The sequence below is a fragment of the Schistocerca americana genome, chromosome 5, assembly GCF_021461395.2.
Source record: "Schistocerca americana isolate TAMUIC-IGC-003095 chromosome 5, iqSchAmer2.1, whole genome shotgun sequence".
Classification (NCBI taxonomy): domain Eukaryota; kingdom Metazoa; phylum Arthropoda; class Insecta; order Orthoptera; family Acrididae; genus Schistocerca; species Schistocerca americana.
The window spans coordinates 447543526-447615614 of record NC_060123.1 but is presented as its reverse complement, the minus strand read 5'-3'; the positions used below and the strand labels follow the sequence as shown (position 1 = coordinate 447615614).

General features: G+C 39.5%; 2 protein-coding genes and 1 pseudogene across 5 annotated transcripts; 1 reads left to right on the top strand and 2 right to left on the bottom strand.

The window, feature by feature from the left end:
* Positions 1 to 2772: 2772 nt before the first annotated feature.
* LOC124617469 lies at positions 2773 to 2890 on the bottom strand (annotated as a pseudogene).
* A 21510-nt stretch (positions 2891 to 24400) lies between these two features.
* Positions 24401 to 52292, bottom strand: LOC124615483. 4 transcript variants are annotated; one of them, XM_047143412.1, is made up of 4 exons: positions 51908 to 52292; positions 50025 to 50141; positions 26799 to 27004; positions 24401 to 26674 (listed from the first exon to the last, which is right to left on the bottom strand). In XM_047143412.1, exons 2-4 carry the CDS (start codon positions 50042 to 50044, stop codon positions 26184 to 26186), a joined length of 717 nt encoding a protein of 238 aa, XP_046999368.1. In that variant the 5' UTR covers positions 50045 to 50141; positions 51908 to 52292; the 3' UTR covers positions 24401 to 26183. The 4 variants fall into 4 exon arrangements, with proteins under 4 accessions (XP_046999368.1, XP_046999369.1, XP_046999370.1 ...); XM_047143413.1 differs by lacking the exon at positions 50025 to 50141 and adding an exon at positions 42803 to 42993 and having other exon boundaries at positions 51908 to 52288; XM_047143414.1 differs by lacking the exon at positions 51908 to 52292 and adding an exon at positions 42803 to 42993.
* A 451-nt stretch (positions 52293 to 52743) lies between these two features.
* LOC124615762 lies at positions 52744 to 56139 on the top strand. The gene has a single exon (XM_047143857.1). The coding sequence runs from the start codon at positions 52887 to 52889 to the stop codon at positions 54438 to 54440; it is 1554 nt and encodes a 517-aa protein (XP_046999813.1). The 5' UTR covers positions 52744 to 52886; the 3' UTR covers positions 54441 to 56139.
* Positions 56140 to 72089: the final 15950 nt, after the last annotated feature.

Genomic DNA, 72089 nt, shown 5'->3' with positions numbered 1-72089 from the left:
GCAGCAATATGATACATAAACATATAACATTTTGCCAGCAAAGGCATTGAGCATGACACTTACGAGGGGACTTTCTGGGAGGTGCATCGAGTTATGAGCGCCCACTTTACCTGCTTATAGTGTGGGTAGGTACCTATCACACCCTAAAATTGTAGGTGCCAATGCAGCCTCGTTTTTGAAATATTGCCTGTTAAAGTTTGGGCAGTTCCTTATGTATAGAAAAGTTTCACTATTGTGGCAAGTGAGCGAGCAGCCGAGTGGCAAGTGAGCTACACTCCCGTCCAGGCGACCCTGGTTCGAGACCCGTCTATGCTACTTTTGTTTCTTTTTTTTTTCAAATGCCTGTTTTAATTTATAATTAATCATGAACATTCTGCAAGGAATTGATTAAAAAGAATTACAAGCCTCTATAAATCAAAATTACAAATTGAATGTCACATTCTGTTTCAATCATTTGCGTTTTTATTTTAACAGGAAATTAACCATAAAATAATATCTTGAAATATTTTATTATTGTTCAATTTGTTTTTGTTGTATTTTTAATTTTGTTCCGTTGAGGTAGGGAATATTAAAAAAAAAAACAAATGAGGGATTAAAAATATCTTTAATTTAATGGAAAGTTAATCAATATTTCTTATATTTTGATGAGTACATTCTGACAGATGATACTTGTTATAAATACAATCAAAACATTTGTACTTTCGACACCATGAGCATTGTATGAATGCACATTCATTTTTGTCGCAATCGCATCTGTATTTTCTCAAGTCCGCAGGAAACGCCACTGCATTGACGTTATGGAATACTTCTTTTTGCGATGGATGTAGTGTTTTGCAAAAACAAAAGCAGCATATACGGGTCTCGAACCAGGGTCGCCTGGATGGGAGTCTCGCTTGCTTGCCACTCGGCTACTCGCTCACTTGCCACAATAGTGAACCTTTTCTATATATAAAGGGCTGCTCAAACTTTAACGGGCAATATTTAAAAAATGAGGGGATATTGGCACCAACAATTTTAGGGTGTGATAGGTGCCTACCCACACTATAAGCAGGCAAAGTGGGAGCTCATAACTCGATGCACCTCCCAGAAGGTCCCCTCGTTAGTGTATTTAAAGACACCACACAAAACTTGCTCAGACAAAAGCATTTTAACCAGTATATGAATTTAAAACATGTCTCCAAAATGATATTGAAAACTAATGTTGTTTCATTTATGTTGTATTTATATAATATATTAAATAATGGAAAATCCAGGATGGAATGTAACAATATTACGAACAGGATAGTTTCTACTCAGCATATAACAGAGATGCTGAGTTGCAGATAGGCACAACAAAAACACTGTCACAAAATAAGCTTTCATCCAAAAAGGCTGTTGTCTGTAATTTATTTATTTATTCAGCCAGGTATCATCTCACAATGTTAAAGGATCTGTCGTCATACAGAGAAAATAAAACAAAGTATTTTTGAGTGTTTTTTTTGTGAATGGTCTCACTCTCAATTTAAAAAAAAAAAGACACAACACACTCAGTTCTGCACATTTAGAGGATATACACCAATGACAAGTGTACCAAATTTTGAGGAAGTAATAACTAGGGTGGAAACTTCAATTTTTTGTAAATTATTTCAAATCTTGAGGAGAAACAAATCAGTAAGCCGACATATTTTTCACATTTTCATTCAACAATATCATATGGAACCATGTTCTGGGATACCTCAGCTTTAAGAAACAAAGTCTTCATTGTTCAAAGAGTATTGTAAGAATAATATGTGGTAATCACTGATGATCATCTTACAGACCTCTGTTTAAGGAGATGGGCATTTTTATTACTGCTTCACAGTATATTTATACCTTCATGAAGTTTGTTGTAAATAATCTACTGCAGGAACAACAGTGCACATACTTACAATAGCAGAAGAAAAATCACATTCATTACTCCGCATTAAGGTTCTCTTTAGCACAAAAAGGAATGCACGATGAAATTGCACAATTCTTCCACCGAAATTTTTGATTGCTTTAACGATTATCTAAAATGCCTGGTAGACATGAAAAATAAATATAAAAATCAAATGAAAATATTTCTCTTTGACAACTTCTTCCATTCTGTAGAAGAATGTCTACTTTTGAAATTTGTAAAAGGTGGCGGTTAGGGAGGAATTACAAGCTAACATCTGTATTTAAAAAATATATATCACATAAAAAGCTTGTTAACTGACAGTATGTAGCCATATTTACATATGAATGTTTAATGTGAATGTAAAGCGACTTGTTCCACATTATTACAATTAATCATGGAGACAATCTGTAGAATATGAAACTAATTACTCATGGAATATGTAAGTATGATGTAATTATGAGGACAGGACAAGTGGCTGGTCATGGCCTTGTCAAAGGAACCATGCTGACATTTGCCTGGGATGATTAGGAAAACCTAAATCAGGATGGCCAGACAGAGCAAACTCCAACCTCCCAAATACGTCAGTGGCTTAACAGCTAAACTGCCTCATTTAATTGGTCCCTATTATACAATGTTCTTTTTGCTGTGCACAATTTACAGCAATTAACTCCCTCCAAACAGGACATGAAGGCCAAACGGTACTGACTGGCTGCCGTGACATCCTCGGCTCATAGGCATCACTGGATGCAGATGTGGAGAGGCTTGTGGGCAGCACACCGCTCTCCCAACCATATACCAGTTTCTGAGATCGGAGCCGCTACTTCTCAATCAAGTAGCTCCTAAGTTTGCTTCACAGGGGCTGAGTGCACCCCACTTGCCTACAGCGCTTGGCAGATCGGACGGTCACCCATCCAAGTGCTAGCCCAGCCCGACAGCGCTTAAATTCGGTGATCTGACAGGAACCGGTGGTACCGCTGTGGCAAGGCCATTGGCACAGCAAATATAATATAACACAGAATTTGCCACTGCACAACTATGGGGCCCACTGGTGACTTTTGGACCATGAACATTGTACCTCACCATATCATACTCACAATGTATATGTAAAAAGAAAGATGATGAAACTTACCAAACAAAAGCGCTGGCAGGTCGATAGACACACAAACAAACACAAACATACACACAAAATTCTAGCTTTCGCAACCAATGGTTGCCTCGTCAGGAAAGAGGGAAGGAGAAGGAAAGACAAAAGGATATGGGTTTTAAGGGAGAGGGTAAGGAGTCATTCCAATCCCGGGAGCGGAAAGACTTACCTTAGGGGGAAAAAAGGACAGGTATACACTCGCGCACACACACACATATCCATCCACACATACACAGACACAAGCTTGTGTCTGTGTCTGTGTATGTGTATGTGTGGATGGATATGTGTGTGTGTGCGAGTGTATACCTGTCCTTTTTTCCCCCTAAGGTAAGTCTTTCCGCTCCCGGGATTGGAATGACTCCTTACCCTCTCCCTTAAAACCCATATCCTTTTGTCTTTCCTTCTCCTTCCCTCTTTCCTGACGAGGCAACCATTGGTTGCGAAAGCTAGAATTTTGTGTGTATGTTTGTGTTTGTTTGTGTGTCTATCGACCTGCCAGCGCTTTTGTTTGGTAAGTTTCATCATCTTTCTTTTTAGATATATTTTTCCCACGTGGAATGTTTCCCTCTATTATATTCACAATGTATATGTATGTACAAGGGCATGCTGAAGAGTAATGCTTCCAATTTTTTTTATGTGAAAACTTTTACAGCTTCTTAAGTAAAACAAGCATTATTAACACTCTATTTCGTTATTCTTCCTGTCTACATATTTGTAGGGTTGTGCCACTGGAGGGCCCTCAATTGTAGCAAATAAAATATCAGTGTATAATGTAACTATGTGAGAAACAGTGTGCTATAATCAAGTTTCAAGTTTGTACACACATGGAGCACATCTTCTTCAGCCTGACAATGCCAGACCACACATAAGCACTGCAACAATTTGACACCTTGAGTTCACTATCATCAATCATCCTCGATGCAGTCTGACTTGGTCCATGTGATTTCCATCTGTTTTCAAAACTTCAAGACCATCTTTGAGGACTTCACTTTGATAGTGATGAAGCAGTGTAAGCAGAGGTAAGGTTGTGACTCTGTCAACAAAGTAAAACATTCTATAGTGGCAATAGCAACAAACTGGTTACGGAAGAAATGAAGGGCCCATGAAATGAAATAGTGAAGTTCACTTTTTCATTTTTTGAGTTTTCACCAGTACACGAATGTCTTTTCTACTAGGCTAAATGGGAAGCAGTTAGCTTAGTCATAGTGTAAATAACTTTCGAAACGAAACTGTACAGGGAAAGAGCTCAGTCCATATGAAACAGGGAAACGAAAGGCTTAGCCCACTAAGTACTGAACTTAATGTAATCTGTAAATCTGCGGAGTGCTTGTTTATGTGGTCTCATTTCTGTACTTCCAACGCAGCAAAGAAGGCCTAGAAAAGATGAATTTGGGTCAAGGTTTAACAATGCATTCTAAAAGTACTGAGTTCAAGAAGTTGTAGTTTGTCATAAGGCATTTATGGCAGTGCACAGCATATCAAAATGTAAGATTCAATACTTAGTGCTAATCTTCAAACTACTGAGAGTGTCCCTAATGGTAACAGAAGGAAACATGAGAACAGGCTCTGGAAAACAACTGCTGAAATGCTTAATATCATTAGCGGCATATTGCCTTCTTTCTGGATACACATACTTATTATGGGTTGAAAGATAAAACTACAGTATAATCTCTGAAGAACTAGATATAAGTAAAATGTTCATTTATTCAAAGAGGCTTACCCAACAATTAAGGCATCTTATGAAATGTAGTGACATATTTCATACAAACTTCAGTATTTTGTTTGGGTATCCTCACTCATATATGTGCAGTACCTATGAGGAATATACAGTGAAAGTGAAATGCCTGGAAATGGTGCACTGAACTAGTGGCAATAAGAGATATTCAGTCTCAATTAAAGAATTTGAGAACTTTAAATACTTTCTGCAAATAGCAACCCATCACATTTTATAAGAGGAAGGAAAAAGTTAAAAAGGAAAGTTGAAAGAGCATGTGAAAGGAAGCCATATGTATGGATTTATGGATTTTAACAAGAATTTTTTTTCTGGCTAACATTATAACTAACACTATATATTATAAATGGCAGTTACCTATGTAAACTTTCAACAGGCACTGTTTATATAATGCAGAATGTACATTTTTCCTTTACCCTGAATGTGTTGTCAAAAAAGGTAGTGATGCTGTCTGTTCGATGATTCATACTCCTGTTATAGTTACTTGACATGGACATGAAAATCTTGATATATTTTGTGACTCATGTACAGCCAAAATGACAACTACACTCTTATATGATTTTTGCACAGTTTGGTTACAGTAGAGGAAAGATTTGACACTGTAAAAGTAAAAGTTCCAATAAGAGGACATTCTTATTAGGAATGTGATAAAAACACGAGTCTCATAAACCGGAAAGATACACAGAAATCCCAGAAGATTGGATAGTGTTCACATCAGCATGGTCAAATGTTGCTGAAGCTCTATCTGAAACTTCTTGCCAATGAAGAGCATTTGTGAAGCCCTTCTACAAGCACAAGTGTCCCTGTTCTACACATTCAGTTAAAGAACTCAAGACAGACAGAACTCACCCAAGGGTTGTCAAATTGAGCGTGACTTATAATGGAGCATGACAGAGTCCTGCTTTGAAGTTGGCTCTTTCAGCTGTAGAATCCAATGAACTACAGTTTGATTTGGCTGAGTTATACTAGTAAGACTGTATGATAATCTCCAACTATGGTACAGTTTCAAATTGTAAATTGTTCTGCCTCATATTTTCAAACTTACTACCCATCTCTCATTAGAAATACCAGGATCTTCATATTTTGAAAATAAATTGTGGGTCAGAAGCCCAAGAATATAAACAGTGTTTTCCTATTGCTTGACGTTTTCAGAACAGGCAATCTTTTACTGCTTTTTAAATATGTTTTGATTCTTATAAAAGTAATAAAGGAAATGCTATGTTCATGTTACTTTGAATTCATGGCCTCAGCCCTTCTTTTATTGAATATGTTACTCTTACTCAACTCTTTAACATATAGTATCAAAAGTTTGAATAACTGTGCAATTATATATTGTCATATGTTCACAGTATATTATGTAAGGTTTGTAATTTTTCAAAATAAGTTTAAATGTTGCACAATTCTAAGATCTAGAAAAGAACAAAAAATGGTTCAAATGACTCTGAGCACTATGGGACTCAACTTCTGAGGTCATCAGTCCCCTAGAACTTAGAACTACTTAAACCTAACTAACCTAAGGACATCACACACATCCATGCCTGAGGCAGGATTCGAATCTGCGACTGGAGCAGTCGCGCGGTTCCAGACTGTAGCACCTAGAGCCGCTCAGCCACTCCGGCCGGCATTTCAATGAACATATTAATGTTTTGTACACTATGTAAAACTAGACTTAGATCATTCTCTTTCTTGGCCCTTCAATGTTTTCATTGCCAGGGTGACTATGTTGAGAAATAAATATCTAGACATGAATAATAAATATGTTGTTGTGGTCTTCAGTCCTGAGACTGGTTTGATGCAGCTCTCCATGCTACTCTATCCTGTGCAAGCTTCTTCATCTCCCAGTACCTATTGCAACCTACATCCTTCTGAATCTGCTTGGTGTATTCATCTCTTGGTCTCCCTCTACGATTTTTACCCTCCACGCTGCCCTCCAATACTAAATTGGTGATCCCTTGATGCCTCAGAACATGTCCTACCAACCGATCCCTTCTTCTAGTCAAGTTGCACCACAAACTTCTCTTCTCTCCAATTCTATTCAATACCTCCTCATTAGTTAAGTGATCTATCCATCTAATCTTCAGCATTCTTCTGTAGCACCACATTTCGAAAGCTTCTATTCTCTTCTTGTCTAAACTATTTATCGTCCATGTTTCGCTTCCATACATGGCTACACTCCATACAAATACTTTCAGAAACGACTTCCTGACACTTAAATCTATACTCGATGTTAACAAATTTCTCTTCTTCAGAAACGCTTTCCTTGCCATTGCCAGTCTACATTTTATATCCTCTCTACTTCGACCATCATCAGTTAGTTTGCTCCCCAAATAGCAAAACTCCTTTACTACTTTAAGTGTCTCATTTCCTAATCTAATACCCTCAGCATCACCTGACTTAATTCGACTACATTCCATTATCCTCGTTTTGCTTTTGTTGATGTTCATATTATATCCTCCTTTCAAGACACTATCCATTCTGTTCAACTGCTCTTCCAAGTCCTTTGCTGTCTCTGACAGAATTACAATGTCATCGGCGAACCTCAAAGTTTTTATTTCTTCTCCATGAATTTTAATACCTACTCCAAATTTTTCTTTTGTTTCCTTCACTGCTTGCTCAATATACAGATTGAATAACATCGGGGAGAGGCTACAACCCTGTCTCACTCCCTCCCCAACCACTGCTTCCCTTTCATGCCCCTCAACTCTTATAACTGCCATTTGGTTTCTATATAAATTATAAATAGCCTTTCGCTCCCTATATTTTACCCGTGCCAACTAAATATCTAGACATGAATAATAAATATGTAGAACGGTAATAGCATTTGTTTTATTTAAAAAGCTTTGAGAGTTTTAACAATGTAGGAAAAACATAGGTTGCTACTTACTATAAAGAAGACATGTTAAGATGTAGACCAGCATGATTAAAGGACACTTACATAAAGCCCGGAACTGAGCTGCTGAAGTTGGCGGTCATGTGTGGATGAGGTGGGCTTGCTTGTTTGTATGAATGGTGTGTGTTTCTCTTTTGCTTATGAAGGCTGTGGCCGAAAGCTTTATGTAGTGTCTTTTAATTGTGCCTGTCCACAAATTAAAGTGTCTTCCTTACAGTAACTAGCAATCTATTCTTAACTGTTGATGTTCCTAACTGGAGTTTTCATTGTTTGCTTTAAGTGTTTTCACACAAAAACTAAGATATATTACTTTTCAGCAAGCCTTCACATTTTTACAAGTCAGATGTAGACGCACAAAATGAGAAGGGTCAGCTGAACCTAGCAGTACTGCCATTTGGGCTTCATCCTATGATGTGGTTTGTGATGCAGCATATAGAATACTGACGATGTTTTTTTTTTTTTTTCTCCTTATATATTACTATTTGGAATGTAGGTTGTGATGACAGACTGACCTCTAGCATAGTCCATGGTGTAGATTAAGTTGAAAAGGTGACAATTTGGTTGTGTTTTTAGTGAAATCAGTGAATGTGAATATATCATCTTAATTGTGATGGCATACTGATCTGTAGTGTTCCAACCTTACCAATATGTTTCAATAAGCTGCACATAAGAACAGGATTCTTTCTTGACTCATACCTCTGGTTCTATTGTTGATGGAAAAGTAGGGTCAAGTGTTTTGGACAGCCCTTAGGCTAGAGACTATTTGTATACCCAACAGAAGGATAGTTTTCACATTTGGTGTGTTATTGGGTGGCCTCAGGGGTTTTGTGAAGACACCGTCATGTCATGTGCAGTTCCTTAAAATATCTGGAAAAAGTGTTTTTTACCATTTTTTTCATACCACAAGTGAGCCGCTGATTATAAGACAGCTATGCACAGCGAATGGGTGGATTTTTTAAAATATATTCCTTAAGACCCTGATCTTAAACAACCTTAAAATTCTTTTTTGATATCTTATCCACTTTGGGGATACATAAGTTCAAAGTTACCCTACCTCTATACATTAAATATGGACGTACAATCCAGCGTGAGGTGAAATCTTTATAATAAATAACAACAACAAGTTGTCCAAATTTTAATGATACATTCTAAAGGTATTTATCTAAACGTGCCATCTTCCTGTTTTGAAAAATCTTTATCTGTTATTGAGAAACACCCAAAAAAGAACTTGGTTCTTGGGTACCAAAACTGAGCCGCTGATTCCAAGGTGACTTTAGTACAAATCACTACAACATGATAGAGATATACCAGTAATGAGACAGGAACAACAACGCAGAAACACAGTACATTAACACGCACAATAATATAAGCAAGTCCATTCACAGACACAGATCTGTATGCACTGTAGTCTTTGGTCCAAGCAAAGGTATTGCAGTCCTCACTTGCTAGCGGTGGGCATAGGTATTGACATCACCACATAGTCCTCCCCTTCTTGTATTGCAGAGCACTGAAGGGAGGACATTTGTGGAGATGGTGACTAATGAGATGGTTGGTGTGGTGGTTGGCAGAGAACAGGGTTTGGTGGCGCAGGTGCGCACGGCTGACCATTCTGTGGCTGGCATGAGTGTGAGGCACAGTCGGACCGTTTTTTGGTGGTAATTGGCTTAATTGCAAGGGACTGACTGTGCCATGGTTGGAGCTGATGCAGAGCACTGTTGGACCATTTCTCCATAGTAGATGTTGTGGAGTTTGGTTGGTTGGTTGGTTGTTTTGGGGAAGGAGACCAGACAGCGTGGTCATCGGTCTCATCGGATTAGGGAAGGATGGGGAGGGAAGTCGGCCGTGCCCTTTCAGGGGAACCATCCCGGCATTTGCCTGGAGTGATTTAGGGAAATCACGGAAAACCTAAATCAGGATGGCCGGACGCGGGATTGAACCGTCGTCCTCCCGAATGCGAGTCCAGTGTCTAACCACTGCGCCACCTCGCTCGGTGTGGAGTTTGGCACAGTGCTTTTAGCACACAGCTGATATGGTTGTGGATAGTGAGGGGTTCTCGGATGGGCCCATATCTAGGTGCTGGCAGGTGTGCAAGAGGCAAAGGATGTGCTGGGGGTGCACTCTTCACTGCTGATGCATCTGATGGGTCGTGTGGTGTGGACAAAATGGTTGTTTGTGGACTAATAGTCCTTGGGCACATAACAGTGAGTACACTGTCCTTGGACACTTCAGATGAGATGGCAGTAAAACTGATGTCATCTCGAAGGGAATAAGTGTGTTCCAGTCATTGGATATGTGTAGTGTCATTTGGAGACAGGTCATTATTAAGTGCATTTATAGTTAAACCATTGTCTATGGGTTTGGTGAAAACATCGTTAGGGTTGAAGGCAGCGGCATCGAGCTGGATGGTGTTGCTTGTCTAGAGTGTTGTCCTCTTGAGGTACTCACACTGGTGGTAACAGCAGTGACTTTATCATTGATAGCGATATCAAAAGTGTACATATTTCATTCAATGACTTTGTGTGGACCTGGATAAGATGGTTGGAATGCAGGTGACACTGTATCATCACACAGCACAACATGCGTGCAGTCTGAAAGGGCTTTGTGAAAAAAAAAAAAAAAAAATCAGCCAATATGCTCTTCTTTGTGTGCTGTACACACTCCAAGAATGACCCGGGGCAGAGCCTCCATCCGAGATCTGCCATGGTACATGACAGCAACCTTAAGTGTCCTCTGCTACATCTTGTGCAGGCCGTTGCTCTCTGGATGATAGGCAGTGGTTGGGGTTCGTTTAGTACTGCTCAGGTTGCAAAGTAATGCAAAAAGTGCCAATTCAAATTGGCGGCCCTTGTCTGTGGTGATGGTTTCTGATGTGCTGAAGTGTGATATCCAAATATCAACAGAAGCACATGCTGTCATGTCTTTAATATGTTATTGCTGCGATTCCCTGTTTATGATGGAGGGGAGAAACTTGTAACCTGACTCGGGAAGGGAGCCCATGAGATCAATGTGGAGGTTGTGGAAGCAAGTTTTGGGTATATCAAATTGGCTGATCTGTGGCTTGGTGTGTTATTTCTGCCTTGCTACATTGACAAGATACATACGTCTGTGTCTGGGTGCAGCAGTCTCTTTTAATGCTGGGCCACACAAAGCGTTCAGTGATTAGGCAGACTGTGGGGCAATTAGTGGAATGTGAATGACCGTGTAGATGGTCGAATATTTCATGTCGTATTGATAGTGGTACAAGCGGTCAAATTTTATTGAGAGAGATGATGCACGAGATTGATCTTTCACGAGATTGATCTTTCACTGACTGGAATGGTGCATCTTACAGTTTTTAGGCGTGTCATTGCTATGTAGTTCGACACTGACAGTGTCAGTTTGTTGGGTGGCAGTTAGTTGTTTGCACTCTAATCTGAGGGGGATAGTATGAACCCTTGATAGATACACGAACTGGAACAGTGATCTCTCATCAAAACAACTACTGTATTCTTTCTTGCCCATTTCGTATTACATTATTCAAATGCATCTGTAATAATTAATACATAAATTTGCTATTAAGTAATCACAGAAAATTAAATATCAGTATAAATTACTCACACAGAAGCTAATAGCTTTATGTATTTGTGGATAACTCCATTTTAGGTACACAGATTCATATCTTATATTACATACCCCCACTTCACGAAAACATTACCTCAGTAATGGCTGCATGAATTAGCACAAAGACTTCAGCACCAATATTACTACTATATATAAATAGTAAACAAATATGAATTCAAATAAAATTGTGCCAAAATGTGAATAGCAATTTGGCACTGAAATAAGAGATATGTAAATAATTATATATCTAAGCTGTAAGTGATGTCTACATTCAAAACATATTTATAAATTTCAATAATAATTGGTCTCTTGTGGGCATCAATCAAATCAATTTAAATGGAATTGATTCCCTATCTCTAATACTCCATCTCATTGCATATCACTTCACTTTCACTGGTTATGTCCTTACTGCAGTCTTCCAGTTGCTTTCATGGCATGGATCTCCTTCTTGAGTCCTAGCTTCCCTGTGCATCAGCAGACCACCTCTTTCGCATGAAAGTATAGCCACCAGTGCATTGTACTCCTCATCAGCCACTCCATGTCCTGACAAATGTCATAGAAATGACCCAAATCAATACTTGCGTGTAACTTGTGACCCATGGCTTCCCAGTGATCAGGGTGATGACACCCTCCCTGGTTTATCATGTGTCCACTGTATCAGCTCAGAAGTGAAATATATTAAAGTCAGAATAAGTGTACGAACAAACTTCAAACAAATGGAAAGCCCTGATGAATCAATTTCACAATCGAATTACATGCACAGACTTCATAATCCATTAACATTTTACTTAAATAGATAAAATATATGCTATTTCCACAGCATATATTTTCTTATTTCAGTCATCACTATTAAAAAAAAAAAAAAAAAAAAAAAATTACACACATATCCCCTTTCTAAAACAACCCCCAAAATAATTACATTTACCCAACATACACCATAATCCCACCAAAATTTCTTATAATTGTATACACAAACAATAAATAATACATATTTCAACATACAATTAAACAGCCAATCGGTTGCACATAAATGGTAGGTACATTGACCTGGCTTTCGACTAGGGGTGTCATTACTGATATGGCTATTAATTTTAATAAGCATTGTGAAGAAAACAAACTTTTGCCAAGTTACATGAAATCCTATTTTAACATGACAATGCACAAAGGATCCAAAAGCTTTCCAGTGCCTAGTTAAAAAAAAATATTTCCAGAAAAATCAGTGCTTTAATGTGTATTTGGTCATACCTCATTTCCTATATATTATTTTATAGGATTTTGCAACATTTATTCTGATCAAGACACAACCCGCCACGGTAGCTGAGAGCGTTAATGCGCTGCTTCCTGGACTGGGGTAGGTGTGCCGCCTCCGGATCGAATCTGCCTGGCAGATTAACGATGAGCCAGCCTGGAAGTGGTTTTTAGGCAGTTTTCCACATCCCACCGCGTGAATACTGGGCTGGTGCCTGCATTCCATCTCAGTTACATGAGTCGTAGACATCTGAAAATGCTTGCACTATTTCATGGCTTATACTAGACGCAGGCAGCTGGGGTACACTACTTACATCCGGGGGGGTTCGGGGTGATGGCAGGAAGGGCATCTGGCCACCCTCTGCAACTAACATTGCCAAATCCGTAATAAGACGGCCAACCCAGCATTGAAGTGGGACAAAGGTCCAATGAAAGAAAGAAATTCTGATCAAGACACCCCTAGCAGGTGTCAAAACCTATGTCAATGCACAAGGGTGGTTTGAAAAGTTCTCGCAATCACCACGAGAGGTCAGCACTAGCGCAGCGAGTTGTTCATGTGATACTCATTGGACTTTTGCCTGTAAACAAGTGCCACATCAGCGCTCTAGGAAGAGAGCTGGGGTGGTGACGTGGCTCAGTTGTTGTTCCCACGTAGTGATTTGCGAAGATGGAAAAAAATCAAGATTGGAGCAGTGATTAAGTACTTCGTACAGAAAGGTGTGAAAGCAAAGGACATTCATACCGATTTCCACAATACACTGGGGGACTCTGCTCCTTTATATTCAACTGTTGCCAAGTGCACAAATGAATTTTAATTTGGTCAGGAGAGCTTAGATGATGATCCACACTGTGGTCGGCCAAGATGTGTCACTACTCCAGAAATCATTGCAAAAGTGCACAAAAATTGAAAGTGCATGAAATTGCTCATGCCTGCCAGATGTCATCTGAAGGGGAATATCATATTTTATCTGAAGAATTAGAGATGAAAAAATTATCTGCAAGACGGGTGCCACGACTCTTGGTGCTGGATCAAAAACGCATGAGAATGGACATACTGGATCGATGTTTGGCCCATTTTAGGAGAAACAAAAAAGATTTTTTGTGTCGGATTGTGACCACAGATGATACTTGGGTGCATTACTATACCCCAGAGACAAAACAACAGTCAAAGCAGTGGAAACAAGCCAATTCTCCACCACCAATGAAAGCAAAGACAATTCCTTCGACAGGAAAGGCCATGGCATCAGTGTTCTGGGATGCAAAGGGGATTCTGTTCGTAGGTTATCTCCCCAGTTGACAAACAATTACTGGAGAATACTATGCTAACCTCCTGGACAAATTGCAACAAAAGATACGTGAAAAAAGGGCAGGTTTAGCAAGGAAGGAAGTTATCTTCCATCAAGACAATGTGCGCCCGCACACATGACATTGCCATGGCAAAATTACACGAATTAAGGTATGAATTGTTGCCACACCCACCGTATTCACCTGATATGGTTCCGTCAGATTTCCATCTCCTCCGTAAACTGAAAATTTTTTTTTGGTGGACGAAGATTCACCTCAAACAAAGAATTGTTAGCCGAAGTTGACAACTATTTTGCAAGCCTGGAGGAAAGTCATTTTCGAGATGGGATCAAGGCACTGGAACATCGTTGGACCAAGTGCATTACTGTACAAGGAGACTACACTGCAAAATAAAAAAAAATGTTTCAGTGATGTAAGTACTTTTTTTCTACTCCATTCTGACAATTTTTCAAACCACCCTCCTACCTATGACACGTACCAATGACATTTGATGATTGCGACAGATTTCCACAATCACCAGTGGATCATATCGATCTAGCTGCTGCATAGACCGACCTTGTCTCATAATGTTCAGTTGCCTTGGTGGCTGGCAGTGTCAGACATTGGCTTCTATCTGCAGTGTATTGTCTCCCAGAACCCATTATACAATCTCCAATGTTTTGTATTATAGTGTACGGGATGTAACAGACAGAGAATGACAGCGTTGAAATTATGGGGACAGCAGCCATTGCCGTCTACTCCAATGGAATGTGCAGCAACTGGGTGCATTACACGAACAATGGCTGGTGTTCAGAGATATTAGCATCTTTATTGAATTTAAAGGTCAGGAACCATGAATGCCAGCAAACAGGAAGGAACCGTACATGCAGACACTGTGGCAGGCATCAGACAAAACAGAATCCATAATTACTTTTACCATTTATTCCACTGGTACAAGAAATTAAATAAATTGTACAAATAAATAATATGTAAAACACACATTAAAAACTAAATGTCCCATTGTGATCGACACTGCTTTCTTCATTTGTTTAAATTAGTTTATCAGACTACGCAAACACAATTACAGTAGGTGATCAAATGCCTGTCTCCAGCATCGCAGCATGCCTGGTATCTGAATATCGCAGACTGCTGCACTCACTCAAAGATCCAGGAGTGGTGCAAACAACCTCATATGCTGCTTGTAGCCTCACCACCTGGTCTTCCACTGCTTTCGCCAGGGCTTTGCACACCACATTCTTCAGAGGGACCCACAGGGCAAAGTCCAGTAGGTTGAGGTTTAGGTCAAGGTCAGAGGACTACGACAGCCACATTACAGGGCCACCTCGACCAGTTCAGTGATCTCTTAAACAATCTGCATTCTGGCAGCTCGACTGAAGTACATGGATGCCCCATCGTGCTAGAATCACATGTCAACAGACTGGAAGTGGCATCTCTTCCAGTAATTCCAATAGCACTTCATAGATGAGCGTTATGCAACTGTCGCCTTTGAGGAGACAGGGAAGCATCTAGGGGCCAATCAACTAAACGTTGACCATGTCAACCCTTACATTTCCTGATGACCTCGTTTGTGTGTGGCATGAGTGTTCGCCTTCACCCACACATGGCAACTGTGGGTGTTGAACACAAGCTCATGGGTGAAGGATACCTCATTTGGGAACAACAGCACATATGCAGCATAATATGGCCACCTGCACAACGCTGCAGGAACCACTGTCTGAACTCTATATGTGGAGCAAAACTGCGGGCCAACAGCGCTTTGTTTACTGAAGGCATGGATGCCTAACCACCTCATGCAGCACCCACCAAACCTATGAGTGGGATCTTTTCTTTGTGCGCGCCAGAGCAGGGGTGCTTGTGGATGGCTCAGCACGAACCTCTCTAGTACATCCTTTTCCAATCGTGGTATGCATATGACCTCTGTCATGTTAATACCCTGTGAAGTCACCCGTTTCACCCAAATACCAACAGATGGCTGCAAATCACACTTGGTGGGCAGTATGCAATTCCTCATCCTAATTCAAGACAAAGGGATATACAGCAAAACCTAGTTCCGTTAATAGGTATAACAGAAATGCGATTTAAAACATGAGGTTCTGGCAATGCCGTATCTGTGCGCTGTATGGCGAAGAACAGGTAGCATGAACTCTGTGCTGCACCAAAACTGCCCCATTAGCTTGGTGAGATGAGGTAATGCTCTAGGGATCAGATATTCACACTAATCTTTGTTCGAGCCACGGTCACACCAAACATTCATTAGTATTATCATTTTTTACTGTGGATAGGCCATTGACAATCACATTCCAGTATCAATTCTTCATTCTTTGATCTTTCCTTTTCTTCTTTCATCTGTTTATGTTTTTTCTTTCTGTCTTCAGGCCATCCTGAAATTGTCTTTTCAGGTGCTCTGCCTGGGAAATTTTCCATTTTCAATACTCTTTCCCAAAAGGCTTCTCTGTTGTTTATACCTTCTGCTTTTAATCGTTTCTTTCTAAATTCTTTTTTACTTTGTTAATCCAGCTTGTGGTGGATTCCTTAGCCCACAAATATTTGAAAATCTTTTATTTAATCTACAGTCTTGCATTAAAAATAAATGTCCGAAAAAACATTGGTCGTCTTTTTCTCGTTATGTTTAAAATATTTTCTATATTTTTCCGTATTTCAGCATTACTTCATGATTTCCAACCTTTCATTGCGCTTTGTAGTCCTAATATTTTCCTTATAATTCGTCTTTCTAATACTGCTAATTTATCCAAATTATAATTTCATGCCAGGCATTTGCTTGCACAAAGGCATTCCGGTTTCATCAATGTGCTGTAATTCCTTATTTACGCATTGTTGGACATGCACATTTTCTGTAGAGATTTCTCCCTATTTTATGCAACTTTTCCTCTATTGTAAGATTTTTGGATAGCATTTTCTTGGATTATCTCTCCTAGATATTTCAATTTTTTTAACCCCCTCTATCTGGCCACTATGTTTTCAGGAATTTTGGAGCATCCTTAATGTTCGTTAAAAATTTTGTTTTTTCTAGAGAAATTCTTAAGCCAGTTCTGCTGGCTATTTCTTTCAGGAGATTATTTGTGTTATAGCAGATGCTACATTTTTCGAAAGTATAGCAAAATCATTTGAAAATGCAAGGCAGTCGATTTCGGTCATTTTGCTTCCTCTTTCCAACCTTACTGTCGAAACACTGAGTTCAGTATGTTTTTTATTCTAAAGTCTCACTGTTTTCTCTAACACACTATTAAAAAGAATTGGGGATAGGCTGTCACCTTGTTGTACACCTGTTTTTATTTTGAAAGGCTGTGAAATTTCTCCCATAAATTTTACTTTACACACTGTACCTCTAAGTGTTTCACATATTAGGTCTGCCAGTTTAGACTTTATGCCAAATTCTTTAATTATTTTATCTATAGTTTCTCTGCTAACAGAATCGAAAAGCCTTTTTGAAATCCACAACAAAAACTACACTGTCCTTTCAATTAAGTAATCTGTGGCAAATTACTGACTTGAGATTAAATATTTGTTCTGAGCACGACCTTCCTTCCTAAAACCACCTTGATATTCACCTAAATAACTGTCTTGTGTTGTTTCTATTCTGCTTAATAAAATCCTGGAAAATATTTTGTACACTACTGGCAGTAAAGACATTCCTCTGTAGCTGTTCACATCCTGTTTATTATCTTTTCTGTGGAATGAATGTATCAAGGTAACTTTCCATTCCTCTGGGATTTTTTCTGTTTTCCAGATTTCTTCCAAGAGTAAATTTAGCTCATTTGCTATATTTGGCAAGGGCTATGTAATAGAATCTTCTTGATTAGGTTTGTTGTTTTTGAGGGTTTTAATTACTTCTTCAATTTCTTTTATAGCGAGTGGTAAATCTTCTTACAAGTTTTCAGCAATATCTGAGAATTCCAATTTATGACTTGGTTCAGGACAGTTCAGAAGCTGATGAAAATATCTTGCTAGTATTTCACAATTTTCAGTATTGCTTAATCCAATTTTGATTTTTTCCATTTTTGAAATGTCACGGGTATTATGTTTCACAAAGTTTTTGTTTATTTCTAAAAGTCTCTCCTTTTCAAAGGCTCATTTGGTATTTATGATTAACCTGGCTGTTTCCTTTCTTTGTTGTATAAATTGATCATACTCTTCAGTTTTTTTGAGCATTTCGATTTTAGTCCTCTTTGCTATGGCTTCTTTTCATATTTCATTCCCCCATATGTTCCTTTTATTTTTTATTGACCCAAATGTTTTCGGTGGATATTTCTTGCCAGTTGCCATGTTTAGCCACTTTAATTGTGGCTTGATAGTTTTTAATTGATTCTTTCGTTATAGCAAATTAGTCTGTACCATATTTTATTAACCTTTGTGGTTTTCTTTGTTGTTTATTAGGTAGGAGTCTGACTTTAGTTTTAGAGAGGTGACTAGAACCAAATTCACCATTTCTTACTACTTTCATATTCATATCTTCCATTGCATTTTTTTTGCAAAATAGCCACATGTCCCAACTGAAATTCTCCTAACATTAGGTTGGAAGGTATCCATGTTTTAGCTTTTCTTGGAGGTTTCCTAAAGAAGATTGACATTAGTTTCAGGTGAGAGCTTCGACACAAATTGATTAGTCTCATACCATTTGTGATGGTTCTTCTACTACATTTGTAAATTTCTTTTCTCTGCCTATTTGTGCATTGGAGTTGCCTATGGTGTTCACCTTTGGATCTTTCAGTTTCCAAAACATGCCAAAATTCCTCTGTTTTTTGTGGATTTTTCCTGTTGTCTTCAGTTATTGGTGCACGGCAATTAACAAGTATGTATATATTGTTTTTGCATTTAATTGATAGGAAAGATATTCTCTCCGAGGTGAATTTAAATTCTGTTGCATTTCCTATTATACTTTTACGAGCACAGAAAGCTGTATCCAATAATGGAATCCGATTCATAATTTTGATTGCTGGTTTGCCTTTGAAGATTCTGTAATTACAAGTATCTACTACAATTTCCTCTAGGAACCCTTCTTCTTGAACTGCTTAAACCTGTATTTTGTTTGCTCTAAAAGTATTTCTAGTTCTTTTTGTTTACCAGTCTTGAGTAGAGAATTTACATTTAAAGTGCCTAGAAAGAATTTCTTTTTGAATTGTATTTGAGAAAGATTCCAAGGTTGTTCCAATTCAACCTTTTGATTGCAATTGTAGAGACTCCCCAGAACCTTTGGTCCGAATGCACTGCGTGTCACAATCGTGGATTTCTCTCTCGAGTTACCATCTCGGGTAGTGCACTCACTTTGCGGACTTTCCATAATGCAACTGAAACTGTAGTACATACAAAATAAGGCATTAGATTCCAAGATAAGATTGGATTCCTAGTCCGAAATTTGGTTTTTTGTTTGAGGTTTACTCCACTTATTGTTATTATTTTAGTTAAAACATTACTACTACTACTACTACTTTCTCAGTTAAAACATCAAATTGTATCCAATTTACACACCCACAAAGTGATACCCTGTGTAATTCTTTCTGTTACTGTTATCTTTATTTAAACACTAAGACAAAATATAATCTTCCCACACATAAACAACCAGTTTGTTTTGTCCATGATGTTTAACATTTGGCGTATCTTTATAGAGCAGGTACGTACACATATGAGCAACGTTCACTTTAAAGGAGATGTTCAAAGCAACCACCTCGCATCTGCAAACACTTCACCGCTCGCTGGTTCAAACTTTGCTGGACTGTACACAACATATCTGCATCCAGCACTGCTGAAGCGACATGCACATTTGTGGGTTGAGTATTATAAACTTATTCCTTTATGTGTCCCCAAAAATGAAAATCTAGTGGATTAAGGTCTGGGGAACCAGGAGGCCAGAACACTGGACCTCCCTGACCAATCCATTTTCCCAGGAACACTTCATTTACATAGTTATGCATATTCATTCTGAATTGTGGAGGTGCACCATCATACTGAAACTGTAGGTGTCGCCATACATCAACTGAAACATTTTTTAATGGGCAAGCAAAGTGTACATGTCCGGCAATAGATAAGGGCCCAAAAGCAAACCTCCCAAGATTCCAGCCCACAGATTTATGCCAAATCATGCCAGAAAGCCACATTCGCTGTTGATATGCGCCCTGTTCCAACCAACAATGGCTGTTGTAGAGGTTGGATATAGCTTCAGGAGTTAAGCTAGATTTGTCAGTCCATGTTGTTGTTGTGGTCTTCAGTCCTGAGACTGGTTTGATGCAGCTCTCCATGCTACTCTATCCTGTGCAAGCTTCTTCATCTCCCAGTACCTACTGCAGCCTACATCCTTCTGAATCTGCTTAGTGTATTCATCTCTTGGTCTCCCTCTATGATTTTTACCCTCTATGCTGCCCTCCAGTACTAAATTGGTGATCCCTTGATGCCTCAGAACATGTCCTACCAACCGATCCCTTCTTCTAGTCAAGTTGTGCCACAAACTCCTCCTCTCCCCAATTCTATTCAATACCTTCTCATTAGTTATGTGATCTACCCATCTAATCTTCAGCACTCTTCTGTAGCACCACATTTCAAATGCTTCTCTTCTCTTCTCGTCTAAACTATTTATCGTCCATGTTTCACTACCATACATGGCTACACTCCATACAAATACTTTCAGAAACGACTTCCTGACAAACGTCTCAAAAATGAGATCGACAGGAAGTGCAAAATGGCTACGCAGGGATGGCTAGAGGACAAATGTAAGGATGTAGAGGCTTATCTCATGAGGGGTAAGATAGACACTGCCTACAGGAAAATTAAAGAGACCTTTGGAGAAAAGAGAACCACTTGCATGAATATCAAGAGCTCAGATGGAAACCCAGTTCTAAGCAAAGAAGGGAAAGCAGAAAGGTGGAAGGAGTATATAGAGGGTCTATACAGGGGTGATGTTCTTGAGGACAATATTATGGAAATGGAAGAGGATGTAGATGAAGATGAAATGGGAGATATGATACTGCGTGAAGAGTCTGACAGAGCACTGAAAGACCTGAGTCGAAACAAGGCCCCGGGAGTAGACAACATTCCATTAGAACTACTGACAGCCTTGGGAGAGCCAGTCCTGACAAAACTATCTGGTGAGCAAAATGTATGAGACAGGCGAAATTCCCTCAGACTTCAAGAAGAATATAATAATTCCAATCCCAAAGAAAGCAGGTGTTGACAGATGTGAAAATTACCGAACTATCAGTTTAATAAGTCACAGCTGCAAAATACTAACGCGTATTCTTTAGAGACGAATGGAAAAACTGGTAGAAGCTGACCTCGGGGAAGATCAGTTTGGATTCCATAGAAACACTGGAACACGTGAGGCAATACTGACCCTACGACTTATCTTAGAGAATAGTTTAAGGAAAGGCAAACCTACATTTCTAGCATTTGTAGACTTAGAGAAAGCTTTTGACAATGTTAACTGGAATACTCTCTTTCAAATTCTGAAGGTGGCAGGGGTAAAATACAGGGAGCTAAAGACTATTTACAATTTGTACGGAAACCAGATGGCAGTTATAAGAGTCGAGGGCCATGAAAGGGAAGCAGTTGTTGGGAAGGGAGTGAGACAGGGTTGTAGCCTCTCCCTGATGCTATTCAATCTGTATATTGAGCAAGCAGTAAAGGAAACAAAATAAAAATTCGGAGTAGGTATTAAAATCCATGGAGAAGAAATAAAAACTTTGAGGTTTACCGATGACATTGTAATTCTGTCAGAAACAGCAAAGGACTTGGAAGAGCAGCTGAACGGAATGGACAGTGTCTTGAAAGGAGGGTATAAGATGAACATCAACAAAATCAAAACGAGGATAATGGAATGTAGTTGAATTAAGTCGGGTGATGCTGAGGGAATTAGATTAGGAAATTACACACTTAAAGTAGTAAAGGAGTGTTGCTATTTGGGGAAAAAAATAACTGATGATGGTCGAAGTAGAGAGGATATAAAATGTAGACTGGCAATGGCAAGGAAAGCGTTTCTGAAGAGAAATTTGTTAACATCGAGTATAGATTTAAGAGTCAGTCCATAACACATTATTTCTAAAAGGTCTGCTATCCTCCACTTGGTGCACAACTCATTCACAAAACTGTACTTGTAGGATGCAATCTTCTGGTCGCTGGTGCTGAGTTACCGTAATGTGTAATGATATGGACCCAGTTCTTCATCATGCAACACTATAACAACCAGTCTTTGAGACATCTGGAACTACCTTGCAATATCGTGGATACTTCATTGAGGTGATTGGTGAATGGTTTCAAGAATCACGTCCTGTTTTTGTGCGGTATGTCTACTCCTTGAGCAATCTCTGTCCATTACTTGTGGCCGAAGATTACTGGTTTCCCAAAGGCATTGCTCTAGGCGATGAAAAACATTCTCATTGGGATGGTGCTTTTGAGGGTACCACACAGCACACAACTGAGCAACAGCACCAGCTTGGTTATCTGGTGCATCCAGCATCTGATTTTGCTTGGTAAACTTTTGTCTTGATCTGGATGAGGGATTGCATGCCAACATCCCAGTGTGGAATTTTTTCTTCACCCCATATACAGTTGATTTTTCTTGGGCCTTTCTTGTGTACTTCTTCAGTTTAAAGTAACCACTCATGAAGTATCATAAATCTCTATTTTGCAACCCCAATATTATTAATATAATTAGTAATTCTTTCAAGCTTTCTTATTTCTACATATCATTCAATCTCCCCAAATGATTATTTTGAAATATAATAGTTGTGAGGTTCTGCACAGCTATACCCTGAAACACATTAGTCTGAGGAGGATTGGGGTGGGGTGGGGGGGGGGGGGTGGGGGGGAGGGGAGATGTGAAATTTGCAAATTCTGGCTTTGTCTAAACCATAGTTTAACATTCACATTAAGTATTAGATTTGACAATTTGCCTATAAGGAATGTTGCTGATTTAATACTTCATCTGACACGAAGCATATTAATCTCATTGAGTATGTAACTTGTCTTTTACACTTAGTACAAATTATTATCCTTATGAAATGTATATTTATTACCATATTGAGTGTTTATGTTTATGCCATGTAAAAGGAATTTATAATTTTGCTATGAGTTTGCATTTAAGATGTAAGGAAATCTGTAATTCATACCCATTTCACACATTCTTTACACTCCACAACACTTATCATTTTTACTAGTCAGATGCCAGTTTTCTGAAGTAATACAGCAATAAAAATATTTTCACAATTTGTATCTCAGGTAACAGAACAGCTTATACTAATGGAAGACACCAGATTAAGACAATTTGAACTGTTGTTTGAATGTTGAAGGCAAAAAGGGAACTAAAAGGGCTAAGACATCGGCTATGGTGAACAGATGTGGACCAAGTAGGTTGTTATCGCGGACCAACTATTTTTATTTGTAAAAATATTTGTGGATCATTTAAAATATGATCTTTCATTTACATGAAAATGGACAATGAATCAAATGAAGTTGAGGGGGGGAAAATTCTTTTATGCTATTATTCATCTCATTTGTACCTTCTTATGTAAATTTGTGTGTGCACCATATGCATGGACATTGAAACAAATGCGAAAACATAATGATAATTTTTAAAATGTTTGCATCTTTTTCTTTCTTACAGACTTTCTTAACTGGGTTTGGTTTTTACACAGGATTCTGTTAAATTACAAAGTACAACTAAATCTGCCAAAATTTTTACGTTGCTAGATGTACCTAATTATGTTACTTTCAGAATTGTGGGGGGGGGGGGGGGGGGGAGTGCACAGCATTATACTGTTGCATAACATCTGCACCAGTATAAATTATACTAAAATTTTGTTTTACTATACTTATAATGAGTCACAAGAAAATTTCAATACCAAACAAAAGGTTACGTACAATTCTGAATATTTAGGACAAAAAATCAAAATTAAATTATATGGGAAAATTAATGTTATTATAAATACTTATATTCCATAGAGACACAGGATCTCATTCATCATAAATGCATTGTGTGTGTGTGTGTGTGTGTGTGTGTGTGTGTGTGTGTGTGTGTGTCGGGGGGGGGGGATGCCGGTGGGGGGGGGGGGCCATGTGCGTGCGCTCACGTGCACTTAAGGGGAAAGGGATGGGGGTATTATAACAAAGCTGTTCTACAGGTACTTCTGTTCAATAGTAGACTAAAATACATATTCTGATTAATGAAATGTATGATTCATTCCATTTTTCTACTGCGTGTTTTGGAAAATTGCATTTTAGGTTCTAAAAAGGAGCCTTTGGGATCGATATAATGTGTGACAACATTTATTTGAAATTTGACCCTTTTTTGACATTTTCTGTAATTTTTTAGAGTTCTATATTTTATTTTTTACCTTTTTGTGTCATGAGATTTCTATTCCAAAATTAAGTCCAAAAATCTGTATCTTTAAGTTTTGTTTATATCCTGAATATTTTCTTGGTGTTAACTCAGACTTATAGTGAAAATGTATCGTTGATGCACAGCACCAGAGGGAGGTATCTTTATTTAGTTTAGAAGTAGCAGCAGCAGGAGTAGTAGTAGTTAAGCGGGAGTAATGGAGAGAGGACAGTCATAAAAAAGAGAACTGTTACGAGTAATTTTCATGTAAGATGGAGTGAAGTTTTATTTTGTAGATTTTAACTGTGACAATCTTAACCAAGAAGAATGTCAATTTTTATAATTCAGCATCACTTTAAAGGAATACAGTATAATGAATTACAAAACCAGTGATAATCTGAAACGGATTCTCTGTAACACAACTCTAAGTAATTGTTGGATATATTAAAGTTGGAGATAAACCACATTGATTTATTATCAGCAAACTACTATCTTCTGTAAAACAACAAAAATCTGGGCCTCTTGAACAATCATACCACAAAATATACTGGACAACAAACTTAGCCATGATTTTCGTTGAATAATCTGGATGAGTGTCACTATTATCTTTTAGTTTATAAAGCAATAAAAGTAAAACTTTTATCTACAGTGTAGTTTCCCAATATTTACTGATACTTATTTACACACCTGGAAGTTTGGATGAAGAAATGTTACTGTTAACAATTGAACCATTTTATTAATTTTCTGTTGATGGGACAATGGGGCTGCAACTGTTAGAACTGGATGGATAGTTAGTTCTTGGAATGTTTTCTGCGATACACAGAGACATGCACAAAATCTAACAGCACTTTCATCAAAGAAAAAGCACACAGTCACAAGTGGCAACCAACTGTAAATCTCTCCAACACTTCATTTAAAGAACATAAGTAACTTAACAACTGTAACACTAATTTCTTAAGCCCAACACTTATTTCTTCATTCCATTACACTTCTGTACAATAAGGAATGCTTTCTGCATTACTACACTTCTGCCTATCAACTTTTCCTACCACTCAACACTGATTTTGTGCTTTTAGACAGAAGAGTGAAGGATACCACAGAACCTTACATACACAAAACTGAGCACTGAAATACATAATTTATGGACAAATATGTTGAATCAATTTGTATACCCTTAATTCAAACATCCACAGCAGCTTTCCTGTTTCTCAAACCGATAGTTTTATTAATATGCTCAAGAGTACTTGGGAATAATGATCAAGCATGTTATGACATAACACAACAGCCTAATAGCTTGGAAACCATAGATTCACATGATTTACTGTCCATTTTTAAAGAAGTTATTGGTGCCTATGTAATATATGTTAAAGAACTCAAACATAAAATTCACACAGTGATGATCTGTAAGAAAATTGAATAATTTTTTCAACAAAGAAATCCCAAATTGGTGAAAATAGTGAATGTATACATATTTGAAGAACCAGTTGATTTGTAAAGTAATATACAACACCAATATATTAATTTTAGGTGTTACTTTCAATGTATTTCAGCTTATGGCATCTGAAAAATTCCTCGTTATTATGGTAATTACAATTACGCAAGTACTAGGATTACTAGCAGACATTTACCCAGCAAATTCAGCTAGAATTTAATATGTTCAAATTTATGGTGGTCTGAAACACTAGACCACACAAGAAGTTTTTAACATTAAGCCACTTAACAAAGTGATTTCTGACACTGATACAGTTGACGTCATCTTCAAGGATTTTTCAAACGAATCATCACACGCCTATGATTTCTGCCTCTGAAGTCTGTTGTTACAAACAGCAGTCTGTCCATTCACTTTCTTCAGGGAACTCTTCTGAACACTAGATGAAACAGTTTGGTACATGACAAATTTGGTAGCACTTTGGCGCTACAGGAGATAAGTGTTGTTCATATTTTTGTGAGATACCTGCACAGGTCCATGCTTCTTCTCAATCTATCCTTAAATTGATTTTGAACTTTATTCCTGTTTACATTTCAGCTACTAATATTTCAAGGTCACATGTCAGTCTTGCTCACATCTTCCAACATTATGCCAGTTAAATGCATTAAAAAATCATCTGCTGAGAAACTGGCCCTTCTAGACGCAAAGTTTCTACTCAGTTTTTTAATATTTGCTTTCCTCTTCTTTTCTTTGGCTTTAGATATCCCCGTAAATATTATTTTTCTTGGTTTCTTAGGCCCAAGAATGCAACATGAACCATTTTTTCTAATTACTGGCTCCTCATATATAGTTTCCAGGTGTCTCGCAAGTGGTTTCTGAAATTTCTTATTCAAATAATAACTCTCAATATCTGCCACATCCATTTTGGCTGGTTTCAAACTGCATCGTCTGTTCTGTGTAGCAAAATCAGTTGGCTTTGAACAGCTTCTGGTGATCCTTCTTTGAGAGTCCATATTTTCCACGATTACAGCATCTGGTACTTCACTTCCAACATCACGTAACTTCAAATTAGCCATAATTAATGGAAGTTCAACATCACTGTCTCCTAGAACATAAATGTTACTCTAATAGTAAAAAGACAACATGATACTGTGAACGCAACACAGCATTAACCTGCAGTGAAAACTGAGGACATCACAAATATGAATACACCACATAATATTAATTACCTATGGCGCTGTTAACAGAACTGCTGCTGTTGAGAATAGTTCCATAAAGAGGATCAGTAGAACATGCAATGTTATTTCTCTTATTATCTTTGGCTGATGTCACAGGGTTTGCAGAAACTGAATGAGACTGTTGGTGTGTTACAGAACACATCAGATGCAAACCAGGTACAGCACGTGCTACCTGGTGGGATACCTTTGATGGCCTCCTAGAGTAAACAAACAGAAAACTTTGTTGGCATTACAGCATTTTTTGTTCAACCGAAAAGAGAGAACTTGATTTTTACCTTCAAGACAGGATATATGCAGTGCAAGACAGGAACAAATATTAATGGCAAATAAATAAACCTTCACTCTTTGATTTAAATGGAAACCAATCTGCAAAAAATGGGTTGTAATATGTGCATGATTTGTTGCTGATTTATGATGCAATAAATCTTCAGGAAAAATGCAGAAAAAGATAAACTCTTTATTAATACGTAGCATACATTTTAATGGCGTGTTTAGCTGACCATCTACCACTAATGCCTGCAAATACAAAACTATTCACTCACCATTAAGTACTCTTTATTTCATTTCTCTTTCAACTTGAGTCATTACTCGTTTTAGTCTTTCTTCAGTTTTTAAAATATCACGGCGCATTGCATAAATTTGTATTCACAACTAATTTTTACTTCTATTTCAATGTGAACCTTTACCCAAAATGGCCAGGGATTAAATGAGTACTACACAAAACAGTATGCAACTAGTTATTGTTTATTACGGACTCTTTCATACCAGAAAGTGGATTAAAATGATACTTGTCAAAATTCATACTACAATAACTATGAATGAAAGCAGTTGTAGGATAAAGGTACTCAAAATAGAAGACAAACTGTTATTTATTAAATTACATTAGAAAGTATACTGTGCAGGTGAGGAAGAAAAAGGGGGGAAAATTGATTTCAGAATCTAAGAACTAGTTTTAATCAGACACTGTTTGACACATCAAATAATATAATTTTACACTGATGCAGGAAGTTGACACCTGGTCCTAGCCTTTATAAAAGATTTGCCAAAGAAAAATACTACAGCTAATTGTAAAACAGGGACAAGCAAATGCCATAGACCAGAATACAAGAGATACAGTCATGAAACAACAAAATTGAAGAACTCAAAGCTTTTTGTTCACTGGTATATCTTCAGACTTTTTCAGGCTTTCCAGGAGGCTTGTCTCCCATAACAAGTTTCTGAAAGACGAGCTTGCCGAAGTTTTTTTTTCCACTAATGTTTTCTTCTAATTGGACAGCAAAGCATTACTATTAAAAATAGTTTCAGTTGCACAGATGGAGATATAGAATGGTAACTTTAGCTGGTTAATTTGAAAGCATTCTTTCTTTCAACACAATGGGATCTTTCATTTGTGAAATGGGAGTGTCGTGTCTGAAGTGTATCTGCAGGGTGTAGGTGGTGGTGGTGGTGGTGGTGGTGGTGGTGGCGGTGGTTGTTGGGATGTTTAAGGGGGACTAAACAGCTAAGGTCATCAGTCCCCCATTCCAAAAACAGGCGAGACATAAATGCACGAAGCAGGTAAAACCCCCAAGGGGAAGGAGACACCCCCCAGGCCCTAAAAGAACACAAATGCGGTAACAAACACTACAGACACGAAGAGTACAGATGAACACCAGACAAAAGGAAACAGAAGAAAAGAAGATGGCCGGAGACTGGTTGACTGACCACGACAACAAAAAAGGGAAAGAGTCAACCAACCGACTACACACTAAAATCTGCAACCAAATATGAGAGACTCGAGGACAAGAGACACACAAAGGGAAAGGAGCAGGACCTCCCTAAATGGAACCATAAAAAGGACTACCACGGATAAAATTTAAAACGTCATCAGCCATGAAGGCATTGTCGCTTAAAACCAAAGGCAAAGTGCCCGGGAGATTAAAAGACTGCCGGAAGGTGCGCAGTCGGGGACACTCCAATAAAATGTGGGCGACCGTCAGCCGGGACCCACACCGACACAGGGGGGGGGATCCTCCTGACGCAAAATATGGCCGTGCGTCAGGTATGTATGGCCAATGCGGAGCCGACACAGGATAACAGAGTCCCTGCGAGAAGCCCGCAGGGAGGAGCGCCACACATCGGTCGTCTCCTTAACAGCCCGCAGTTTATTCGGGGATGGCAGGCCACGCCACTTATCAGCCCACATCCCAAGCACCTTATGGCGCAACACCAGCTGCTGATCGCGAGCCGTGAGGCTGATCTCCAAAGCTGGGGCGTCGATCGCCCCTTTGGCCAGCCTGTCAACATGTTCGTTCCCCGGGATGCCAACGTGACCTGGAGTCCAAACAAAGGCCACCGAACGACCAGAACGGGTAATGGCGGAAACAGACTCCTGAATAGAGGATACCACAGGAGAAGAGGGAAAGCAGCGGTCGATGGCCTGGAGGCTGCTCAGGGAGTCACTGCAGATGATGATGGACATACCTGAGCAGGAACGCATATGTTCAAGAGCGCGCAATATAGCCACCAGCTCTGCAGTAAAAATACTGCAGCCAGCCGGCAAGGAGCGCTGTTCAACATGGTCAACGTGAGCAAAAGCGTAGGCAGTGCGACCATCAACCAGAGAACCATCAGTGTAGACAGCCTCACAGCCCGAAAATGAGGCGAGGAGCGCGAGAAAACGGCGACGAAGGTCTACAGGCGGAACTGAGTCCTTGGGTCCCTGTGCCAAGTCCAGACGGACGGACGGCCGGGGCAAACACCAGGGAGGCGTAGGTGCACGGACCCGGAAGGGAGGCAGAAGAGGGAAGGACCCCAGTTCCGACAGCAGGGACTGGACGTGGACAGCTATGGAAAGCCCAGCTCTAGGTCGCCTTTCGGGCAGATGGAGGACCATGGCAGGGAAAAGCAGGCGACGATTAGGATGGCCCAGCGAGCAATGCAGTTGGACAGCATAGTCAGCGAGCAGTCGATGGCGGCGAATCCGCAGCGGGGGAACCCCGGCCTCCACCAGTAGACTATCCACGGGGCTCGTACGAAAAGCGTCAGTTGCAAGCCGAACCCCACAGTGGTGTATGGGGTCTAACAACTTCAACACTGAGGGTGATGCAGACCCATAGGCCAAGCTCCCATAATCAAGCCTGGACTGCACAAGGGCCCTGTATAATCGCAACAGCGTGCAGTGATCCGCACCCCAAGATGTATGGCTCAGGCAGCGGAGGGCGTTGAGGTGCCGCCAGCACTTTTGCTTCAGCTGAGTAATATGAGGAACCCATGTGAGCCGGGCATCAAAGACGAGTCCTAAGAAGTGGCAAGTGTCCACCACTTCAAGCAGGTGGCCGTCGAGGTAAAGTTCAGGATGAGGGTGGACCGTCCGACGCCTGCAGAAGTGTATAACTCGAGTCTTGGCTGCAGAGAACTGAAAACCATGAGTCAGAGCCCATGATGCGGCCTTGCGAACGGCTACTTGCAGCCTGCGTTCGGCGACTCCCGTAGTCGTGGAGCTAAAGGAGATGCAGAAGTCGTCGGCATACAAAGAAGGAGACACCGACGACCCCACGGCTGCAGCCAGACCATTAATGGCCACTAGAAATAAGGAGACGCTCAACACCGAGCCCTGCGGGACCCCATTTTCCTGTGTATAAGATGAACTAGAGGCGGCACCGACTTGCACCCGGAAAGAGCGGCGCAATAGAAAGGTTTAAAGAAAAGCCGGGAGCCGACCACGAAGACCCCACTCATGCAACATAGCAAGGATGTGATGCCTCCATGTGGTGTCATACGCCTTCCGCAGATCAAAAAATACAGCAACGAGATGCTGACGTCTGGCAAAGGCCATACGGATAGCAGATTCCAGCCGCACCAAATTGTCCGCTGCAGACCGGCCCCGACGGAAGCCACCCTGGGATGGAGGGAGAAGACCGCGTGACTCAAGGACCCAACACAAACGCCGCCCCACCATACATTCGAGCAATTTGCACAAAACGTTGGTGAGAGTAATGGGACGATAGCTGTCCACCGCCATTGGGTCCGCACCGGGCTTCAAGATGGGGACAATAAGACCCTCTCGCCATTGCGACGGGAACACGCCCTTGCTCCAAATGTGGTTAAAGATGGTGAGAATGTGTTCCTGGCGGTCCCTGGAGAGATGCTTCAGCATCTGTGCGTGGATGCAGTCTGGTCCTGGTGCTGTATCAGGGCAATCGGCGAGGGCAGCGAGGAATTCCCTCTCGCTGAAAGGAACTTGTATTTTTCAGAACGACACGTGTGGAATGATAATGGCGTCTGCTCGGCTCGTTCTTTTAGATGGCGAAAGAGGGGTGGGGGGGGGGATACGTTGCAGTCACAGAGCTCTCAGCAAAGTGCGCAGCAAGGTGTTCAGCAATGGCGGCAGCGTCCGTGCAGACAGCGCCATCCAAGGAGATCCCAGGGACACCCATAGGGGCCTGGTATCCGTAAATCCGCCGGATCCGGGACCACACGAGCGAGTGGGAGACACGGGAGCCCAAGGAGGAGACATACCTCTCCCAGCACTCCTGCTTACGCCGTGCAATAAGACGACAGGCCCCGGCACGGAGCCTCTTAAAGGCGATGAGGGTCTCGAGAGACGGGTGCCGCCTATGAAGCTGGAGAGCCCGCCGACGGTCGCGAATAGCCTCAGCAATCTCCGGAGACCACCAGGGGACAGCCTTCCTCCGAGGGAGCCCAGAAGAGCGGGGGATGGCAGCCTCGGCCGCCGAAAAGATGGACGTGGTTAAGACACGGACCACCTCGCCAATGTCACCCTGTGGGGGAGACTCAATGGTGGCAGTGGAAGTAAAAGCCGGCCAGTCAGCCCTGTGGAGAGCCCAGCTGGGCAGATGCCCGGAAGAACGACACTGGGGCAGTGACAAATAGATGGGAAAATGGTCACTACCACACAGGTCGTCATGCACTCGCCATTGGACAGACGGTAAGAGGCTAGGGCTGCAGATGGAAAGGTCAATGGCGGAGTATGTGCCATGCGCCACGCTAAAGTGTGTGGAGGAACCATCATTTAAAAGCGAAAGATCGAGCTGTGCTAATAAATGCTCAATGGTGGCGCCTCGACCTGTCGCCACTGACCCGCCCCACAGAGGGTTATGGAAGTTGAAGTCGCCCAATAACAAGAAAGGTGGCGGCAATTGGGCTATCAGAGCAGCCAGGACATGCTGCGCGACAGCACCATCCGTTGGAAGGTAAAGACTGCAGACAGTAACAGCCTGTGGCATCCACACCCGAACAGCAACAGCCTCTAAAGCTGTTTGGAGAGGGACAAACTCGCTGTGAAGAGAGTTAAGGACATATATGCAGACGCCACTAGACACCCTTGCATAAGCTGCTCGGTTCTTATAATAACCTCGATACCCACGGAGGGCGGGGGTTCGCATTGCTGGAAACCAAGTTTCCTGCAGAGCAATGCAGAGGAAAGGATGAAGGCTGACAAGTTGGCGGAGCTCAGCTAGATGGTGGAAGAAACCACTGCAATTCCACTGGAGGATGGTGTTGTCCATGGCTGAGAAGGCGTGAAGGGACTAGGAAGACAATTTACGCCGCTTTTTCACTCGCTGCCTCCGATTCAGAACCCGCACGAGTGACATCCATGGCGTCTGAGGGACTGGCGAGATCCAGGTCTTCAGCAGATGCCAGAATCTCGGCCTCGTCCTCAGACGCTGAGCTTGTCGGTAGCGGTGGGATGGGTGCCACCGCAACATCGTTAGCCTTGGGAACTTTCTTCTTTTTCTGTTTCTCTCGCTGTGCCTTCGGTGGGTCAGGCTGGGAGGGCCTCACTGGGTCAGTGTCAGGGACAGACGACGACCGGGAGGCCCTACGACCAGGGACCGGTGGTTGTTTGAGCCACTTGCGGCTGTCTGCTTTCGGACCAGTCGGAACTTGCGAAGGGAGATCCCCAAGGGATCCCTTCCTGGCGAGAGGAGCCGAAGAAGACTTACGCTTCTCCAGCTGGGAAGGGGGAACTGATGTCCCCGATGGTTGGGGGGGGTGTTGCTCCTGAAGTAGATGGAGCAGGAGCAACAGGGAGTTTAGTGCCCCCCCACCATCAAGGGGGCAGGTGTGGGCCTTCGACTCTGAGAGCTGACTGGAGCGGATGGAACTGTAGCAGGAGTGACAGTTGCGGCATAAGAAGATGTCATGCGCACTGGATGAAGCCGATCATATTTCCGCTTTGCCTCAGTGTACGTCAGGCGGTCGAGAGTCTTGATTTCCATGACCTTCCGCTCCTTCTGCAGAATCGGACAGTCCGGCGAACAAGGCAGATGGTGCGCACCACAGTTCACACAGATTGGAGGCGGGGCACAGGGATGATCAGGATGGGATGGTCGACCGCAATCGCGACAGACGAGGTCGGAAGCACAGCGTGAAGACATATGGCCGAACTTCCAACACTTGAAGCACCGCATCGGGGGAGGGATATAAGGCTTGACATCACAACGGTACACCATCACCTTGACCTTCTCAGGTAATGTGTCACCTTCGAAGGCCAAGATGAAGGCACCGGTGGCAACCTGACGATCCCTCGGACCCCGGTGGACGCGCCGGACGAAATGGACACCTCGTCGCTCCAAGTTGGCGCGCAGCTCGTCATCGGACTGTAAAAGGAGATCCCTGTGGAAGATAATGCCCTGGACCATATTCAGACTTTTATGGGGCGTGATAGTTACGGAGACATCCCCCAGCTTAGTACAAGCGAGCAAGGCCCGTGACTGGGCGGAGGATGCCGTTTTTATCAACACCGATCTGGACCGCATCTTGGACAAGCCCTCCACCTCCCCAAACTTGTCCTCTAAATGCTCTACAAAGAACTGAGGCTTCACGGATAGAAAAGATTCCCCATCAGCTCTGGTACAGACAAGATATCTGGGCAAATACGTCTCACTGTCATTCAATGCCTTTCGTTCCTCCCATGGTGTGGCGAGGGAGGGGAACGATTTGGGGTCATAAACGTTACCTTTAAAATGGGCCCTCGAATGCTTAGAGACTGCTGGTGGCTGGCCACCAGCAAGAGAAGATGTGCCACGCTTCATTGCGTGTCATCCACCCTGATGCCACCTACTCCGACCAAGGGCCCTCTCCACGGGCGCCACCCAGCCACAGCAAAGGCCACCTGGCAGGATGGCCATTGCCGGGAGTCCCGATGCCCCAGGGAGGTGGGCATCTACTCCTTGGCATACGTGGGGAGTTAACGGCGCAGGCATCAGTAGAGCGATCCATGTGTTGTCAGGGGGCTACAACCAACAGGGTACATGGCGGCCCCACCACAACGGACTGGCTACCATGCTGGATGTTAGGTGACATGTGGTCCATGGTCGCCGTCAGTGCAGAAAGTAGCCCAGCACATTGCGGGGCAGAAAGTGCACACAGGAGCGTATCCATGCCCAAGAGATGTAGAGCGGGCAGGACTGCAACGCAACGACGAAGAAGCTGGCGAAAGTTCTCAACGCAAGATGGACACAATGCACCAAGTAAGGTGCCCTTCCCCAATCGACTCACTCTTCGGAAAAATTTTGAGATATGGAGGTCAAACCCGACAGGGGACCATCACATAAGGCCGAAATGTTTGAGACTCCTTTTAGTCGCCTCTTACGACAGGCAGGCAGGGTGTAGGTGGTTGTTACGAGTATGTATAGAGTTCGATGTTACATTAGCTCACAAGATAAAAGGTGGAGGCTAAAATCCAGAGTAGACACACAAAGTTCATTCAAGCAGCAGCTTCTAACAGTCTCAGGTACACCTAGGGTGGAAAATTTTGCTCAAGCAGAGGACTCCCCAGCTCCAAACTGTTTGGGACTGGTCAGAAGCTGTTCGATCAGTGATCACAGACAGCTGGAAAAATTAACAACAAATCAGGATTTTTTTCTCATACAGATTTGCTAAAAACTAATATAAATTTGTGTGTTATAACATCTTTTCTGAAAATATTTGTCTGGAGTGTAACCTTGCACAGACGTAAAATGTGCCCAATAAACAGTTAACACAAGAACAGAACATAAGTTTTTAAAATGTGACGCAACAGAAGAATGCTGAAGATTGGATGTGTAGATAATATAACTAATGAAGAGGTTAAATCAAACTGAGGAGAAAATAAATTTATTGCACAACTTGACTAAAAGAAGGGACTAGTTGAAAGGACAAATCCTGAAGCATCAAAAAATAGTCAGTCTGGCAGAGGGTGGGGGGTGGGTGAAATTTGTAGAGGGAGACTGAGACCAAGTAGTGTCAAGATGTGGGTTCAGGTATTAACCACGAGATGAAGAGGATTGCACATGATGGATTAGCATGGAGAGCTGCATCAAACTGGATCAAAGACCACAGCAATTATCACAATCCCAAACCAAAAATCAACACATAAGTAAAACAGTATGTATACAATCATGCAGCTCTCCTGCTAAATGAAATCAAAACGGGCTTTTGTGACTGAAAGCTGCCAAGTGCTTTCAAATACATTTCTTAACATAGCCTTTTATTTCCGATTTATTAGCAGAGCAACCAATGTTTTGCAGAACGTTGAAGATTTCAGTTTGAAAATTAAATTTGGCTTTTATATACTTGATATTTTTTTCATGTTTGCATCCCCTAATGGAGAACCACAATGAGGTCCCTTCTTGAGTGTGCCAGGTGCTGATAAAGCTGCCTTACATGGGTACGCATCATCTTCATGTCCTTCACAGTACTAGTCAGTATCTGATGCTGTCCACACAGCTTATGTAATTTACCAGGTCTAGCAAAACAACACTAAACACGAACAACACTAATGCACTCTGGTGGCTGTTCACCTGTCAGAGAGAATTGCAACTACAATCATTAGTTTACTTGTATCTGGATGAACAGACTTTAATGACAATTGTCGCCTGTCCAAAATTAATCCGAAATAAATTTGCTGACTGCAAAAATCTTGGCATCAGCGGTGACATTTTCCTATATTATTAATAGGTTGAAAATCTACACCTAACACAGCTGATGCCAAGCTATTCACAACCAACAAATTTATTTTGAACGTAATTATTTACATACACATCCGTGAGTACATAGTTACATCAACATCCAGCTGTATGTTCAGGGTGCTTCACTTTATTAGTCAGACAGTATAGTATGGTGCCTTGTACTTGTCACTCTAACTTACACACTGTTGTTGTTTAGAAAAAAGTCATGAGAGCAATGAATGGTACAAAACAACATGCACATATAGAAGACCTCTTATCCAACATTAATCGATTTCACATCTTGGCATACTAAGGACATCTAAGTTTTCTGGATGCAAAATATGTTCTAAATATGTAAAACGAATCTCCATGTTCATACAACAGAAAACGTTGGATTTTATAATCTTTTTTTATCAGCATACCATCACCAAAACCACCTACTGGCAAAATTGTTTGCATTATGCCATGGTGAACTACTTGTGTCAGTCTGGGCAGTGACAGTGTCAAGAAATGGAGTAGGAGGTGGCATTGCACCCATTGATTTTGATAGGTTTGTCTCTCAGCTTCAATGAGTTGCCACAATACATGTCTTTTAATATCTTGTCTTACATTGTACATTTATAACACAGATCTGATGAAACAAGAAAGGAAGGACATGAACAGAGTGAGGAAACATGTTTATTATGCTTATTGCAGCAGAAAGCAAGAAATAAGAATAAAAACTGACAACAATCAACACCAAAGGTTTTCAAAATTACAGCCCTGGACCGTGAAGCAGGTCTCACAGGCCTGGTGTGTTGGTCAGCGAGATCGCCAGGCCTCACTTGTCTAGACTACTTCCTCTGAGTATATGTCAAGACATTTGTGTATAAAATCCCTATTAACAGTGCTGAGGAACTTTGTGTACACATTGTGGCAGCTGCCGGGGAAGTCCAGGGCATGTCCGGTGTTTTCCACGACATCATATCTTCCATTTGCCAGAGATGTGTGGCCCGCATTGTAGGGTGGGCCGTAACTTGGAACACCTTCTTTAATGACAAGTGGTGGCTGTTTTAATTCTTATTTTTTGGTTTCTGCTGTACTAAGGATAATAAACATGTGTTATCACCCTGTTTGTGTCCTTTTTTCCTTGTGATTTTTGCTGTCAGTACAGCACCTAGAAAATTCTTTGACCATGCACATGTGATTTTGCATCATCTAGGTTTTACTCTATCTCACCTCAAAGTTTGTAATCATGCTGAAACACCCTGTATACTGGCAATCAAGACAAGTGTATTACCACTTCAATACACTGTTGTACTGAGTGGTGCAGATGACTGGATGGATGAAAATACATATCCTTGTGTTTCAGTTTGCTGTGAATAGCCTGACATAATAGGTCATCAAGATTTATTTGTACCCAAATGTTGAGTAATGGGAGACAATTATCTTCCTTTATTTCAACTATGGATTTTCACATTCTCAGTGTCCACAACATTTGTTACCAGGGCCTGCTTGCCATGCAGCCTTAAGATGGAAGTGTTCAAACCCACATGCAGAGATAGATGGGTTTGAAACACATGTTTTCAATGGTAACTTTCTCAAACTCTTCAAGATATAGATTGTCTGCTTTAAGTTTCAGGATGGATTCCACAGTTACACTGTGCATTCGCTTATACTTTTGAAAATAAGTTGTGGGAAGAGTGAGTTGAAAAAGTCTCACCATGCATGGTCAGAGGCATTTGGTTGAATAACAACAACACTGAATTTCACCAGTTGGTGGTCTTTGCCAAGTCAGACATTCTTCAGCAAGTCTCACAAATCCACACATGTTTTTCCACATGATGTCAACAGTTTCTCACAAAAGGCTCCAGTACTACTTTCTGATATCTGGCCATTTCATAGGTCAAACAGCTGATGACAGTGACAATCGGCCGTAGACGGCATTCTCTCCTTGCGAACTTTTGAAAGCTCCTATAAACTATTGAAACATTTTTGCCTTAAGAGGCCATCACACACTCAATATACTGAGTACTGCGTAATGATGTTGACTGTGTCAGGGGGTGGGGGGGGGGGGTATTGACAGTGTGCACCCAGATTTGGGTTCCTGCTACTCCCTAAATTTTGAATCAAAATCATCTGCAATGTTGCCAAAGTCTTCGAGCATAGGAAATCACCCTCGGTCAGCCAATGGCCTTGTCATAGAGGGCGGAGGAGTGGGCAGAGGTTCAAAGCACACTTTTGCCTTTAGGAGTGGGAAATTGCCCCTAAAGGTGAAGAATCAGCAATGATCGATGGCATGAGGGTGCAGAAGGCAATGGAAACATGGAAAACACCGCATTAAAGACACAATGTGTATCCATAGGACATATGACCTATAACTGATGAAGTATCATGATGATCTCTCCATTGGCTTAAGATTCTGGAAAAGTCCACCATTCAGGTCTCTGTGAGGAGGCTGTCAAGAGGCAGATGACCATAAGAAAATGATTGAATAACCAATGAAAGGATAAAGTTCAATAAGTCGGGACTTGGAATGTCAGAAGCTTGAACTTGGTAGGGAAGTTAGAACATCTGAAAAGGGAAATACTGAGGCTCAATCTAGATACAGTGGCAGTCAGTGAAGTGAAATGGAAGGAAGATAAGGATTTCTGGTCAGATGAGTATAGCATAATATCAACAGCAACAGAAAATGGTATAATAGGAGTAGGATTTGTTATGGAATGTAAGGTAGGGCACATAGTGAGTTACTGTGAACAGTTCAGTTCAATGATATGTTTGTTCTCACTAGAATCTACAGCAAACCAACACTGACAATGGTATACATGCAATGTTGCAAGCCGATGATGAAGAGACAGAGAGAGAAAGTATATGAGGAAACTGAAAGGGTAATCCAGTATGTACAGGGAGATGACAATCTAATAGTCATGAGGGACTGGAACACAGTTGTAGGCAAAGGAGTAGAAGAAAGGGTTATGGGACAATACGGGCTTGGTAGTAGACACAAGAGGAGAAAGACTGAGGAGAAAGACTAATCGAGTTCTGCAATAAATATCAGTCAGTAATAGCAATCGCAAATACTCTGTTCAAGAATCACAAGAGGAAGAGGTATACTTGGAAACAGCTAGGAGATACAGGAAGATTTCCTGTTAGATTTCATCATGGTCAGCCACAGATTCTGAAATGAAATACTGGATTGTAACGCTTACCCAGGAGCAGATATACTCACTTAACAATTTAGTAATGATGAAGAGCAGGTTAAATTTTAAGAAACTAGTCAGGAAGAATCATTGTACAAAGACATGGGACTTAAAGTAGTAAAAAATGAAAAGGTGCATTTAAAGTTCTCTGAGGCTATAGATGCTGTGATAATGAATAGCTCAGTAGGCAATACAGTTGATTAGGGCTGGACATCTCTAAAGAGAGCAGTTATAGAAGTTGGAAAGAAAACCTTAGGCACAAGGAAGACAACTGCCAAGAAACCATGGATAACAGATTAAATACGTCAGCTGATCGATGAAAGAAGTCAAAAATGTTCAGGAAAATTTAAGGATACAGAAATACAAGTCACTCAGGAATGAAATAAATAGGATGAGCAGGGAAGCTAAAGCAAAATGGCTGTATGAAAAAAGAAAGCTTATAGGAAGAACAAATTCAGCATATCATAAAGTCAAGACAATCTTCTGTGATATTAAAAGCAATGGCAATAACATTAAGAGTTCAATGCGAATTCCAGTCTTAAATGCAGAGGAGATAGCAGATAGATGGAAAGGGTGCACTGAAGGCCTCCACAACAGTGGATGATGTGATAGAAGAAGAAACAGGAGTCAACAGGGAAGAGACACGAGATCCAGTATTGGAATCAGAATTTAAAAAAGCTTTGGAAGACTTAGCATCAAATAGGGCAGAAGGGATAGATAATATTCCATGTCCAGAATGAGATTTCCACTCTGCAGTGGGGTGTGCGCTCATATGAAACTTCCTGGCAGATTAAAACAGTGTGCTGGACCGAGACTCGAACTCGGGACCTTTGCCTTTCACGGGCAAGCACAGCTTGGGTAGCTCAGTTGGTAGAGCACTTGCCTGCGAAAGGCAAAGATCCCGAGTTCGAGTCTCGGTCTGGCACACAGTTTTAATCTGCCAGGAAATTTAATATTACATCTGTTCTAAAATCATTGGGGGAAGTGACAACAAAACGACTATTCATGATGGTATGTAGAATGTATGAGATTGGTGATATAATGTCACGCTTTCGGTTAATCTTCATCCACACAATTCTGAAGAGCCAACAATTATAAGAATTATGGTACAATTACCTTAACAGCTCATCCACCCAGGATAATATACAGAAGAATGGAAGAGAAATTCAGGATCTGTTAGATGACTATCAGCTTGGTTTTAGGAACGGTAAAGGCACCAGAGACGCAGTTCTGACATTGTGTCTCATAATGGAAGGAAAACTGAAGAAAAATCAAGGCCAGCCATTGGATTTGTCAAATGTGAAAAAGTGTTCGACGATTTAAAAGGGTGCGAGATGTTCAAAATTATGAGAAAAATAGGGGTAAGCTATAGGGAAAGACAGGTAATACATAACACATACAAAAACCAAGAGGAAACAATAAGACTGGAAGGCCACGAATGAAGTGCTGTAGTCTTTCACCCCTATTTTTCAAGCTATACGTTGAAGAAGAAATGAGATATATAAAAGAAAAGTTCGAGAGTGGGATTAGAATTCAGGGTGAAAGAATATCAATAATAAGATTCGCTGATGACATTGCTATCCTTGGTGAAAGTGAAGAAGAATTGCAGGACGTGTTGAATAGAATGAACAGTCTAATGTGTACAGAATATGGATTGGAAGTAAATTAAAAAAAGATGGAAGTAATGACAAGCAGCAGAAATGAGAACAGCAAGAAACTTAACATTTCAATTGGTGATTATGAAGCAGACAAAGTTATGCAATTCTGCAACTTAGGCAGCAAGATAACTTACGACTGATGGAGCAAGGAGGGTGTAAAAAACTGACTAGCTCCAGCGGAAAAAGATTTCTGGCCATGAGAAGTCTGCTAGTGTTGAACATAGGTCTTAACTTGAGGTAGAACTTCTGAGAATGTACGTTTGGAGCACAACATTGTACGATAGTGAGACGCAGACTGTGGGAAAACCGGAACAGAAGAGAATCATAGTGTTTGAGATGTGGTGCTACAGAAAAATGTTGAAAATTAGGTGGACGGACAAATTAAGAAATGAGAGGGTTCTCCACAGAGTCGGCAAGGAAAGGAACATACGGAAAACACTGACAAGAAGAAGGGGCAGAATGATAGGACATCTGTTATGGAATCATGGGATAACTTCCATGGTACTAGGAGTTGTAAAGGGTAAAAGCAGTTGAGGAAGAAGATACTGGAATACACCCAGCAAATAATTGAGGCTGTAGGGTGCAATTGATACTCTGAGATGAAACGATTGGCACAGGAGATAAAACTTGGATGGGCTGCATCAAATCAGTCAGAAGGCCAACAAAAAATAAATAAATAAATAAAAATTCAATTAGGTCCAAACAAATTTCCACAAGCAACTGAAAAAGTAGCCAATGAAAAAAGATCAGGAAAAATGCTGGAAGATGTATATCAAGCAATATCCCTTACTTTGAGAAATGGGGTCCTGACTGTTTAGGAAATGCAAACTACCCCGTTGTCCACAATGGAAAAGGAAACTGCAGATGATGGTGTCACAAAAGTAAACAGAAATGTTTATTTTATCTGCAGTAGTTTTCAGAGTTGGCAAAATAAGATCAGGTCAGTTTTCCAGTAAGCATACTTTTTTCCCCATTGCAACAGTTGTCACACCACTGATATAAGCTCATATAAGCTTTCAATCAATAATCACTACATAACCTTTCACAAGTCCTTTGCATGCTGGGTCTCCGGAGCAATGGGCTTATTTTTTTGTTGATATTCAGAGACACTCAACAAGATCATTGTAGTGCCTCCATCCACTAGCAGCTCTACAGTGTCTTTATTGACACCCAATGTATGAAGCACTTTGCTTTCTGCCTGCATTAACATTTGTTTTTGGGACTTTCAACATGCTGGTGATTTTGCATGTTTAATGTCTACTTTTGAATGCATCCACATACAAATTGTTAATGATCAGTTCCATTTCACTAATGATCACTAGTTTAGGCAATGACATTAAGCTATTATGAAATTATGACCTTTCGCAGCACTGCTTTTGTTCCTTCTCTACAAGATTTATTACCACCCTATGAGCAGGGAGTTCTATGTTCTGTGTCCGCACACATGTCATTCTGCCATGCTTGTTTTGCTGTCTCTAACAATCCTGTTGCTTATGCAAATGTTATTTCAATGCAATCTACCCAGTTCCACATATCAACTGAAAATTCTTTGGTGAAATGCAAATGACACAGAAACAGTATATGTGCAACCAAGTCAGGGTCCCTAAGAGTTTAATGTATGAGCTCTCTCACAATGGCCATCCATGCCTTGAACAGAACTGTTTTTCTTAAATAAAATTTCCTGGATGCCATAGTTATGTTAACCAAGGGGGCGGGGGGGATCTCACAGTCTTGGCACAGTTAGATAGCTACGCAGCTTAGTCTTTCTGCGCCACAGATTGACACTGCAGGGCTGTCTCCTCCAAAATGCTCTCACTACTACTTAACCACTTACTTTCAATGTGGCTAACAATATTATGAGGAAATGGATGATGTGGCTATGGGGTCTTCCCTGATATATAGAGAACACTGAATCTATACATAGAGGAAATTGTTGATAAAACTGCACAACTTAAATCCGTGCATTTCAGCAAGTACATCTGAACGCTTAGTGGCTGATGGTCAGTGAAATGCACGATGAATTTATTTACATGCATTCAACTGCTACCATCCAGCCCAATTATGGGTGAATAAATACAGTAATTTTCACACCTCTTGTTATAAGTTAACCGCTTCTTTACCAATTGAAATATTTTTACATCTCACAACACTATTCGGAATTTTACATTAAAAAAAAAAAAAAAAAACCAACAACAACACCATTTCCTGTATGCTATACTTACACCATGTTCATGACCTGTCAACTGACAATATGAGGAGTCATGAAATGAACCTTCATAAATAATTTGAGCTGGTACAATTCCTATGATGTTCCCATATGGGCACAATATGTAGTACCACTGACATGTGCTGTCTGGTCCATATTTCTTGACTTTTGTAACCAGCGCAGATTTTCAGTCAGTATCTGCAGTCACTGTAAACAAGACAACCACAACACTAGACCTCAACGGCTTTAAAAATGATATTTAGTCTATTTAACGAAAGAAAGTTGGGTGAAAAAATTCATGTCATCCAGGTAGTATGTGTGGACAAAGAAAAAAAAATCCTGTATTTTTCCCAGACTCCCGGTTAAAAATACACTTTTTCCCTGTTAAGTGACAGTATACTTTCCCTTGGAACCGTAAAACTTATCAATCCTTTCAATGGTTAAGGTTTTATAAGCTGGTTTAACTTCCCGGCAGTTTAGAAAACTAACCACGACCCCCCACCTCCCCCCCCCCCCCGCCCAAGTGTGTTTTGGAAAGATCTTTTGTGTGCAGCAACAAGTAAGCTGTATATTTTTCGTATTATGAAAGTATATATTTGAATTCCACCAAAAACAGCACCTTAGTTTCCAAAACATTGGAATCGAGATTGTGATGCACTTTAAAAGACCAATCATAGCTCATGACACGTAATCTTGCCAGCCGACAATGGCAGATATTCCGAGCATAGGACACGTGATGTACCCAGTCAATAGCAACATCACCACCAGTAGCGTGAACACGCAAATGGTTTAAATTAATAAACATAGTGTAGCTACAAGTAAAGCTAAGCTTTCATGTATAATATCGGTCTTTTTTGTGTGCATTACACTTTAATATACATCACACAAATGTGCCAGTAAAATTTTAAATAATGACATAAATGTCTGGTCTTCTGGGCTCAAGTTTCTTTTCAGTGGCTGGCTCTCTAAGTGTTTACGCTTTACGTGAGAATCAAACGCTCTGTGATTTAAGAAGTTAAAATGAAATTTACTTTGATTTTTTAACTACCATTCGCAATATTTTCTCGCAACCTGGAATTTGTTTCAGCAGTTATCATAGAGTGCCAGGAAACGGCGTTAATGCGAGTGCGCAGCTCGATGACGTAGATTGCCCAAATGTTCGTACATATTTGCATTAAAAAGATCATACATTACATCGTAAACGAAGCAGGACATCAGGGGATACTCCAAGAGCATCGGAATTTCGTAAACCACACTAAAATGGATAATTCGGCTGAAAATGCACATTCATATGTCCAGATTCACAAAGACGTAGGCCCCACCCTGATATTATGCTTTTCAGTACGGTTTTAGGGCTGCAAATTTTCTTGGAGTGCCAGTACTGTATTATTTCTAGTTTGTTTCTTTATTATGACATAATGCCATGCGTGCCAAAAGATAAAAATGGGCACTTTTAATTCAGCAAACAGCTGACACTAGCCAATAGTGTGTAATGAAAAACTTCTTTTCAAACAAATTGACTGGTTCTGCGGTAAAGATTGATAAAAGCCAGATTTATTTTGCAAATTTAAAAAAAATAATTTCATTGTTCTGCAAGGCAACTAATGCTTGACTGCCAAAAAACTAGAAATAAAAATAAAATAAAAAAATCATAAAATTGAAACTAACAACATATTTGTGTCTTCTATAATTGTGTGAATGTATTTTATTCATTGGTAGCTCACGGCCATAGAAATTCACTTTGTTGTCATTTGACGTGACAGCTGTAAAGGAAGAGTAAATAAATTACTAAACCTGAAAACGGGTCACGTGGAGACCGCCCCCTCCCCACTATAACACAGACTAATCTGCGCATGCGTGAATCTGACAGGAACATTTCTGAAGTCTGGCTGCTTATTGCTACTGCTGATACAGCTAACAGCTGCACTTAAAAGTAGCCACATGTGGAACAAGTAGTGCTCATATGTGACTCAACTGCGCATGAGCCCTCTAGCAACTGCTCAAACGAACCTAATGTAAACCGTTTTCACGTCACACTCCTTGGAAGTAATTTTTTTGTTATGAAGTATTGCATAGTCTTCGTCCTAAAGCCTTTGACACATTTTGCTGTTGGCAGATGCTTGAGTGTGCACTGTGTTTTGTTGATGTAATTGGCGCATTTCCCTTGCAATTTAAGTTTTACTTTGGTTTTTTCCCCTTGTTTGTGTTTTATTGGTTCAGTATTATTCTGCAGTAGTGGGCTAAAATAAAATTCTTTGTTAGAGCATTGGTTCTTACCAGTCAAAATCACAAAAATTCATGGAATTATAAAAAATTCCCGGGTTTTCCCGGTTTTGTCCCAGATGAAAAAATTCCCGGGTTTTCGCCGAATTTTCCGGGGCATATACACCCTGTTGTCACATATTTTTGTGCCGTGGTAGGAAGCAGTGCCAAGAGCAACAGTATACTACAAATGCTAACTGGTGGAATGTAAGCGTGGGGAAAGTTTTTCTCGAATAACTAAAACTGAGGCTTCCAGTGAAAATTTTTTCTGTTACAAAATTAAACTACATTAAATTTCCTACAAAAGGCCCTATTCACTTTTTATCTATGACGTTTCAGTTTTACAGGCAGACTATACCTTGCCAACATTTCCTTCGAGTTCTCTTATGTGCGTAGACAAAATAAATTCACTGAGCACATGTTTATGTGGTGGAGTTATTTTCAGTTTATTAAATGAATACTTACTTGCAGTTGTTAAATGGGTTTATACATTCATATAAACGGTGGTTGAGAAATGTTTAATTTGTAAGTGTGATGTTAGCAGTGACCTATGTAGTGTTGGTGGGAAAGGGATTGGATTGTTAAATGTGGTATCTTGTGTCTTTCTATCATTGACAGTGTACTGTGAAGTTGTGTTGTAGTCACTTTGTGGTGAATTAATGATTGACAAGAAAGTTATTGCATTTCAAGACGGTGTTACTGGTAGACTCCATAAATCTCTTACATTTAGGAACTGCTTGCACTTGTGGAGTGGGCTGCACTGGGTGGGGCCACTTACCACAAATATACTGTACATCTTCTATGGTGGGTGTGAATATGTCTGATAGAATGGGACTGATTACATTCAAGTCTAGAATAGTAATCTGCTCTAATGCATCACTTGACTTAAATTGAAGCCTCTGGGCCTCTTTAGACATTGGGAAGAAAGCTGATGGTGGGGTAATAATGCATTTGGTACTCCTCACACTGTGGAAGTATACCAGCCAGTGGTAGCAGTGGCAATGAAACTGAATGTTGAACACACATTGCCAGCATGTTACACTTGGGGTATGTTTCTATAACATGGTAGATAGTTACCAGCTCCAACTGCTGAACTTTTTTACATAGCTCACTTAACAGCTGCAGACATGTGAAATAAATTCACTATACAAACATGAACTCGTGAAGACATTTTGTCTGCTCTCATAACAGAACTGAACAGGGATGGCTGGAAGGTACATTCTGTCTGTAAACTGAAAACCAAGCATTGCCCGTGGTGGGGGAAGTTGACCTTCCCGGAAGAATACTACGCCGCCATATAGGATGACTAAGAACCAATTCCCCCTCTTGCAGTATAAAACAAGGTGTAGAGATTTACACAGATTCTGTCCATATGTGAAATGCTGTGTGCATGTCTGCACGCATGCATGTTATGCTTTGGGACTTTTCAGTGACAATGGTCATCAGATGATTGAAAACAATTTTGATCATAAATTGACTGTGGGCTAAAATAATGGTCATCCTAGTTTATAAAAAGCCCCAACAAGTTGAAAAATACTTGCTTGAGTGGGTGTAACCATACACCTGCCCTGAAAGGCATTAGCCTGAGAAAAAAAAAAAGTTGCTATTTTAATTTGCTAATACTGATCATTTCTTCCAACCTGATGAAGGAACTACATAGTCCCAAAGCTAGGTAGTGTGACTCTTTAATATGTGTCTACCAACACTACCAGACATTTCACCTCCTGAGGATAACTATGATACAATTTTATCATATACAGAGGCAATTCATGTCAAGTGGTCAATGGTTAATTTTGGGAACATAACTAGATTCTGTTCATATCTAACCTATGGCTGCATATATTTATTAAAGGTAATTTCACATATTCTTAGATCTCAATATTCGATACTTGTGCATTTTTAAGCCTCATAAGTCAATGCTATTGAAACCCCATGGTTAAGGATGTAAAAGTTTTTACTATTTTTCAGGTGACCAATTAATTTCAGATAAGGCAATAAAAATCATCATCATAATGAAAAAGGTTTGGGAGGTTGTTCTCCGTTAGGTTCTTTGTGAGACTTGGAAAAATTAGGTTTCCGGAGTGGATGGTTCGTGAGATTATTGGAGGCAATTAAAATGTTTCATTGACATTTAGGTAACTTTGAACTCATCTCAGAAAGGCCACCTCTAACGAAATTAATTCAGCATTAATTGGAAACTGCAAATTTTTATTTCCAACATACCTTAACTTCATTTTGTATGTTTTCTGATATCCCCACAACTATCCAAGATGTGGTCACACACAATATTTGTAACGAAGAAACACAATTGTTTATCGTTTTCAGCATACTGCCTCATAATTGTAAAATGTATTCTGATAGCAACAGAAAGTGTACTTTATCGTGCAGTGAAAAATTTCTAAACACCATGGTAAAGTACACTTTCATACAACTTAACTCATTTTGAGTTAGCATGTAATTTTCACCAAGTCCATTATATGCAAGGATTTGTTACTGATCCTGGAGCTATCTTTCAGTGCTAACTTGCGTTGTCTGTGGTGGCTTAAGTGCTACAATTATGACAGAAATACTAGGTTAAAGCCAAGGGGATACACCTGACTACCATGCGAGAAAAGCCATGTGTGGGGCACTTTTCCAAAGTTTCTAAGACTATTAGTGGATTGTTTACAAGAGATTTCCAAGTCTCCAGTGGTCCACTTAGCCAGTTCTCAAACCACAGATGGGTTACCTAATGGATCCCATTCTGGAATTCTGTCACCAAAATTATTTATCAGTGTTACAACAGTTTAAATTCTACATCGACTTTTTAATGAATTCCTCAGGAAATCACAATTTTGACCCAAAGAGAATGCTTCAGGAACTGAGTGGCAAGTGGAACGAATATGAAGAACTACAAAGACGTATGAAAGTAATCCAAACATAATATTCTTCAAACAAAATTCAGTAAATGTTACCAACCCACCAGCTGATGACATAACTGCAGACTTTGAATTCTGGCTGACACTACTGAGACTTAAATTTTGGCAACAAAAGGCACCAAGTCTCAAGACACTTATTTCACGTGGATCCCTTGAAAAATGAATTGGAACAAACAGCTGATCTCTCTCTTGCTCCAGCAATCATGTGTGCAAAAGACATTCATTCTTCTTGATTTATTCTAGATGATTCTATCTGAGGCTTTTCAACCAAAATTAAAGTAAGTTTTGTTGCAGTTTTGGGACTATTCAAAATATATTCAAATTACCCATTTCGGTATTCCTCCAATGCCATCACACACAAACACTGCTGGTACTAAAGAAGTTCTATTCAGCTTTTATACCAAAATCTTGGTGATGGTGGTGCAAATTGATGTAGTCTTTAAAATTTTCGTATGGGGCACCAAATATATCACTAAAGCATAAAATTCTCTACGATTCCGTCACCATCTGCCACAAAAACATGAACAGCTACTTTCAAGGCTGATACTTTTAATGGGATCGTTCCATGCCAAGTGGTCCAATTCCAGAAATCAAACCCCCCCCCCTCCCCCCCCCCCACACACACACACTTCCCACCTCAAGAGTCTTTTCATATTAAATGCCAAGATGCCTGTATGCTCTGAATGTAATTTCATGAATTCTTCTGGTCCATCCCTACTCCACTCCCAACCCTTAGTCACAGGGGTCACACTCCTGTGGAAGATCAAGGTGAGAGACCTACCTGATTCACCCACTCAGCACATCCTACTGCTGTCTTGTCATGGGCTTCTCCTACCCTGTCAGCGGCAGAGCCACCTGTGAAAGCAGTCATGTCATAAACTAGCTCTGCTGCAACTTTTCCGCAGCATTTTAGGGACTAGTGTAGCAGGGGATACAACCCGTCGGCTTTGGACAATGACGTCACAAGTGGCCAATCGAGAAGCGATTCTTCTTAGTGTTGTAGCTCCCTTCAGTGGCTGATATGTGTTTTTTGGCTTTTTTTAAAAAAAAAATCTCACGAGATAGAATAAACAGATCCACTTTATTAAGCAATCAGTAAAAAAACGAAACTGAAACATAACAGCAAAAGTGAAAATGGTAAACTGCTCTCTGGCGACTTGTGATGTCATTGTCCAAAGCCGACGGGTTGTATCCCCTGCTGCACTAGACCCGCATTTTATGTAGGCTTAACTGCAAACCAGCTCTCCCACAGAATGAATGGCAACTGCCAAACTGGGGCCAAGAACAGAGTTGACCACCCAGTGGCATGACATGCTGTTAGGCACAACATGCTCGAATCCAATTGCTGTTCCACAACCTATGCAAACTGGATCCTTCCCTCCAGCACCAGCTTTTCTGAACCACGTAGATGGGACTTTCGCTTGCAACACATCCCTCACACATGTAATCCTCCTGGCCTTAATCTGCTGACCCACTGTTCCAATACCCTTTGTTCAACAGTTTCCCTTTCTCAGTCCTGTTATCCCCTCTCAATCTTCATTTCCATGTCGTCTTCATCCTGTGCTACTTGGACTCACCAGGTCCCATATGTTCAAGAACCTTGCTGTTCATTTTTATGTTAATGGTGTTACAAACACCATTAAGATTAACCTCACCCTTTTCACAGATGTGATTAGAGCTGCATCAAACCAGTCTCAGGACTGAAGACGACAACAACAACATTTCACAGATGTGATTATCTACTAAATTAATGTCCAAAAAAAGTTGCGCAAATATTCAGTTGGATCTTAATAAGATTTCGAAGTGGTGCAAGGATTGGTGACTAGCTTCATATGTTCAGAAATGTAAAATGTCACCCCCCCCCTTTAAAAAAAAAGTAGTATTTAACTACAATAGCAACAAGCAACAAATGGAATCAGTAAATTCTATTATATCTGGGTTTAACGATGCGTAGGTATATGAAAATGGAATGCTCTCATAGGCTTAGTTGTAGGTAACGCAGGTCACATTTGCAAAATTCTAGGAAAATGTAGTTAGTCTACAAAAGAGATTACTCACAAAACTCTCATGTGACACATTCTAGAATACTGCTAAGGTGTATTGGATCCACAATAAATGCAAATGCATCACAAATGGTCACAGGTTTATTTGAAGTGTGGGAGTGTCGCAGATATGCTGAAACAAATGAATTATCAAATGAAGAGGCACACTATACAAAGGGAGCCTAACTGGAAAGTTTCAAGAACTAGATTTAAATTATAATCTCTGAATATAGTAAAACCCCAACCACATATCACTCACGTAGGGAATGCCAGGACAAGGTCAGACTGCAAACACGACAATGGAAGAATGTCCCTGACACTTCACACCAGTGCCAGTTTGAGCTCTAGAATTCATAAATGATGCCATGGTTATAGTCCCATATTGCTACCCCTAAAACTGATGGTTGCACATAGCCTACTGAAAGTATACCAAAATGGTGTAACACTGAGCGTAGTGACATTGCCAACCAAGCCACCAGCTGTCATGGGTGTTCTTTCAGTGGTTAGATTATAATTACAGTGCACACAGAGGCGTTTAGGTAATCATTCTTCCAGTGCTCAACACACAAATGGAACAGAAAGAACTGGAAGTATCCTCAGCCGTACACTTCACAGTGGTATCCAGAGATGGAATAAACAATGGTTTTGTGCACCTCGAGTTACAACATTGTATTTACTAATCTCGTTAAAAGTATAATTTGAAATTTTTAGCATTTTTATTAGGACTTTAATATAATTTTGAGAAAATGGTCTCAAAATGTTTTGAGTCATCTTTATTTCAGCCGCTTTAATTGTCATTATGAGACCAAGCACACTTTAAAAAAACTGCAAGATGATAACATTAGATTTCAAGCAGTTGCTATCTATATTTGTGCATGTCTAATCATTTTCACTGTGTATAAAACAAAAAATTTAGGAACCAAAGAACATTCAAGAATAAATCAGTTTGAAGCCTCCAAGAAAAGTACATGTAATCAGCATGAAGAATACTAAAGTACCAAATTTTGACTTTTCTTTCCTTATCTCAACGAGCATTCTCCATGGGATCCATGGAATACAGCCAATGATGATTACAATTACATCACACACTTTTTCCGAAATTGCATAATTCAGATTTATTCTGCATAAGGAATATTATCTTTCATTTGGTTTTGATAATGACACTATGAATCACCTCATATGGATCACAACCAGGATTTCAGAGGAAGGGAGGATGATGGCTATCAAACTCTGGCCCAAAAGATGTACATCATGTTCTGACTCTCGAATACTTTTCCATTTACAACAAATACAAATGGGATTCCTACTGCATGACTTAATATAAACAATGAATCTTCATGAATTGCACATTACTACCCAAAATTGTACTAATGAAGTGCTCAATTCTTAAGTTGTGAACACCATGACAGGTAAATATGTTAGGGTGCACTTTGGTTCTAATGAGTTTTCTGCATCAGAATTTTAAATTAAGGAAATAAACAAAACAAGCTGTTTCTTTTATTGAGCCAAGTATAGTAAAATGCATCAACAACAAAACCCTCTGCAGATTCTAGTCTCTGTCAGTATCAAACAGTTCTCATGAGAAATGCAAAAAATAAAACTGGGTTTAAGGACGTTGACTTACAGTCTAAACATCACAGGATAGATTTAATATTTTGACAGCAGTCGAGTCAATCGAAAAAAGAATTCATTGCTTGCAATAAAAGAAACAAATTACAGAAGCCATACTGCCTAAGGGGAAAACAAGTGATCGTCTTGTAACGAAGTTATTTCACTGTATTTAATTACTGTATCAAATTATGTAACCCAATGCTAAACAATACAATAAGAGAATTTCGTAGCAATTTCCATTTTCACGGGTGATAGCTTCCCATCTACATACACTCGAGTGACCCTTACCTGTAGCTTTCAAACGTATTCCACTATAAGCTCAATAGCAAAATAAATGTATTCTTGCAAAAAATCTACTACATTTATGTCTTAAGATAGTTTTAATAATCGGAGAAGCATCTGTTTCGTTCATACAAAACTTGTTAGTGATACAAACACATCAACGACGCTAATCCACTTCGTTTAAATACACTTTCGCACAGTGTAAACTGTAAACGAAGGTTCACAACGTTGTCACGTTGTGGGTCCCACGGACAGACACCAACAACAAACTGCTCAGAATTAACTGAGAGCATTGTTTATTTAGCTTACACGGCGCTAGTACATACAAAATCACCAGACAGTCACACGTGATCAATATGTACGAATAGTGAAAATGTATAGGGACGAAACTGCACAATTTGGCAACGTAGGGCCAACATGTCAACATGTTTGAAACATGGAGGTAGGTTTGAAATCTAGACCATCATCTATGATGTGGGTGAAAATATCGTAAAGTCTTGATCCAAGTTTATATTTGCCTCTGTTGCTATGAAATATTTTTAGCTCTTTCAACCTTTTTAAATATGATTTTACGTATTGAGGTATCTTTTAAATTGGAAAAGAAACCAACATGCTTATTTAAACTACAATATCAAAAATTAGTAACTCTATTCCTTGTAAAACTGAAGATAATTGAGGGGAGCATGGTCTTTAAGCATAATAACTAAAATGTGATGACAAGAAAGTTACTTCGTGATAAATTTTAAATAAGTGTGATAGTTCCTATCACAGTCTAGTTAGACTATGGTTGTTACCGAGACTACGTGATATCTTTCTGTTGAAGTTCGCTGGATGGCGTCTGCTATAGATATACAAATAGTTCAAGGGGCGTGCGAGTTTTCCGTCGTAGCAAAAGGTTATGAAGAGACGAAACTTCTTGTGGATTATTTACGATCTGACAGATGTTATAAATTTTTGAGTGTGTTTTAAAAATACTGCTCTTGTGATGCCTTCTGCCAGGGACCCAGAAACACTTTTCGCACTCAGTCAAAAAGTAATTGTTGATTTCTTGACATTACCTTGGCGAAGTAGAAACCAGTTCACATTCGAAATTTCGAACCGAATCAATTCTATTTTATCATGTATACCGGCATCTTTAATAGATTCCGTCGTATCTGGTGTGATAGAAGAATTCTCGCGACTTAAAACTGTAACAGAAGGAGGCGCTGCCGAACTTTTACTGAAAGCTGTGGCCGTACCACAGTTGCAAGTGTTGGACTGCCGGACGCTTGTCAAGCTTGGATACGTTTCAGATGAAGTACGACATGGTTTTCAGTATACTATAGCAGGTTTGATTCCGTCATTGCGCAATTTAGTGCAGTTGTCTTTTTCAACTCACAAGAATGAATTCACACTTCCAGTTTGTGATGATGAAGTGCTATGGAACATAGGCTGTAATTGTCCTCATCTGAAGTCTTTAAACTTTAGATGTTGTAATCACGTTACAGATGAGGGATTAAAGTGTTTAATACCTGGGTTCGCTGATAGTACAGGCTGTAAACATCTCGAAGAATTATACGTGTTCGAAAGCTCTGTTACTGAAAAAGGTGTTACTCTCGCACTGGAACATCTAAAAAAGTTACGAATAGTCGATTTCAGAGAACTGTGCACTTCGCTAATACTTCTGTACAATAAGTGTATGACGAATGGTTCACGCTTGTTGGAGGATGGACTAAAAATAACCCATATAAATAATTTGGGTGTCTGCCGACCAGCACAAAAACTACAGTTCGACCAGAAGATTGTTAGAATTTGTCAGATTTTATGCCCCAACTTGAGAAATCTCAAAGTCAGGGTAACTGATTTTGATGTTGCACATTTAAAAAAACTTCCGTCATTGACAGCTGTAGAATTCGTCTATAATATTGGTAGGCCGCTGTCTCCTGGTGAAGGGACAGTAAACTTCCTGACACAGTATGGCCATCAATTGAGTGCTCTAACAATAATATGCAATTTATTTGCAGTAGAACTGTTTGTCACTATAGGTGACAACTGCCCAAACTTAAAAGAGTTATGGATCAAATGTAATGAACTATTATGCAACCCTGAGTGGGTTGCTCCTGTTTCACAAAGAATAGTGTACACCCATCTAGAGTCTTTGTATGTGAGAATTGGGGAAACTGAGGATTCAGAGTGCTTTTTACCAGCAGAGGTGTTGGTATATATTTTGAGATGTAGTTGGGGCTTGAAATCTCTGCAGCTGATTTTTAGAAGTGTGTCAGTGGCAGATACTTGGTTTGATTCCATACTGATGGAGATAAACACTGGATCATTGGAAAAAATATTTATAGCGATTCCTGGCAGTAACTGCAATTATTCTGCTGTTATGTTGTCGATGGAAAGTGTTGAGAGTATTATGATACACTGTCCAAAACTGAAAGTGTTGGGAAATTTGTTGGTATGGAATGTTACTCGTACACAGGTTAAGGAATTGAGAGACTGGATTACTGCCAGAAATTTAGATGTGATAATTGTATACAGATTCATGAAAATTAAGTAATTTCATTGCCTGTAGCCTTCTAATTGAACATTTTTTTTTAAAAATGTAGGTTATTGATGTGGACAAATGAAAGTTAAGCAGTAACTGAAGATTGGAATTTGAGAATTTCATTATTGTTTTTATGAAGGACTAAGTAATTGCCGTTTGCACAGTGGCAACTGACTCATTCCAGTGCCTTACCCTGCTTTGTTTCTAAGATTTTTTAGGGTGTAAGAAACTGAGGTTTTGTAGTGTTTTAGACCTGTTGCAAATAGAATTTCACAAATGTGTATTGAAATTTTTGCATTTATTGTTGATTTTTTAAAAAATCATGTACTTTGGTAAATGGTTAGACACAACTGGTTGCATTTGACAGAGCATATTGTGTAACAAATGCTTATAAGTACTTATCTATATTTTCATGTTTGTTGTGTAATTTGCATTTCCTTTTGTGCTGATAAAGTCATCTAACAATTTTAATGGCACTAACAATGAAATCATTAAAACATTAGTTTATTGCTCGTCTCGAAGAGATAAGATCTTCTATGAATCACCATTTCTTTAATTCTGCAGATAGTGCATTGATTTCAGTTACCATTTTTTATTTAACTGCTTTCATTTTTTGTTCACAGGTAATATTGGAATAGTTTTTTTGTAGTCTGTGTTCCAGTAACACACTGTGTTTCATGATAATGATATCATATAACTGTGTAAACTTGTTTTGTTTTCTTATATTCTTCATTAACTATATTCAGTTCGGTTAGACATTGATCTCGTTAGTCTTTAAGTAGACGATGTAAGGATGTCAATCGCTTTACTCTTAAATTTGTGAAACACTGGTTCTGTCTGAATAGAAGCTTAATGGTGCTGCTTTGCCATCAAGTTTCCATTGTTAGTAGAGCCAATAAGTAAAAGCTCATTTACTTTGCTCTTTTAATTTTAAAATCACTCATGGAAAAGTACTTTTAGGTAAATTTTATTACAAAAATTGTGTTATATAAATAAATCTAGAATTTTTTAACATCAAAATGCCTGTATTGATGTCATCCTAGGTATATTGGGTTTATGATTGTGCAAATCACTAACTCACAAGGAATCAGTTTTGCCTGGACCAAATTAAATACTCTATAATCATCTCATGGATTTCAGTGTGCTGATAACAGAAGTAGAGAAGTAGTGTGTTAAGCCAGAAGGCAACATGAGTTGTTAAAGCCAATGAATGCAGTGTCATGGCAAATAAATAAAACTCTTTGTTCTGCAGGTTACAATTATTAGATTTTGGTGGGTGGCATATGGCTGCTATTTTTAGTCGCATCATTAGTCAAAACAGGTGGTGCAATCAGATAAATTATTTCTGGCAGTATCAGTTAAGGCTGGAATGTGGTAGTAAATTCCACAATCTAAAGCCAGACAACAGCTTAGTGTGGCTTTTACAGTGTTCTGAGGTTTCCTCTTGGAGTATTTATTTAGTTTTGTAAAAAAATAATAAGACTAACTTTAACTAGCATTTTAATTAATACAGTATGAATAAATGTTTATAGTTGAGATTTCCTTAAGTATTTATAAGGAAGCTGTGCATCACAAATGTACCTGTACGAAATTTTGCTCAGTGTAAAGTACCTTCAAATGTGTACCTATTTAATCATAGAAATTCATTTTAAAAATTTTGATATGTTGTAAAGCATATCAGTGTGAAGATGTCAGTGGACCAATAAATAATTGCAAGGTAGTAAGCTCTGCATCAAATAGTGTGTTTGCTATCAGTGTATAAATTTATCAGCTCTGCTGAAAGTAAGAGTTGCTTGGCATCTTTATACTAAAGTACATACTGTTCATTTTTTTTATGTTCGATGTTAATTTATTACATACTGCCCAATTGTAAATGACATTGAGGATTTCATTTACTTAATCTAACAGGAGTTCTGATGGATCACTAACTACTATATTGCTGTCGTTGACAGAGAGAACTCTTTCCCCATGGCGTACACTATCTGGAAGAACAGCATTGGACCCTATACAGTATACAGAGGATCTCCTATTTTGTATGTTTCTAGTCTAGCAATTGTTTCACTAAAAATTCATCAGCCGATATGTGAACAACCTTCTCCCTTTCCACCCTGTTTACCAATTAAGGCTGACACCATTTATTTGCTGTTCCTTTACAGCCTGCACTTCTATTTTGCACAATAGTATTTTATGGTCAAGTGTCAAAAGCTTTAAAGAAGTCTGTAACACAATCATCCTTATCCAGTGCTTCAAGTACCTCTTCTGTGAACTTTGCAATGGCCGACATTGTTCTTCTCCAACTTCTGAAAACAAACTGTGCTTCGTAAAAGAGGTGTTGTGTAGTATACCCTGTAACAGTACCAATCATTTCCTTTCCTGTTTATAAAGGAGGGAGAAACGACTGTCTATGTGCCTCCGTATGAGACCTAATTTCTTACACCTTATCTTCGTGGTCCTCACATGCATTGTATGTTGGAGGCAACAGAATCATTCTGCAGTCAGCTTCAAATGCTAATTCTCTAAATTTTTCTCAATAGTGTTCCTCAAAAAGAACATCGCCTTCAGTCCAGGGATTCCCATTTGAGTTCCTGAAGCATCTCCTTCAATGTTGTCCTTTAATCCAATCTTGTATGGATCCCAAACACTTGAGCAGTACTCAAGAACAGGTCGCCTTAGCATCCTATGTACAGTCATCTTTTTACAGATGAACCACACTTTCCTAGAATTCTCCCAAAAACTGGGTCGACTATTCACCTTTCCTACCACAAATCTCACATGCTTGTTCAGTTTTGTATTGCTTTCCAATGTTATGTTCAGATATTTAAACGATGTGACTGTGTGAAGCAGGACACCACAAATATTGTGTCTGAACATTACGGGTTTGTTTTGCCTGTTCATCTGCATTAACTAGCTGCCATTCATCTCAACAACTAGAAATTTGGTTCAAGCCGTCCTGTATCGTCCTACAGCCACTCATCTTGGACACCTTATTGTACATCACAGCATCATCAGCAACCAATCACAGATTGCTGCCCATCCTGTCTGTCAAAGCATTTATGTATATAGAGAATAATAGCAGTCCTGTCATTCATGATTGCTTGAACTATTTTTGAGAATGCCGACTGCAGTGCAGCTGGCTTGTAGTTTGCAGTGATTTCTGTATTACCTTTCTTTAGTAAGGCCACCACTCGTTCATGCTTTACTCTAGGAAAACACCTAAACCATAGGACTATTTTTTTTAAATGGGGCTCATACACTATCTATGCACATCTTCAGAACAGATGTGAACCTCATCTACTCCTGCAGACTTACTTACTTTTTTTAATATATACTTCAAGCTCTGTAATGGGAAACATCACCATTGTGCTTGCTGTGTAAATCATTGCGGGTGCTACATGTGTTTTAGGAAGATTTTGCTGTAGCTTCTCTGAAATACTAGAGAAATAATTGTTTACATAATTTGCTAATTTCTGGGGATTTTCTATTATTTTATCCTCATCTTTGATGTGAATGTTATACCTATACCTGCTTTTCTAGGTTCTTGTTTTACAATATCCCACTCAGCCATGCTTTTGTTTGCTGCATTATACATTATTTTGTCATTGGGATTTTTTTTTTTTTTTTCCCAGCAATCAGTACCCTCGTGTACAGTTTTATCTTGCTGTTTCCTTTACTTTTTACATAACTTCATTGATGTCGCACATAAAGTAAGTCTGGCTACGAATAAGAATAGGAACTTGTTTACATTGAATATTCCTATGTGTCAGATAATGGGACTCTTCACTCTAAACAACCTAAACATTTCTAATTAGTTATTAACATGCTGACTGCTGCATGCTTATTTCATTACCAGCCCTTATCAGGAAGGAGGCTCTGCTGTAGCTGCTGGTGGACCCATGGTGTCTGGCGTAAGGTTCTGCTGTGGCCACTGGCAGTATCATGGCAGTCAATTTATTAAGTCAGCAAATTTAATACAGGGTAAACAAATACTTTGTATTATATGATCGCAGTAGATTCTGATAAGGACATGAACTATATGTTGAAAATTTTTTCTCATGCTTTGGACAGCTACAAACTAACTATAATAAAGACAAAAATAATGGTGATGGATAATGAAATGAAGTGAGGCAGTTTGGATCTGCAGAGGCAGCCAGTGACCATTGTATTGGAGCAGATTGTGTGTCAGTTTATTTACCATATGCTACTTCATTAAAGTTGGATTCTAATTTTTGGCGTGGCAGCCATCAGTGTATCACAGACTCCTCGCCTGTATGTCACTGCTGTAATCATTAGATCTGATGATGGCTGCAGTTTTAATAAAGTAGCCAAGACATAGGCATTCTATACGCTAAGGTGATGGATAAATTGAACAGACAAGCAAGGGCAAACTTTAAGATAGGAAATAAAGAAATTTGTTTTACTGCTTGAGAAGCATAATCACACATGACAATAGAAGTATAACGGAATTGCAGTAACTAAAAAGGCTTTCTGAAAGAAGAGTAATTTATTAACAACCAACCATCTCAATATAGAAAAAGACACATATTCACTAAGGCACTTTGAAGCATTTTAAGTTATGGCTATGAAGAGTGGAAAAAGCAGTATAGATTTGGATATAGAGAAGAGCCATGAAAACATGGACTGAAAGAAAATATAATCAACAAATCCTAAAAGAAATTAAGAGAAAAGATGTTGATAGGCGTGATACAAAGAAGGAAAACTAAATGAAATAGGTACCAGAGTCTACATAATGGCTTCATAAAAACACATTAGAAAGGAAAAACCTGGGGGGTAAAAAAATAATTCAGGCCAAGAACATTCGTCTTAGGAAGTGTTTTCAATTGAACGGTCTGCAGAAATTACATTAAAGTGGTAAAGATGGTGAGATTAGGAGAAAGATGGCTGCAGCAACAAGGCAAGCCTTTTGTGTCCTGATAATATTTTTAAAAATTTTCTTTGGAATGTACAGGTATTTTCAGTTTCTCGTTTTGTCAGGTGTGACCTCTTTGAAGACTTATTGGAGTTCAATGTAGTAAATGCACAGTGAATACCAAATTACATCAATAGTACATCTGATGATTTAAATAAATTGAAGTAAGTGCATACATAGTATGTGTAGTAGCTGATAAATTGCAACAGGTGTTAATGGGCACAAATTAATTTTTTTAAAAATGGTTTTTTTTTTTTGGGGGGGGGGGGGGGGGGGGAAGATGGTATAGAATGTACAGGTATACTAATTTGTTAAAGTGTGGTGCTTCAACGTAATTTAGTACATGGAGGCTTCCAAAAGGTAAATATTAAGCTTCATACAAACATGGCACTATCACTTGATAGACTGTGGTTTGTTACAGAATTTATGTATGAAAATAAATACTTAGTTGTATGTACAGGCACAATCCCTTAAGTCCTTGTTTATTGTGCGGGTTGCATTTTCTGTTGTGGGAATAGTGGTGATATTAGTGGGACATTGGTGCTTAAATTTCCTTAGTCTGTTTCCCGATGCAGTATCCCTCTCAGTGTAATAAATTGTGGTATAATGTATTGACTATCACACAATTAGTGATGGATGTTTCATTGCCAGGCCAGTGGACACACAGTCAGGTGTGAGCGAGGCTGTGCTGCAGCCTCTAATAACCTCATAACAATCGGTGTGTTTAACCACTTTGTGATGTTACATCACATGGAAACAATTGTGGAGTATCTGTTGCCTGTCCTGTGTATGTGACTGAGGAACTATCCTTATAATTTAAATATTTTGTACTATAGATCCATTTTCCAAACCACTGTCTTCTGGGTGTTCAGGTTGTGCATTATAGTAATGGTTGCCTCTGTGTTATAATATTGATCTATGCTCATCTTTCCACATGTTGTACACCCTCCATTTTTTTTTTAGGGATAAGTAAATGCGTGTGCATTCTGCCCTTTGTAAGGCTGTCCATTTGGGCACCTGTTCTGCTCAGGACTCTGGTGTGACGGAAAACGAAGAACGTTTACCAAAGCTTCGTACTGCTTCAGCTCAATTACCTTCTGCATTATGCTTAAAAGATGAACACTCTCTGCATTCCTGTGGCATCGAGAGCTTACAGTGTGCTTGTAGCTTGAATAAAACTACAGTGACTTATTCAGTCCAGTGGTTTGATAGACAGGAGAGCCTGCTTGATGGCTGCTGCCTCTATAGTTAAGACTGTTGTGTTATGAGTGAGGAGTGTGACCATTCTGTTTGGATATCTGGACAAAGGAAGGCATTGTATGTATAGGATTAATCAGCACAGGGTTATGGAACCACACTTCGAATTTTAGGCAATGAGACAAAGTGTGCATAAAAATTATATTTGTTTCCTATGTTGTTACTGTCTATATAAAATATAAACTGAAAGTGATTTTTAGAATTGAGAGCAAATGCTGTAAGGCATAAATATATCACACATGATAGTAAGAACTTAAAGATCTTGGGAAAAGCTTCTGTAAGCTTTCCCAGTTTTCCTGGATAATGGCTCAAAAGCCAAAATCGTGACAGTGGAAATAGTAAAAACACCATACAGTTGAATGGCTGCAATCTTATCATTTAAACACTCCTGCAAGACATTTAGTTACCCACTTTATAAATATTATTCACTATTGCTGAATAAATACTTTAATTACATTGATTTAGAAGATAATTCCACCAAACAGGAAGGAGACGTATGCAAAATAAAACAGCAACCTGGTCAACGATGTGAGGGCTACTCCAAAGAGCAAGCCATTCCAAACTTATCTTCTTGATTGTTTCTGTCTTGTTTTCATTTCAGTTTGTTATCCATTTATGCCTGACCTCCAAGGAACTTTACACACTTTCTTTTAGAGTATGAGTAGCAATGCCTGCTGCTGGTACTAGATTATATTTATTTGCCAAAAATTGCATTTCTGAAATCAAAACTCATGATTGTGATGTCAAGCAATTATAGATATGTTAATTAAAAAAATAATAATATGCATCTGTGCTTTGTCTTGTAAGGTTAAATTTGGACCCTTAATTAGTAGCCTTGTGTGATCTGCAGATACTAGGCTGTAAATTGGAAACATGTTTATATAGAGCAGGAGTAGGAGTGCAATGCTGTACCTTGTGAGACTGTTTGGTGATCATTCTGAGTTTAGGTTTGTTTCCGTGGTGCTATTTGTTGTTGTTAGCCTATTCTTCCTTTAACACTGTATTCATTCCCCAAGTGCCATAATATTTAGTGTCCCAAGCCTAACTTTAAAGTCCACACAAGAAAAGGTGTTGAAAGAGCCACAAAATATGCCAACAGGCTTGTTTTTGTTGTTCAGTCAGGCAGGACTTCATTTGTTAATCACATACTTCTGTCTCTTTAGAGGATCCTCTGCAAAAGCCAGATCGACAAGAAGAAAGGGCTTACACGCAACCATCTGATTTGACTCATGTTTGGCAGGTTGCTTATGACCACTTAAAATGAAGGACCTGAGGTATTTTTGGCTCACTGTTCTCCGTTTTTGAGAAAATCACTGTTAAAGTTCATGATGTGTAGTTAACTCAAAATTGTTGGGATCAATAGATACTTGAAAACTGAGCATTTTTCACTATCATGGATGATGTACGCTAATGCCCTTTTTTTCCCCCCTGAGAAATCAAGAAAAGAAGATTTTACAACTGCCACCGCTGTACCCATAATGTTATCATCTGTCAATCATCAAGGAAAGCTCTGCTGGCAGAACTAGCAAGGCTGGGGAGTGGAGGGCTTATATTTGATTTGATTTGATTCCTACATGCATTCTACAGTCCTCCCCCCCCCCCCCCTCCTGCCCCCACATATATTGTCCATGTATCAAAATTTGGGGGGAATAGAAGAGAAAGTAACAAGATATGTAAATAAATTTCTCAAAGAGCTTGAATGAGTAAAGAATTGAAATTTTAATCTTGTCATTTCACAGTCTCTCTGCTACTCACTCTGTTAAGTATCCTTTCAGTTAGCGAGATGGGTAGTACTTATCACATAAATGACCAAAGCAAATTTATTTGTGCCACTGATCTAATAATGCAATCTTCGAGCAACTGCATTGTTCCTTCCCAAGATTTGGTGGAAACAAGCTTGGTTTACATCTTACTCTATTTCTTTTTTGGGAATTAATTTTGTGGCATATTGCGCATAACATAACATTGCTTGAAAAATTGATGCTGAAAGCTGAATGAAGCTTTGGATAGTTATTGCATCTGCTCAATTGTGCACAACCCCCTCCCCCCCCCCCCCCCCTCCCCTTCCCTCCTGAACGTGTCGTTTTCCAGAAGAGATTTGCTATCATAAAGCATCAACATAAAGTTATTTGCGATCCTTTGTTACAAATTTGGAGCAGTCCTCCTTGAAGTTGAAGTTGTTTTCATACAATGATTAAAATTTTAATTCTTAGCTCACCAAAGTGCTTTGAATTTTTTTTTACCTATTTTGTTAGTATTCCTTATTGATTTGTTTCATATTAACTATCCTGTTACCACCATTTCCAATATGGAGGAAATACATGTTAAAAATAATTTTTTTAAAAACCTACAGAATCCATGTAGAAATTGTCACTTGCTTTCTTTTACCCAGCCGGCTACCCTGGTTACTTGGCCAGCACTGTTTTTGTTGATGGATGTTAACCTTATGGGTACATAAGAAGCAGTTTTAAAAGTTACTTTCCTCAATTTCCCAGAAAATAAATGTTTGTTGACCCATATATAATGGTGAAAACTTCTCAGTTCTTCAATTATCTGGTGATCCCATCAATTTTGAGTCAACTACACATCATACTCTTTAGGGGCAGTTTTTTCAAAAATGGGAGGATAGTGAGTCAAAGTATTTAAAGAGTCCTTTATTTTAGGTGGTAAAAAAGTGACTTACCAATCATATGCTGAATGGATTGGCTGTCTCTGAGACCTTCCCCTTGTAAAAGGCAATTAGCAAGTCATTCTGTATCAAATGTGCGTTTGTTTTAATGTTGCCTACTTTCTCAAGAAAGGACTAGGAGTGTGCTAGGTCTATATTTACATGTTTTGCTTGTCAAGAGTGGAAACCTTATTACCATCAGTAAAGTACAATTCCTCAGTCATTGGACATAAAAGTTGCACTGTGTCAAAGATGTTGAATGATAAAGAATAAATGATCAGTAGAATTATTGGAAGTTTCGAAAATAGCACACACAATAATTTGATGACAGATTCCTAAGAGTGGAAGCAAAGGTAGATGCTGGTTAGAATTGCTTTCGTGTCAAAGTATTACTGATATAAACTAAATTTCCACACCCACTCGCCACTCCAATTTGAGCTGTCTTAGTAACTAGTCAGTAATCAACTCTAGCAAAATGTGTAATAGTAACGCCCAACTTTAAAAAATGGGAAAACCAATTATAATTACAGATAAAATCACTCATATTTTTATCAAAAATTTTTAGCAGTACAAAAAACCCTTTTTATGATTTTTGACCTTACAAAGGTATCAGATTACTTGGCATATAAAATTTAATTTGGAAAAAAAAGAAAATTGCCATTAATGACATCCACCCTGCCTGTATAGATTGTGATTTTCATAAGTGAATGTCTCAGCTTCTACAAACTGTACTATAGAATAACACTAACCTTCGTATGTCAGCAAAAATAACAAATTTTTGAAAATATAATGTAATTGGACAGATAAAAAAATCTACTCACAAAGTGATGGCATAATATGCAAATGCTTTGATATCTTTGCCATATGGACTCATGGTGAGGCTCACCTTTTAAAATTCTTACTATCTCTAAATACATTCTCCCAATTAAATTTCACATGGTCCTATGACAAATCCTATGCCATTCTCCTTGATTTTGACCTCATCGTCAGTGAAAGTCAGCTATACACTTGTCTGACCTTTTACATCAGCATGACTACCACCAAGTCATCAGTTAGGATGAATGGACGTAAGCAGAGTGTGTATACTGGCAGCACATAATATGTTGTTGCAGAGCATGCTCGACAACATGACAGTCATGGCTACGGTGCCTGTTCCACCACACTAACCACCTGGATTCTGCAGGTGGGGAACTGGTGTTGCAATATGTCCTTGGTTCTCACCACCCACCTGGCCCTAATTTGTGTAAATTTCTTTGGTCTCAGCATTTCTTCACTCCCTTGTAGTTTTCTATATCTTTCATTTTCTGACCTGTCTATTCCCCCTTGTACACAGTGACGATAAAAGGCTTAAAACAAAATCCTTGTGGACTTTGCTTTCTTATGAAGGTTTCATAATATGGTTCTGTATTTTGGTGCAAGATGAGAAGGTACCACTGAAACATTTGTCTAAGAGATCTGAAGAGAGTTCCAAACATAAATATAAATGCCCATTTAGGGGATTCAGAACCTTTTACCAAGTGAGATGGCACATTGGTAAGACACTGGACTCATAATCTAGAGGATGCTGGGATTGTTTCTTCAGCTGACTTCCTTCCTAAAATTCCCTCATAAGAGGGATGTTATACCTTAATATTCCTTCCCATCCTTACTCAGTGCTTTGTCTGTAGACGTAAAGCAGGAGGTTAGGAATCCCTGAATACTCAAAATATGTTATATTAATAAAACCTACAAATTACCTACATTTGACAGTTAAAGTTCATGATAACAGCATGATATGTAATAATTCACACTGTAAGTTGGCCTCTATTCTTGTGTGTAGGTCACTGTTATTCTTTAACAGTTGCCAGTGTACTAGTGCAAACATTAATAGATGAACAGCAGCTGCACAATATAACTAAAAATCAGCATACTTTTCCTAGCTAGTGGCTTTCCTGCTAGTTGTATTATGATGATTTGTGACCTTCATGAAAAAACACAGAAATTCTGAATTTTTTGACATCAGCTTAGTTGACATGATGTTTGAGTTTCAGAAGAATTCTTTTGAAGTTTCAGGTAGTTTCTTGATTGTAAATTGTGCAGTGTTTCCATAAATCGTGTAAGCAATTATTCTGTGAAGTTTGGAAGGTATGAGTAAGACTGGTGGGAGTAAAGCTGTGAGATTGTGTCATGAGTCGTGCTCAGGTAACTTAGTCAGTAGGGCACTTGCACAGGAAAGGCAAAGGTCCTGGGTTCAAGTCACAGTCTGGCTCACAGTTTTAGTCTACCAGAATGTTTCAGTCACGGTAAGTTGTTGTACTGGTGACCATTTTTCACTAAATGAACTTTCCAATTTTTTGTACTCAAGTGAATCCTTACCTGACTGGAGACGTGGTCTTCACTCATCTTACCCTGAACTGCATATGAAAACTATACTTTGTGGTCAAAGGTATAGTTGTGTATCATACCTTTGACTGGAAGGTATTGTACCTTTGACGATGTGGTCGTAGAAACTGATAGTTAGATACAAGTTATTTAATTAGCATTTTTATTCAGAAATTTATACAAGTGGCAGGTATATCTGATTCAAAGGAGGTTAATAAAACATGAAATAAATTCCAGTTTCTCAATAGTCTTGCGTGTTTACATTATACAGTGAAAAATCAGCTCCAAAAGATAAGCATTCTTTTAATAGATTTGTGCCAACAGCTATGGTTGGATTTGGTAGCCCGGCCACAATATCTTGTAATTTTATATCACAGAGCTGGTTATCTTCTTGGATAAATTTTGCCATCTTTGGTAGTTTTTCAAATATTTAACTTCTTTCCCCCAATGAAAATTCAATATCAGACTGAGAATCATAGGCAAATAATCGATTTTTTTCACCTTTCTTTGGATAAGATTTGATTTTAATTTCTTTTACATTATGCTTGCTTCCTTCTATTTCCTTTTTTGCAGCCTCGGTATTCAGTTTTTTGGGAGTGTCGCTGAGAATTTGAGACTTTCAAGTTGGCCTTCCCTTGCTTCTTTTTTTCCCCTCCTTTGTGCTTTGGGAAACAGTCTTACAGCTTCTGGAGTCACTAGAATAGCAGATGTTGATGCAACATTTCTGTCTCTGAATTTGATGTCATGGCTGTGCGACAGTTTCACTTGTGCAATATCCTATCAGTCACTGAGAATGGGAGGAACTCATCTTCCGTGAAAGTATTCTCACTATATGTACAAAACCTGTCACTTTAAATTCTTTCAAAATATTATTTTGCTTTCACTTATGCAACACCAGCTAGTTGAGCAATGTCATAAATTGTTGAGAGTTTCACAGCATTTCCTGGAGTCAGCATCCAGTTATTAGCCACCTGATTATAGAACATATTGAATGACCCAAAAACACCTCTGTCAAGCATTTGCATTTTATGGCTGATGTGTGGGTGGAATATCGTCAGTGTCACACCATTTTCCTTTGCTAACTCAATAATGGGAACAATTATGTTGACTTCATGATTGTCTAAATTTAACAGAATAGGCCTAGCAACACTTGGTTTAACAAAGGATATAAAGTGTTTCATGAATGGTAAGAAAGTTGTTTCATTGAACCAACCTGATGGATTGGCAGTCCCAGTAGAGCCTGGAGGTGCACCAATAAGCATAAAGGGCATGAAATTTACATGGGAAAACACAAATGAGGATATAATACTATTCCTGCTTGCACTTGTGCAAATCACAGTCAATGTGGTTCCTCTTTCAGCAGGTGTTATTGCTTTGATTTGCTTGTTACATTTTCAAGCAAGCACTTCCGGGATTTCATGAAAGCGTTGATTCCTGTCTTGTCACTGTTCCATATGTCACAGGCTTCAAACTTGTGATGTTTCAAAACACATTTATAATTTTCAGATACATTATGTTTATTGAAAGCTGTTGCACAAGCCATGCTTGTGGCTTGGCGTTTCCAAAGTTTTATGCCTTGGTCTTTCAAGGTGTCAATGACAGAACATAAAGTCAGTGCAGTAGTTACAAGAAATGAACACTTTTAATGGTAACACAAAAAATAAACAGTACACAATTCCGATATGGAGGTTGCATAAGTAAAGCTACTTCGGTAGAGAGAAAGATTTCTCACGATAGTTCAAATAGGTGTCTTGATCAGTGTTGGGTCCATGTCTGATTTGTGTGCTGGTTGGTGATATGGACGGTGCCCTGGTCAGTGATGTTGCCGGTGTCCTGGCAGGTGTCCAACTCGATTGGATGTCGGCTGGTTGTTGTGTTGGTCAGAGTCTCTGGGCCTTGGTGGGATGACTTCTGGTCGAAGGTTGCTACTGATTGGTGGTCTGTAGGCAGCAGCCGGCATTGCGCTCGGAGTAAGAGTGCAGATAGCTGTGACCATGCTGTGCCTTATGTAATCCAGCAGATGGATTTCCATGCTGGCCATGTGACATGAGGACCAAATTTAGTGCCCCAACTTGCAACACTGCGGTCAGCTGTGTGCCCTGCTGGTAGGGGTGATGGCCCCTCTCACATAGCCCACTGGAGTCTCACCTGTACACAGAGGACAGTTTATGTTGCTGTTGTCCTTCAAGTGCACAGCAGGAAATGTTCTAGAATTGTTTCTTTCAGGAGTGCTAGTTCTGCAAGGTTTGCAGGAGAGCTTCTGTAAAGTTTGGAAGGTAGGAGACAAGGTACTGGCAGAAGTAAAGCTCGGTCCAGCACACAGTTTTAATCTGCCAAGAAGTTTCAAGTTTCAGGAAATGTCTGTTGTGGTCTGGTATGTACTCAGCACAGTGTGTACAGCCAAACTCCACATATTCCTTGCTTCAGTAGGGGTGCGTAAGAGTGTGGCAACCCATCAGCTGCAGATGTGTTCCATGGTGTCATGTGCCCAGGTGAGTGGGCAGATACTACATGAAGAGACAACATATCATTGTGCTTTTTTCAGAAATTCCATTATCATTGCTTTTCAGCACTTTTATCTGCCAGCCAAGAGGTGTCCATAGTTTTATTATTTGGTATTGCAAAGTCATAAGCCAACTTCATTATCTGAATTTTTGATAATCTGTAACGCATGTTTGCTGCCAAAGTTAAATTATCAATTAGTAAGAACTCCTTTTCATCAGTAAAGATCATCTTTGGCATTTTTGATGGATTTTTATAGGCTAAGGTACCAGGTTCCTTGAACTTTTTAAGAAGGAAAATTAAAGTTGATTTCTTCACCAATAGTCAGTTTTTTTCCCCTGGAACTAACTTAATAGCAGCTTCCAGATCATCTTTGTTTATTGTCAAATGTTTAATAGCTGTTTTGCTTCTGGTCATCTTTACTCAGTTTTCAGTAGTACGTAGCAGAAAATGAACCCAAAAATTTTTAAATGTCCATCTTACATAATGCTAGAATTTGTAAGGAAGTATGTGTACATTAAATGCACCAGCCACCAACAGTACATGCCTTTTGACAGCTGTCATCTCTTCCACACCAAAAAATCCCTCACACACAGTCTAGTCACTGGGGCATAGCATATCTGCAGTGACAAGAATTCATTTGCCCAGTATGCTGAAGGTCTTCCCAAGGCCTTCACAGACAGGTCTCCCCCCCCCCCCCCACCCCCTCCAGACCTAATCTGCAAACAGATTTCCAGTGCCATTTCCACACAAACAACCCTATCCTCCCACCACCCACAAAAACCAACTACAAAGAAGTGTTCCCTTTGTCACACAATACCACCCCAAACTGCAACAACTAAAGCAGAGCATTCTCAGGGCTTCAGTGATCTATCATCGTTTCCTGAAAAAAGGGACATACTTCCAATGGTCCTTTCCACCCCACCTAAAGTGGTGTTCATATCCCTGTAGAAGACCCAGGTGCAAGACACACCCTATCCACCTACCCAGAACTTCCTATTCCACCCCTGCCACAGGCGTATCCTATTCCATCAGAGGCCAGGCCACCTGTGAAAGCAGCTGTCTCATGTAGCACCTGTGCTGCAGTCATTGCATAGTGTCTCGTATTAGTATGACTACCAACCAGTTGTCCATCAGGATGTGAATTGCCACTGCCAAACGGTGGCCAAGGGCAAAGCTTCATCCTATCGTGGCAGTCTTGTGCTGCCTCCATCTAGGCCGTGTATGCGTAGCCAGCTATCTTCTCTGCTGCCCCTTCCCCTTCTTTGCTCTCTCCAGATTTCTGCTTTCATTCAACGTGACAGTTGCATTCTGGTCCGAGCTGCCAGGGATGGCGGTCATGTGTGCATGAGGTGTGCTTGCTTGTGTGAATGAGTGTTCGTGTGTGTTTTATTTTTTGAAGAAGGCTTTGGCCAAAAGTGTAATGTGTAAGAGTCTTTTTGTTGTAACTGTCTGCAACTCATTGTGTCATCTGTACGATGAGTTGCAATGTATTCTTTTTGTTATATTGTTGTAAGTAAAAATATTTACATATTAATAAATGATAATTTGCCTTCAACGTGATCAGAGCAACAGCACCCTGTTGTGGTCAAAGGTACAGCACATTACATTTCACACATCACTACAGTTCTGGGGTAATCCAATCATCTTAAAAGTCCTAACCACCAATCTATAGGCATACATTTATTACTCATTCTTGTTAAAATAACAATCAAAAGAAAACAAACAATGTTATTAAAGAAAGTTCACTTGCAAAATACTTACTTTTTGGTGATGGAATTGTAAAAATATTTTTTACTTCTTGCAAGTCAAAGATCTAACTGCTGCTAGGGGTGAAAACTGCCTCTAGTGGAAGTGTATACATTAAACACAAAAGTTTTTAAAGTATACTGATAAATCACAGCACTGGCAATGGTCATCAAAAATACAAGCAGTCAGAGGTACAACACCCTCTGCTACTATGGTGTGTAAGTGTGGAGTTGTTCCAGATACTGTTTTACTCCTTGTCTAATTGATTTTGGTACTGTCTCTGCTCTTTGTTCACAACTTTTGGACACCTTTCTACAATCATTTATCATATTCTGTAGATCCCACTATGGAGGAGGCCTCCAGGAATGAAGAAGAAGTCAAGGTAACTTATGTGTTGACAGACAAAGAAACTCCTATTGCAAATGAATTCTTCACACTTAATTAATAATTACCTATAATTCATATGCTACATACTATTTGTACTTACACAGAGTCCAGAGTAAAAAAAAAGCATTAATTTGAAAAAGGGGCTACTTTCTTAGTTACATGAAGTGTAAAGTAGCTGCTAACTTAAGATTTGTGTTTCATTTTTCAAAGAATAGCCATTATCTGTATGCATTAAGGAAAGAGGTATGTTTTCAGTTAACATTGTTAACTGTTATGCAGCTGACAGAATTGTAAGAGAGCAGTTTTGAGAGAGAGAGAGAGAGAGAGAGAGAGCGAGCGTGCGCGAGCTGACAAAGTTCGCATATGCCTGTTGACATCTCAACAATTCAATTGGTCTGTGTAACCCCGCTCCACTCTTAATCCTAGATAACATTTGATATTGTCTCATGCTGTAAAATATAAAAAAATAAGAAATATATTCCCAAGTATGTAAATGTTAGAAGTATGTAAAAATATTTGTGATGAACAGAACCATCTAAATAATTTTTGGCTACAAAAGTTCATTGGAAACGAGGAAGAGTGACTGGATGGTTCATGTTTTAATGAATAAAAGTCAATCACAGTAGTAAGTGAAGTATTTAAAGTTTTGTATCCGGCAGGGCTAACAAATCTGAATACATAATAATGAAATGTTATTCATCTAATTAAATAAAGACTGGGAAGAACGTTCATGTAAATAATGAAGAGAGGATAAACATGAAGCATTATTTTTTATGATACAGCAAATGATATTCTTTCATTAATATAATGTCATTATTACAAACATCATTTTAAAATGAAAAATAGCCTAAACTGAGAGGAATTATTCAACACTGTTGAAGAAATGCCACCATTACTATCAGCAGCATCTTTGAGGAGCATTCATTGAGTAATGTAACCCCTTTTTTCCTTGACCAATTTCAGTTGAAAAATTATGGAATTTGTTGTGGGGCATCATGGAACATTACTGCTTCAGCCCCTATAGTTTCATGAAGATTCAATGCATGCTGCAAGCAGCTTTCAAAATGGTGTCTGTAACGGAGATGAGCATTCCAGGCAGTGTGCTGACATTGAGTTTGTTTTTGATGGAAAACCAGAGCATCACAAGTATTCACAGGTGCTTGCTGAATGTCCGTGGAGACCTGGCAGTGAACAAAAGTGTGGTGAGTTATTGGATGAGGCATCTGTCATCAGTACAACAAGGTCATGCAAACCTGCCTGATCTCTCACGTGCTGGCTGCCCGCACACAGCTGTGACTCCTGGAGTGTTGTAATGTGTGGACACTGTCATTTGAGGTGATAAATGGATGACAATCAGACACCTCACTGCTCAAATGGATGTCTCTGTTGGTAGTGTTGACACATTCATCCGCCAGTTGGGGCCGACCAGTAGAGTGGTACCATATAGGCATACAGGACCCCCCCCCCCCCCCCCTGGCCATTGCATTGAACGGAAGTTATGTTGAAAAATAGGGTTTTGTAGCCAAAAGAGTGGGGGAATAATGTGGTGTATTGGAATCTTGAGTAAAACCAGTCCGCTCTCAGAAAAAAATGTGTTACCTTATTTACTGAGCACCCCTCGTACTTTATGTAGACCCAGATTTGCTTGTAGATAATAAAGTGAAATTTTCAAGGTAGATATGTGGTATAAATTTCAAGAAATTTCATATATTCCCCTCCACCTTCTGGATGATATTCAACCTCATGTCCACCATAAAACTGGAAAGTGCTTTAAGCATCCCATCATTTTCGTTAACAAATTGGTTTGATT

What these genes read in the sequence shown, in the direction of transcription:
- LOC124615762 (XM_047143857.1), top strand. Translation starts at nt 52,887, where the DNA reads ATGCCTTCTGCCAGGGACCCAGAAACACTTTTCGCACTCAGTCAAAAA.
- LOC124615483 (XM_047143412.1), bottom strand. Translation starts at nt 50,044, where the DNA reads ATGTGTCACATGAGAGTTTT. An exon ending in ATGTGTCACATGAGAGTTTT is followed by an intron (nt 27,005 to 50,024) that starts GTGAGTAATCTC and finishes TGTTTACTCTAG; the next exon opens with GAGGCCATCAAAGGTATCCC. An exon ending in TTCTGTTAACAGCGCCATAG is followed by an intron (nt 26,675 to 26,798) that starts GTAATTAATATT and finishes TTTATGTTCTAG; the next exon opens with GAGACAGTGATGTTGAACTT.